We start from the raw sequence: 72,089 nt of genomic DNA on the forward strand, positions 1-72,089 counted from the left end.
AGTGCCCTCATGGCGAAGAAATAATTATGCCTGCCTTCTCAAATCACATCCCAATTCATAAAAAATACACACTTGCTAGAAAGTGTTCAGTAGCCCTAGCTCCTGCTTTATATAAAAATCACGTAGGATGGGATGAGGACTCTCCTCCTCACAAAATCCAGTTAAAATCTCAACCTACTGCACAAAGGCAGTACCCAATTAAGCAAGAAGCTAAAAAACAGGTAAAAGAAATCCTAGATCAATTAGAATACCAGGGGGTGATTGAAACTTGCACCTCACAAATGAACAACCCTTTGTTTCCGGTCTCCAAACCAGACAATTCATATTGTCTAGTTTTGGATTACCGACACCTTAACTCATGTTGCAAAACTTTTGCAGTACAAAACTCGCATAGTGCTGCACTAATGAATAACATAGTGCGCAAAAAATACAAAACAACATTAGACATCTCTAATTGATTCTTTTGTCAAAACATAGCACCAGAGAGCAGATATTTGTCTGCATTCTCAATAAATGGCACTCAGAAACAATTCTGTCGGTTAGCCCAGGGGTACAAGAATAGCCCAGGGGTATTCTCAGCGAGAGTAACAGAATTACTACAAACATATGACGACGAAGCATTATTTTATGTCGACGACATATACTTAACAGATGATGACTTGGAGACTCACTTGAAGAGAGTGAACACCATAATACTTGGGTTCGCAGCAGAGGGTTACAAATTCAACTTTAAAAAATCCAGAATTGCCCATCTAACAGTCCTGTTCTTAGGATACGAATTATCAAGTGAAGGCAAAAGCCTGGCTGACAATTTCCTAGAGAAATGTGCCGTACTCCAAGCACCTAGAACACTAAAAAACCTACAGTCAATTCTAGGCTTCCTAAATTTCGGAAGAACATACATTGCAAATTACGCAGAAAGGGTCAAACCCCTTTATGATCTAATAAAACCAGATTTTAAAAGAACCAATTGGACTCAAATACACACAGAAATTCTGAGATCCTTACAAACAGACATGCTAATTAAAACAAAATTAGAAACACGTGATAACACACGCAATCTTGTGATTCGAGTCATCCCAGGGAGATGCGGATTCACATACCTGACCTCTAATGAGGGAGAAAAGGTACCAATTGCATTCAAATCACACTTGTACATTAAGGCTGAAATGAAATTCAGCCCAACGGAAAAAATTCTAACTGCAACACAGACAGCTATAGCAAAAGAACGAGCCCTGGCACAAGGTAAACGAATAATAATCGTGACACCGATACCAGCCCTAGAGGCGGTAACAAAGGCAAGCATTCCAAATGCTAAAGCGCTCCATCCGAGATGGATACAATGGGCTAATTCTCTTGCTGCAACAGACGTGGCATACGAATTTGATCCTAACTTAAAAACACAAGAATTTCTCCAATATGAATTTGAATGTCCTCCGCCGACCGAAATTCTGCCTCTAGAACATTACGGCTGTATAATATACACAGACGGATCAGCACAACCCGCAGTAGGGGGTAAACAAGCCTACAGTGCTGCGTGCGCGATCGTTAAAGGTCGCTGGCACGAAGGGAAATTTAAACCTGCTATCACTAAAACACAATCTCTAGGAGATTGTACAGCTCAGCGAGCTGAACTACTGGCGTTCAAGATGGCGCTTGAAAATACCGATCGAGAATTCCTCACACTCATAGTGTGCGATTCATATTATTGCGTTCAGTCTTACAATGAATACTTGCAGATCTGGCTTCAGAATGGTTTCAAGGATGCGAAAAGTGGCACAATCAAGCATAAAATGCTCTGGGAACAAGTAGTTCTTTTACAGAAAGAACTACCAAAGACTCACGTGATACATACGCTGAGTCATCAACGTGATGGCGTTCACGTTGCAGGGAATTCATTGGCTGATGAGGCCGCGAAGGCAGCTGTGCAAACGGCTTCCGTAGCTGCCATCACATGGTCAAAAACAAAAATAGACAGCGAAATATTACAGGCTGTCAGTGCTACAGAAAAGGATTCGATAGAAACACTCCCGAAAGGCTTTCCAGTAAAATACTCATACATAACTGATGCAAACAATGTTCCTTTTGCTCGAATCCCTGGAGTGGGGGATAGGGCAATTCCAAACATGGAACATAGGTTAGGACTAATAATAGCGGCACACGAAGGGCTTGCTTCTATACATGCTGGCGTCTCAGCCACAGTATCATTATTAAAACAGAGATACTGGTGGCCACAAATGAGAAGACAAACAAGGAACTATGTTTTAGAATGTGAAATATGTCAAAAAATGAAAGTATCAACGGTGAGACGTCCAGCACAGACGCCCCTTCTAATCTCGGATAAACCATTAGCCTGTGTTTACCTGGACCACCGCGGTCCCTTACAAAGGGATGGTAACTATAAATATATCTTGGTTGCAGTGGACTCATGCACGAGATTCATATGGATGTGGCCCCAGCGAACGGCTGACGCCAGAACTGTTATAAAAGATTTGCGAGTCTTTATCGGCACATACGCAATTGGCATGCTGCATTCGGACCACGGTCCTGCTTTTAGCTCTAGAGCTTATAAGGAGGCCATGGTCAGCATGGGCGTGACATTGCGGTACTCTTGTCCATTTCACCCTGAGGGGAACGGAATTGTTGAAAGAAAAAACCGTGACATAAAGCAATCTATAACGGCAAAGGTATTAGGTTCGGGAGCTGGGTGGGTCAAACATTTAATAAGTGTCCAACGTAGTCTAAATAACTTGCCAAGAAATTCTCTGAGGGGATTCAGTCCGTACGAATTATTATTTGGAACTAGGATGTTAATCTCTGACCTTGACAGTCAGACTTCAGTGGTAAAGGAAAAAAGCTTTGATATCAAAGATCGTTTGGCTATTTTACAGGACTTAAACGAAACAAGAAAAGACCTCAGCAACATAAAGTTGAAACAACAGCCAACAACCACTGAAGAACCACCACCTGTCCCAGCAAGACCTGTCTGGATTCCAAAAGTCGGGGATCTAGTCAGAGAAAAGATCGCGGTAAAGAAGGAATTTGGGCCTTCTTACAGAAAAGCAGTTCCTGTCTTGTCTATCAACGGGACAAGATCAGTTGTACTGCCGCCGCTTGCTGGTAAAAAGGAGAACCGAGTTGTATCCATCGACCTGGTAAAACCACAATCATGTGGCCGATAACAAACAGTAGGCCAAGTGGACTCCCCATGAGTAGCAGAACATCGAGGTTTGCTACCAGTACAGAGGTCCTAACAAAGAGGCAAATCACATTCGAAACGCCTACAGAAGAACAACAAGGACTATGCAACAATGCAATGGAACTTAGACCTCTGAAAACCCAAATAAAAACATTTAGCAGAGACACACCAATCTATAATGAAGTAACAAACGACTATGCAAGAAACAGTAATCCTGAAACAATTGGAACAATAGACAGAACTGCATCCGGCTACTTCATAAACTTCGATGATTCCTCTGAAGGCTTCACTGAATCAAAGACACAGCCATCAACAAAAACCTTTAAAGATAAAGTTAAAGTACTTTTGAAACAACTGAAAGAAACATACCTAATTTCTCCATGGATTGAATTTTGGGTGGGTTTTGGTGCATTTATCCTCATACTTTGGCTCATCATGATACTAACATTGGGACGCTTCATTGAGGGAAAATATGCTAAAATGGACACAGCAAGTCAGAAAATCAACTTGATCCTCAAACCACACACATCTTCACACGTCGAGAAAAGAGAACTTTCTTCAGTCAACTTCACAGCCAATCCTATACCGGGTGGGGTAGCATGGGACAACACTGACTACGAAATCTATGGTCCGGTTGAAATCCTGAAATATCCACACCAAATTAAAATCTCATTGAGTGACTTCGTAAAACCAAGCACATTTGCTGATGATTGGGACTTTGAAAGTATAAACAATATGATGTCTGACTTAGTGATGTCTGCTAAATTTACCAAACATAATTATTTGCAGGGTTCGACAAATTATGATAGTATGTACTGTTATAACCACTATGGTAACCATTTTTTACATAGATCTGCACAACCTAGAAATGTTTTAAATTATAATCAATGGGAACATTGTGCAACCCCTCCAAAAGGAAGCTCAAGAACCATTTATGACAAATATTCATACTTTTCAGGTTTTAACACAAGTAATGCTGAAACATTTTATTTCAAATTGTCAAATAAGACAGGGACAAAGACCATGATAACAAACACAAAATTGATATATTCAGACTCATTCTTTGAACAAATGAATACTTTTGGTTTTGATTATTGGGACAAAAATGTTGAATTGAAAAGTGTTTGGGGTACAAAAGAATGGCAAGTACAGGGTATAGAATCTTTGTTTAGAGCCTGCATGATCCCAGAACAAATTATATTTTTAAATGACACTGTTCAACAAACTACCTGTCTTGGCCTAGCCAAAATCAAAGAGTTAAATAAACCGTCTATTCCAAAACCAACATTGAACAGCAATAGCTCCACAGATGAAGAGATAGACGTAAATTATGTACTAAACCAAAACAGAACACATCCTGATTGGAAACAGTGGTTGATCTGGCCCACAGATACTAATAACTGTCAAGACAGATTCCTGAACAAAACACAGGGGTTCAAAATGACCAGGCCAGACCCTAGATATTCCCAAAGACAACACCCAGGAATAATAACCACCTACAGTGTGGGCAAATTATGCCTTCAGTGGCTACAGACTTCCACACTGGCAGAAATTAAGCAACACCTAACTTTACTTACTGATGGTGCTGACTTGCGTGATTTCATTATGGGACCGCGCAAACAGCGTCAGAAACGTTTCATAGCAGCCTCTGTATATGCAGCATATAATGAGGCCTGGAAGGTTACTCAAATTGAGACAGCAGAAAGAATACGGGAAATTGACCGTATTAATTTGGAAAAATCACTTTCTGTAGTGGACAATGGGTTAATGACTCTGTCCTCCAGAATTTTTTCTTTGGACAGCATTGTGTCTTCAGCAATCGACATAATATCGCAAGACTTACTGTTGTTACAACACGGTCAGTCTCAATTGCGTTCTATTGTACAGCTTGGCTGGACGTTACAAAATCTGCGTTCAGGCTATGTGCCTTGGCGTTTAATCAACACAACGTCACTTTTCAATATCTTTAACCTTACTGATAAACAAATCAGTATGGCCCAGAAGGGTGCTGATTATACAATCCTGAGCATTGAGAAACTCGAAAGATTACCAGTGACAATGTCAGAACGACCTGTCAGTGAATGGATAATACATGGGATAATTAATATTCCAATCTCAACCTTCAGGTTTCAATACTGCCAGAAATATATACAGGCTGGCATGTATGAAAAATTGGGAAAAGGGTACATTAAAACAACATGGAACCTGCCCTATTCACATGCATGTGTCAGTAATAAAGGACAGAAAGTGTTTCTTAGTGGCCATAATTGTGCGATGTCACTAAGCGGTACACTTCTGTGTAACGGAATTAGTTTGCATGGAGCCTGTGAAGGGAACTCAAATAACCTTTCATGTCACCAGCTAGGCACACCTGCTACAGAGATAGAACCATTCTTTCAAAGACTCTACAATGGGAGTTACATTCTAATTGTGGACCGCAGATGCTGTAGTCTTATGCCCGGGACTCCTTATCTCGTAACTACGACTGCGAAGGTCAAGTGCTGTGGACGCCTTTTGTTCCCCAGCTCCTTTCCAGACAGGGAGGCAAGGGCATGGCCCAACTTGAAAATTACTTCTATTCGAATAGATACTTTAAGCAGAATGAAAACAGTGCTTCTTCAGACGCCGACCAGACTCACGTCATCAAAAGAAACGTATGATCTCCTAGTCGCAAGGACGACTGCAGAGATACATTCATTGTTATCAACTAATTCCCCCATACATTTCGCAGAAATCCTGAATGAAATCTTAAATATTTCTGATACCAGTGGAGTCTCAAAAGTATTTAAGACAGTATTTTCGATGGCATTAACACCATTCAAAGCCATACTGGGTATTTTTCCAGATTTCGTCCACTCGATTTTTGGCGGACTTCCCCTCATTTTGGGACTAATTGCAGGAATCCTATTCTTAGTCCTCATATTTCGTTATGGCAAACCATGTCACAGACAAAACACCTGCGACAAGGGAAGAAACAATCCTAGCCATTGGATACCGGGACCGGATATCAAAAATCCTGGGACTATCCCGGCTTAGAGACCTGAATATGACTTGGTTTCTATCATTTCGACCAATTTGGCAACGATGTGTTTTACCTGTATTAAGGTGCCTGCTATGCGGAGAAGAATGCGTGTTAGACACCTGTCTGACGCTACAATCGGATGCGCCAATGGATGCAGAAACATTGTTGAGTCCAACAAAGGCTCATGCTTTGTGCTGCCCTCAACGGCTACCAATCCTGATGACGGCATTCGTGGAAGCTTCACCACTACGATTAAGGGGTTAGTGAGGTTCAAAATGAAAGCAGCATCGATCAGGTACGACCTTCTGTCAGCAATCCAAATCAAAATGTCAATGGAGACAATCATGCGCACGAATGCATGGTTACACCTATTTCCGAGTTAGTGGAACTCTCCCAGGAAGCTGTTGACAACTTTTTCGAGAGTCTAAATGATATGATGTTCTCACCAGAGCAGAAACAGAGACTTTTGAGCAAGCTCGTACACGGCGTTCCCTGAATTTGACCTTCAACTAGAATAGCAAAATACCATGAAAAATGTTCCCTCCAGTTCACGGACAGCAAATTTTTTCAGCAGCCCCAAAATATTTTTGCATATTTTTCGGGACACTATCTTCTGCTTAAAGTAAGGACTATTCTTAGAGAACTAATATTTCTACTTTTAGATAGCTTATAGACATTAGCTGCCCGCTGGTATGTTCGTAATTATTGTATTCTGTGATGGAATGGTCTCGAAAAAAAATTCTGTATTAAGAGCCATTTCATGTGTAAATTCTCATATACCATTTAGCAATAATGTATACATATGCGTGATTACTTTAGCATTATTTCACAGCTTGAGTGCATACAATACATGTAAGTGCTTTTTTTTCCCCGTATATTTGATAAATTCAAAATGCATTTATGTATTTTGGGGTGGTAAGGTATACACGATACTCTACAGTATGTTTTACTATGCATAGATTAGTAAATATGTCCATAGTTAGCGTGGAGTGGGTGTGATGTATTCCTATAGGTTCTGTATCGATCCCCCTATTCCTGACCCTATTCTGGTTAACAAACTAACAAGTTAACTAGCAGCCATCCCATGAGGCAGAAAACCCCCATGATGCAGGAACCGTTATCTGATAAAGCCACACTACGGCACAGGAGCGTGTTATCTGATTAGGTCATAACGCTTGCCATCTAATTAGACAAGCGATATTCCTCCAGCCCCTGATAAGGCATACGGAGTTCTCATAACAAATCAAACCTATGACACCTTGAGAAAAACCCTGCGGCCATTGTTTTGATTTCACCGAGAACTTCAGCAAAAGAATGTGCTAACGACCTGGTCGTTTGACATCCTTATTGACGTATCTATGTCCATCCTTACGTCAATCTCGGCACCTTAAAGGTATAAATATTACCGATATTGCCCTATGCAAAGACACGCGGTGGTGACGAGGACGGAGCAGCCAGACTTGCCGAAGCCCAGAGCAGAGCAGACCCCGCTGGCGCAGCCCCGCCTTCCTGACACGCTGAGAACGAGAAGCCGTTTTTCTCCTGCCGAGAAATCCAGCTCCGGCGCTTCCGGGTAGCCCTTGCAGGCAGCCTGGAATATCGAGACCAGAGACGAGAGATACCATCCCTCATCCATCCTAGATTCCAGGTACAGAACTGAATAACCCCTCACAGAGAATTCTTTAGTCAGTCACTTGGCAAAAACAAACTTAACTTAAACTGTAACTTTCTATTCCCGCCCACGTATTAGACTTAGGTCAGGTACACGGGGTAGGCTTAGCTAGAAACACCAGTTGAGTACGATTAGTCAAATGTATATGTGTATGTAATATATTTTATTCATTTTAAACCTTCATATGGCTTAGAAACCATATCAATGTTTTTACAGTATTATTTTATACTTCTGCTTTTAATGTATGCACTTTACTTAATCATAAGTATTGCAATAATATCGATCCATTTCTCTTGTACGAGAAAAGAGACTGATCAATAAATAACATCTTTTATTGAACACGCCCGTCTCTTCCTTTTCTCTACAATCTGATGAGACTAAGAATGCACGTACTGACTGAGTAAAATAAATTGCCTTTTGTTTTCACACGACTCTCGAGATACACTCTTGATTAGGGGAGAGCAAAGTTGTCATGTTCTATGGTTGTCAGAAACTAAATCTCTTCTTGTCTATCCAGGGAGGTTCAACTCCTCCTTGCCTATTCGAGAAAGTTTCTAGTGAACTCTGAGCTAGCTGGCAAACCCAAAACTTTAAGTCTAATATCGACAGTAGTAGACCTAGTTAACGTCTGGTCTAGGCCTATACTATTGAAGGTATTATTCCAATGCGCAGAGCCTATTGGGATAATAGGAACTACACTACAATTCTTTTAGGGCTTATACTCAGAGGAAACTGTGATAGCTCAACCAGATGGGCAATCTGAGCTCAACCTCTGTCTGGACCCAATTGTGGTGGTACCCCTCAGTAGTGACAAGTGGGAGCAGATTGAGGTGCCTCCCTCCTGGGATGAAATTGCCAAGGCCCTGTCCAATCTACTCAATGGGATAGCTACTGGGCCTGACTGTATCCCAGTCGAATTTTATAAGGTTTCCCCAAATCAAAGACATTTTTAGTACTGTGGTGAAGCAAATCTTTCATGGTGCCACTCCTCCTCAATCCTGGTCTTTAGCCAAGATTATTGTATTTCCCAAAAAAGACAAACCCCCAACATAAATGGGCTTGTATCGCACTATCACCCCTATAAACGGTGACTCAAAGTTTTACTCTAAAATCTTTGCCTCATGGCTCTCAGTCAGAATTGAAGGTCTTGTGTCCAGGTGGCAGCATGGGTTTATTCCTGCCAAAGGCACTGCTGGGTATGTACAGAGGGTCATCACTCTGCTTGATGCAGCACAGGTTTCAGGAGACCCGATGGCTGTAATACTTCTAGAAGCCGAAAAAGCATTTGATCGGGTCTCCTGAAGTTTTCTCTGGAGCGTCATGCAGAAAATGAATTTTGGGCCTAGTGCCATCCGCCTTTTTTCATTGCTGTATTATTGCACTGGTCACTTTGTTTTATGTCTCCTTGCTATAATGTATAATATATAATATGCTGTGGGATTTCCCTCTTACGGGTGTACTGTTACACTGGTCACTTTAGCTCATGCTCCTTGGTATAACTCTCAGTCTGATGAAGTAGGGGTGCACTAGTCATTTTATCATGTGATTTTACCTAATTTGATGACATTTATTCTGCCCAACTGCTCATTGAAGCATTTTATACTGTATTTGAGTGCCCTGGACTTTGACACTCTTGCCCCAACATGATTTATTTTAACTGGCGATCTGACACTCTTTGTAAAATCTCAGCCGGAGGGAGGGGAAGGGGGGTTGCTACACATTGTATTTTTCATTTCCTAAGTTGTGTATTCTGGAGTCACTGCACGTTAAAAAAATAATAATAATAATAATAATATTAATACACCCTCAGTCATAGGTGGTGGCAATAACAGTTGCCTTGAAGTGTCTATTTCAATTTTTGACTAAGAATGCCTAGACTGTTATTTTTTTGATATTTGTAGCCCTGACTCAGTCAATATTCTTGACAAAACACGTGTTGGCTACTGTGAAAAATCAGCTTTGTGAAAAAGCAAAATAAATTACTTGTGGAGTCCAAGAATTGAAATAATAATTGATGAGTGGATTCCAAAATCTGAAGGAATACAGCAATTGAAGAATTTATTACTGTAATTGTGAACTGTACTTATGTACCGATCAATGTGTGCCAAATGATTTTATATGAATATTGCTTGATACAGAATCCAAGAGCATTTCCACTAATAGAGTATACAGTCAGGGGTCCTGCCCAGAAAAGGATAGAATAACCTTTCAACATCTGGGAGGTGAACTTGTGCGTAATAAGGAACTCCAGATATGTGGTGTCCCCAGACATATTATGTTTGGACCTGACAAAGGCCAGAGCCTAGCATAACTCCAATGGGGAGCGCTTAGGATGCCTCTGGCCTGGGAACAATGGGTGGGCCAAACCAATTGCTAAACAGCCTCCCAGGAATCAAACAAGTGCTGTACTGGTGGCAGGGGCCGATTTGGGGAACAAGGGCACTTGCTATCCAATGACAGATCAACCTCAGAAGCCCAGGGGAATGCATCCATCTCACGTTTGGTGACAATTGCCCCTCAGTCACCCATGATATTAGAAGGCATAAGGGCAAAAGATACAGTTAATCATCAGAACATTAGCACACGCACTCGAGACCCGGCAGATTCAAGCAGAAGGACAAACCTTTGTAGTTGGCCAATCTCAAGTTGCTTCAACAAATACTCTTCTTTATCAGATGAATTAAAACAAATGACAATTTTTTAATATGAGGCGCACAAGAAAACAGAGTAACAACTCTCTAATTCAAGCCGACATACAGCAACTTACCGCACAAATCTGAGATGTAGAACAACGAGTCTCCTATATAGAAGATGCCAAGCCATGCCAAGAAGCACAGGTGGATAAATTACAGACTGATCTGATAGAACTTCAGATGAAGGTTGATGAGGCAGAAAACAGGTTGCAACTTTCTAATCTAAGATTTATAGGAATATCTAGGGGGCGCGAGAAGGGCCAGCCTGTTGTCGCTTTAGTAACGGTCCTTAAACAAGTATACCTTGAGGCCACTGTGCAAAAGATAGATCTAACAATTATGCATGTTCACCGCTTTCCTGAGGTTCAGTCCTCTAATGCAAAATATCCTGAGACAATAGAGGTGAATTTTGGAGATTTCAGGATCAAGCAATGTACTCTCGCTAATGGCATCAGGGATAAAACATATTAGATTTTCGAGAACTTTTCTTCCAAGATATTTTCTGACATGTTGTTATTTTCCGCATGACAGCAGAAAGAATTTAAAGGCCTGGTTAACTGTTTTCAGAATCTTGGTTCCTCAGCTGGCACCATTCAGCAGTCAAAGCAAAAAGTTCTATATAGGGGTCGGCAAATGTCTGTTTGCTGTCCAAGCGCGAGACTTTTTAAATTCCATACAAAAGCGGGGTCGGGGGGGTGGGGTGGCGCGAGCAAGATCTGCTTAATGAGCTTTTGAAAAAGGAAATTGTTGGAATTGTGTAAACTTGCTTCCCACTTCTTTTTCTATATTGAAAGTAAGTAGGCTTGTTGTGAAGAAGGTTTTTAATGAGCGACTAGATACTTCATGCATTGCTATTGGCAGCCCAAAAACAGCGTCCAGGTGCCATGTCAAAGCACCATAACTCTTGAGGGGGTCAAGAGGTTAGAGGTTGTCCGGAGGGAGGAAGGGAGGGGAACTCTCCCATGAGCCCCGGCTGGGGAAGGCTCCAGGTACAAGGGATGTTCAAGGAGGGTTCTTGGGGGTTATTGGAGGGGAGGGGAAAGGTGGGGGTACAAAAAAAAAGATTTCCAGGATCACAATTGTCTTAGAAATACAACTCAAAGTTCGTTGAGTATGCATCACAGAGACATGGAGCATCTTAGTTGGTCTGAAACTGCCATAATGGTGGGCATAGGCAGGAAGGCAGTGAAAGGGGAAAGGCTAGAATAACGATCTCAAAACTTAAAATGGAAATTATCAGAGAAGCTTCATGCAACGCTAATGGTATTAATAACCAGAGCAAATTCAGATCTAGTCTATAATGTCTTAAATCATTGTGTTTTCGGATAATTTTGCTACAAGAGACGCTCCTGAAAGCATCAGCTAAGTTGCTAAACACGCCCAAATGTGTATTGCAGTAATTTTTCGCATCAGTAAATGCGGCAGTTAGGGGAATCGCTATTTTATTAACTAAACAATTTGTCGGCAAAGTGTTTCAAGTGGTGCAGGACCCTAATGCTAGATAGACTTTGGTAAGCTTTAAAGACCACAATCAAACAATGCATCTGTTCAGCTTCTGTGGGCCTTTCAGAGATGAGACAACACTACTAGAAGAGGTCTACAAAACATTTGCCCAACTTTCAGTACTAATTGGGGGAGATTTTAACCTCATCCAGGAGGTAAGTTGTAATTGTTTTGGTCAAAATAATCACCAGAATAAGCCAAGGTCAGCATGGGTCCTCACCAATCTGGGGCAGGATTTAGCTTTGATTAATCCTTGGCGAGTTGGCCATCCAATGGGGTGGGAGTTTACTTGCTTCTTGAAGCATTTCAAATCGGCATCTCGAATCCATTATACATATTTATTTGACCCCGCACTTGGTATTTGATTACAGTTGATACAAATCTCTCATACTGATTAATTCTGTCCAGAAACTAGCTCTTAACTTTTTTTTTATTTAAACATATACACTTTTGACATGATTCACAAAGGTAAATGTGAGAGGCTAGCCTGGTATATGATGTCCACTAATGTAAGTGGGCACCCTGCACCAGTCCAGACAACCCTTATGGTGATTGAAGAGGTCTTAGACAAACTTAGAAAGCTCTTTAAGTGGTAGCTGTGCAGAGCACCCTTCAGGCTCACTCCAGAAGGGTTGTAAAGCAACTTTGTTTACCAGAATGCAATCGTATAGTCAGTCAGTCAGTCAGTCAAATTACACTTTATTCGATTTGTTAAAAATCATAAAAGGCATAACAAATACATACATGGTTAAAATAGGCAATTCATGAATATACAAAAACAGTGCTAAGCCCAAGTCAACATAAGCGCTACAACTCACACAAAGAGTAAAATCAGTGTGGACAATACCATAGTTAGTTTAATGGATTCGGTGGCGCACGTTTATTCTTAATTCTAAAAGCCGCCGCTAAGAAACTAGCCACACAGTAGATAATGCGAGTGTTACTCAGCATCTGGAGGTAAATTAATGCAAGCCTGACTTGAATAAAGCCGGCCTCCCTCAAGATAGGTAACAAATATTTTTTCCTAGCACCCGCGTAAAACCCACAAAACATCATAAAATGCAAGGTATCTTGATGGGCAAATTTGTCACAATTGCACGGAGGGGCCTCTTCTGGTATCGCCCATGATTGATAACATCCCAAAGAGAGGTGGATCAAGTTAAGTCTAAATTTTGTCAATAAAAATCTATGAAGGGGTTTGGTAACAATTTAAAGGTAAGGCTCGAGAGAAGGGGTAGTGGTTAATATGAAATGTGAACTTACTGAGGGGTTCTCTAATTCCCTCTCCTCTCTAGCCAAACCAACCCTCTCCAAGAAGTGAATCTTGACATCCTCTCTCCTGATATTAAACGGTGATAAAAAGAGTCCAGTCTCCCCAAGTGTGTAAAGGTGTTTCTTAAATAATTCAACCAGGGAATTTTCATGGCGTAGTCCAAAGACAAAACATTTGACAAAATTGCATGATTCAAGGTTAGTTCTGAATTGAGCCATGTTTTTGCCCAAGGGGGCCTGTTTCAATCTGTCCGTTATGTTAACCATACCCACCTCAGAGTGGATTGAAAAGGTGGGAGAGGACTTAGGGACAGACAGGAATTGTCTTAAAAGCCCATTTTCTACCCTTTGTATATTATCATGGGCAACGTAGCCCCACATGGCAGACCCGTAGGTGGCAATAGGAATGCATTTGCTATTGTAGACTTTCAAGAGTGCCTCCTTTGGCCTAGCCCCTAGCCTTTTTGAAAAACCCAACAGGGCGTACGTGGAACGGGCCAGGGATAAGCTCTTAGCCTTAATCTGGGGAGCCCATGACCCCCTCTCGTCGAACAGGACCCTCAGATAAGGAAAAACTTTGACCTGTGAAACCACCTCACCCTTGCAGATAAAGGTTTTAGTTTTGGGCTTGCTTCTCTGTAGGTCAACCACCATCGAATGAGATTTTTTCACATTGAATCTTAGGTCAAGTTTCTCCATAAAGGAGCCAAAAAGATCCAACAATGTCTGGAGGCCATTACCAGTGCGCGCTATTAGGACTGCGTCGTCCGCGTATAGGAGAACCGGTACAGCGGCTCCTCCTACACGCGGAACGTCCACCCCCACTGCCTCAAGATGTTTTCCCAGCCCATTAATGTAGATGGTGAAGAGAAGGGGGGCCAGTATGCAACCCTGGCGCATTCCTTTCTCTGATTTAACATTGGCCGTACACCTGCCTTCCCTAGTGACCCTAACTGTGGCAAATAACTCTTGGTGGAGGGCGGCGATAAATTTAACCAATGGGTGATCGATTCCCATCTCCAGTAAAATGGACCACAACTTGGACCTATTTACCAAATCGAAAGCCGAGGAGAGGTCCATGTAGGCCAGAAAAAGGGACCCCTCCTTGGCTACCGTGTATTTAGAGATTAGAAGGTGCAAGTTAGAACATTGATCCAGAGTGCCCCTTTTCTCTCTAAACCCATATTGTATGTTCGAGAGCCCCCCACAGTCCTCTAGATTGACCATTAATTTGGACAAGAGGACTCTACCTTAGATCTTAATGGCAGATTCGAGGAGGGAAATGGGTCTGTAGCATGCTGGATCGTCACGCTGCCCCTTCTTAAAAATTGGCACGATGATTGAAGTTGCCCAGGTGGTAGGGAATACATTGTCATTGGCGGCGCGAAAGACATTCGTTAACACCTGTCACCATAGTTTCGGGGAATGTCTGTAAAGGTCAGCCGGTACGCCATCTGGGCCCGGCGCCTTATTTTTCGAGGTCTCTAAGAAAGCTTTTTCCACTTCATCCTTACCAAAAACTAAGGGGGCGAGATCAAGGGCTACCATTGGGCCGCCAAACGCGACACAGTCAGGGTCGCCATATACTTCTTTGAAATGAAGAAGCCACCTCTCATCAGGGATAACACAATCAGTGACTGCATTATCAGAATTTGCGAAGAAGGGCTGATTTATCGTGGCCCAGAATTGTCTGCTATCTCGCAATACGTCTATTGATAGTAACTTATCCCAAGCATCCCTTTTAATGGCATTTTTCCTCCCCTTCATGGTTCTTTTATATTCCCTATTCAAGTTGGTAATGAGGGCCTTGTCTCTTGGAGTAGATGTCAGGGCTTGCTTAAGTTGCCTGTGATTCTCGAGCAATTGGCGTCGAACCATTTATGGGGCATTGCCCTTCTCTGACCCTGGTTTGACGTCAGGTCCTTCGAGATCTGTACACATGCCAGCTCAAATGCCTCTACGATTTCTAGATTGGGAGCATCTTGGTCCAGACAAGTCGCTATATAACCCTCGATTTTGGGAAGTAAGTTTGTGGTGAAGCTTTCCGGGACCACCTTTCCCCACTTGATTCTTCTGCCCTGGTCTGTAGGCACCATAGTGGGCCGTGGCTGAGAGGGATCAGCCTGTTTACATGGGGATTCTCGCCATAGTAACTCCAGCAACAAAGGGTTATGGTCGCTATAGGGTGAAACAATTACGGTGTACTTCCTGACCTTGACTAAAATCCCTGGGGACAAGAAAATATAGTCTATGACGGAGCCATGATCCATACCCTTGTATGTGCATAATCTCTCGCCCCCCCCCCTGTATAGGTAGGTTCAAATATATTAAAATTGGCCAGTAACTCTTCTAGGGCTTCTCCTGACTTGGTGTGCTCAAAGTGAGGGGCCGTCGCGCTTGGGGGACCCTCATTCTCTCCTGTATAGCAGGGGTTACTACAAAGATGAATGTTAAAATCACATATTAGGATGAGCTCGAAATTGGTGTAATTGTTTAGACTGAAATTGCCTAGAAATTTTCCCAAAGAGGCAATGTGGTCATAATCCGCTGCCCTTTCCCGGGAATTATTACCATTGATTAAAATAAGTGTACGGGCAGATGAAACTGCCCATTCCACAATTAGGAGCTTCCGTGTGCCTGATTCCAGCTGCTTAAAAGACCCAAGGAGCTTTAATGAGAGGAGGAAAAGGAGGCCCCCCTTAGCTCTACCTGCCGAACTGGGGGTTGCAGGGACGGCAAAGCTGGTAAAGCCATCCAGCCAAAAGCTAGCTGAGGTGTCCCATGATTCTTGTATGGCTATCACGTCATGACTAGTGACAAAGTCAATCCAAGCCTTATCAGCCCTTTTAGCTCTGATGCCCGCTACATTCCAGCTGACAAGTTTGCACTCTACAGTAGCCTCTACAATCGGGGTACCAGTTTTAGGTGACGACAATGGGGCTAGTTGTCAGTCAATTTCCTCTAAATCAACGAGTGGGGAGAATCTGTTGAACAGCGCTGGGCCAGGACCCACGCCAGAAATATGGGTTGTCTGGGAAGATACATCCCTTGGTTTGCTAGGACCCCTATATGTGTAATGTGCACTTGTGTACCTACCCCGTCTAGTCCCTTCTGATACTGCACTCCAACCGTGCCCTACCATGGCCAAGTGACGTGCCCTGGGATGTAGATCTGGGAGTGAGTGTTGTGTGATGGGCGGCGGATAGAAAAAGCCCAGGGGAACCGGTCTCATATTCCCTGAATCTAGGATGGCTGAGCCATCCCAGAAGAGAGTATCTGCCAAGTTAGGGCTGTCAAAGTTGACTATGACACAGTCACCCTTCACATTTTTGGGACAATAGCCAACCCAGCCCACCCTTCTAGCCATTATGATCCTGTTGGAGATGTTTAACCCACCACTACTAGTGTCAGTGCACCATTGTCTGGCCTTTTGTATTAGTGCCGCTGTGGATTCTAACTCCCCATTTGCTAGCGGGGAAACCCCTATGAATGCGACGACTAAAGGTGCGGCATCCGGGGGCAGGTCTAATTGTGATTGGGACCCCTTAGCCCTTGGGCTGGTAGCTTGGCGATGTGTCCCATATTTGCTCACAGTATGACCCGGAGTGGGCTGAGTGATAACTGGACTACTTGAAGAATTGCAAGAAACCCTTGCCCTGGGATTGTCTGTGATCCCCCCTTCACATGACACAATTGGATCCATTGAACATACTGCGTTATGTGAACTAGTGTCTGTGCAATTTCTGTCAACCCTTGGAGTTGCCCAGTTGGACAGGGCCCAGGTTCTTGGCCAAATTGTCAATTAGTGTACATTTCTTTAAAAGGCCAGCGAGGCAGGTATTCAAAGTGTCCACAATGTCTTTTGCTATGCCCACTAACAAGGGTTCAATACGAGCAACAAATAGCGCTTCTAGATGTTCCCCGATGTTCTACTTAGCCAGGTGTTCAATGGTATTATTAGCCTCAGACTTTTTCTTCCTTTTATTTGTAACTTTTTTCTCTTGGGCAAGCCCCTGGGACTGGTTAGACGAGCTCGGGGCAGGGGAGCGGGCCGAGGCTGGGCTGACAGTAATGGCAGCGCTGGGGTTGGAGTTCAGCACAACCACTTCTGGCTCTAGTGGGATGCACGGCGCTGATGTAAAGTCTGAGGTAGTGGGCTGATTAATAAGTAGAGGAGGCAACAAGTCCAACTCTTGTTGGGCTGTGGCTATTTCCTTAGACAAGGTCCCCACAGCAGAAGTAAGGTGAGAAAGAATGGACTCTGAGTGCCTCGGGACTTTGGCCTTCTTACCCCCTCCTCAGTATTTGCTGTGATCTTGCGCTTACCCATGGTCCGATGTTATAAGGGGGGTCCGGCACGGCCTCCTCTGGCCCCGGACGGCCACAGATGGCCCCGCCCTTGTCCCGGGCTTCTCGCGCGCGCGACTTGCGGTGCCAGAGGTGTTCCGGCTTCTTCAAGCGCCTCCGGCCGCGCTGCTGGTGTGGGGAATGTGCGCCGCCCCCGGGGCTGCTGGGATGTGTAGTTCGCTACTCGGAACTACGGCCGTTGCCCTCACGGCGCAGCGAGTCCTGCAGCGAGTCCAGCCGTTCCCCTCACGGCGTCTGCAGAGAGGTGAGAACGTTGCCCTCACGGCTTTCAGTCTGGTCAGTTCTGTGCCCCCCACGGAGCTCGCGGTGCTCCGGCTTCTTCAATCGCCTCCGGGCGCGCTGCTGGCGTGGGGAATGTGCGCCGCCCCCGGGGCTGCTGGGATGTGTAGTTCACTACTCGGAACTACGGCCGTTACCCTCACGGCGCAGTGAGTCCTGCAGCGAGTCCAGCCATTCCCCTCACGGCGTCTGCAGAGAGGTGAGGAGCCGTTGCCCTCACGGCTTTCAGTCTGGTCAGTTCTGTGCAATCGTATAGAGATAGATTCATCAAAAAAGAACCACACAAGGTATTTAAAAAAATATGTATTTATGATATAATTCTCACCAACACATACAGATATCTCCTATATTCACAATGCAAACAATACTTTGCATAGGCATCAAGTAAATAGCACAGAACACACAGTGGACCCTGAAGAAACCCTGTGGAAGACAGAAGGTTGGAGAGACTCCCCACCCGTGAATACCCTGGAACCCACGTTACCCACAACAGGGAAGCCTGGTGTATAGGTGTGAAGTGGTGTCAGAAACCGCCTTCCAACCAAATGGAGGACTTCAGGAAAGTGCTGCTGCGGGAGGAGACAGTTTCCGGTGGAATACCAAGGTAGATTCAGGATGAGAATTACCTGCAACCAGGGCGGACAGAGTCTATGTAACTCAGGAGTGATGGAAACCTGAAAGACGGATGCCCACGGATGTCGGGTGTTACATGAGAGTTGACGGTGACCCTGACTCTGCAGCTGAGAGGAACAGGCAATGCTGAGGAATATCAGGAGCCGTGCACAAGCTGTCCCATGTTAGATGTCGAGAGTTGAGGGGTCAGTGTCTGGAGGGAGTACCAACAAGCCTTGGCAACTGCAAACAACATGGATGTCAAAGAAGGTGCAATGTCAGGACCAGCAAAGTCCAGGGGACTCACCACAAGCAGGCAAGTCAGGGCAGGCCCGAGCCGTCAGGGGAGCCCAAAAGAAACAAAGGCGGCCCTCAACAGGACCTACAGGCTGGAGGCACTGGAGTCGCAAGGGGACCTTGAGCAGCTCAACAAAAGATGCAGACCACAGTGCAAGCAATGTGGTGTGGACAAAGAATCTGGTCACTGGAGATGCTTAAGGATGGGGCTACTTTAAGCTCTAAGATCTTTCTGGAACTGAGCCAACAAGACTTTGCAATGGCAAGTCGATGTGGTGCACAGGGGTTCAGTTCCTGTGGCTCCCTTGAGGGATACTGACCTCAAACTTGGTGAGATGGCAGGGCAGGCATCAAGAGCTCTGGCGAACCACCAACTGTGTTGTTGAACCTTTCGGAGTCTGTAGAAGCCCAGGATCAGCAGACCAGTCAGCTTAGTTGCGGTGCCTGCAGATGCAGGGAAGTGACTCCTTCACTTTAAGGGAGATTCTTTCCGGTGTCTTGGATGCCCACAGGCCATGGAAGGTTCCTGTATGGTGCACAGGCACAGACTATGCAGCAGACTGAAAGGGGGATGAAGCCAAGTCCAAACAAAATCCAACGAAGTGCAGAGTGCCAACCCTGTAGAAGTTAAATTGGTGTCTAAATTAAGCCCTTAAGTGCCCCAAGGATTCAGGGGACCCTCCCAGGGAGGGTTTGGACAGTGGGGAGGATACTCCCATGTCCATTGCCCAGTTTTGCGCCAGAGCTGGTTTGAACTGGACTATGCATGGAGGCACCAAATGTGCCCCTGATGCAGACTGAGTGGTGCTGGCAAGCACACCTACCCGGCCCCAATACACTAAATCCTGTCTGGGAGGTAGTCACACCACCCTGTGACAGGATACCTATTGTTTTGCCTTTCCCTTGCTCAAGCTTGGCTAAGCAGTAGGGGGGCAGAATCATGAATCTGGTCGGCAGCAGCCATGTTGTGCTACCTCGGTCTAGCAGACCTGTACCAGGAGCACTGAGAGTCTAACCGAGACCCGTTCCAGTGCTTGGAATCATACCTCCCACACTGTTTACAGTGTGTGGGTTTGATTCCAACATGTTTGATACCAAACATGATAGGATTTGTTGCAGCTGATTTTGAGGTGGTCATCCCATAATTAAGCTGTGCCCTTCGATTTGATATATGGCTGTTTCACTGAAAAACCCGGGAGAATGGACTCCGTAGGCTTTTGGGGTGTCCTGCTCATGCAGGGGCATTCTCATACTCACAACCAAGCACTGTACCTTCAGGATTGATAAGACCTGCTATAGGGGTGACTTATAGGTTTTAAGTGCAGTGACCTTAGATATAGGAAACCTATATCTTTTGTAAGTGGTGCTGGCATCATCTTACACAGGCTGCAATGGCAGGCCTGTAGTTGCTTTTTGAATGGTCTCCCATGGGTGGCATAATGCATGCTTCAGCCTATTGGGGACCTCTGGGGTACCTATGCCCTGGGTACCTTAGTACCATATACTAGAGACTGAAAAGGGTACCCCATTATCCAATCCAGGATGTACCTAAGTAGTGACCACAACAATTTAAGGGAGAAAGCAGAAAGACTGGGGTCCTGATTAGCAGGATCCCAGTCAGACTAGTCAGAAACAGCATTACATTAAGCAAAAAGTAGGGGTAACCATGCAGAAGGATCCTCCCTTCCTACAGTAAACTTACACTTTTGTGTACATTTACGATTCTTTGCTATTCACAAAGGTGTTTTACCACAAGCATCTTTTTGGTTGCGTAGTCTGCACATAAAAATATATTCACACATAAAAATAAAGGCCTGCACTCTATTTTTATGAGCAGCATTGAAGATACTACTCATAAGATACTTTTGTGTATAGCAAACAATTGCAAACGTACACAAAAGTGTAAGTTTACTGTGGTGAATCAGGCCCCTTGTATGTATTTCAGCTGAAGGAACTATTATTGATTTTGTAAATGCATGCTCAAGTTCCCAGGGTTATTGGGCTTTCCCTGTTTTGATGCAACTATCTGGAGATGCATGATACATGAACATGATGCAGTCCTACAAAATAACGACTAACGAATAATACTTTATTGTTTGTTTACTTAAAACCATTACAATTTTTCCATTTAAAAACTCATACGGTTCTTATATACAAGAAACAAGGCATCAAAAAACTAAGGTTAATAATAAGACTCTCTAAAAATGGGTGTGTCTTAAAGGGGAACCCGTCTCCGGAACGGGAGTGAACACTGCGCCTCGGCCTGGTCACCCCTACGCTCCCAGGACCTCCTGCTCCTGCCTCCTGCCTTCTGCTGCTGTGCCTGCCTGCCTGCGCCCCAGCCGCCGCAGGGCCGCCCGCCAAGCCCGCACTCGCTTTCCCACCGCTTCCTGCCTGCGGCCCCGCCCCCCCGCCAGCCGATTGGATCCCACGCTCCCGCCTCCCAGCTGACCCGCCCTCCCGGCTCCCTTCTTATGACGCCCCCCCAGCGACCGCGCAGCGGACGCGTGCAGCGGGAGCACCGAATGAGCGCCGAAGGTGCGCCAAAGGTAAGCCCGTCTACGCCCGTCCGCGCCTGGACCGCGCCCAGTGCCAGGACCCCTGTCTCCCGCAGTCACCAGCCCTCCCGCCGGACCTACACCGCCACCGACCTCTACGCACTCAACGCCGGTAGACTCCCGGGCTGCTACCGAGCCACCCCGAGACGCACCCACGTACCCTTCTGCTGCAACTCCTGCAAGTTCACCTGCATCCGGACGTGCACCACTCCAGCAGTGCCCAAGACCTCGACGAACAACAGCAGCAGCCACCTGAAGTGCATCCTGCTCAACACCCGCTCAGTCCACAGACACGCCGTCGAGCTCTGGAACCTGCTCGACACCACAGCCCCAGACGTCGCCTTCCTCACGGAAACCTGGATGAACGCCTCCTCAGCACCCGACATCGCCATCGCCATCCCGGATGGCTACAAGATCATCCGGAGGGAGCGCGTCAACCAGACAGGAGGAGGCATCGCCATCATCCACAGGAACTCCATCCGCATCACAACCAACACCGACGACACCCTTGCACCCGCCGAGCACCTGCACTTCCAGATCCACATCAACCCCAAGACCACCCTCAGAGGCACCCTCGTCTACAGACCCCCGGGACCACGCACACAATTCAGCGAGGACATCGCCGACGTCGTCAGCCCGCACGCCCTCCTCTCCGCTGACTACATCCTCCTCGGGGACCTCAACTTCCACCTGGAGAACAACAACGACCGCAACACCACCACCCTCCTGGACAACCTCGGCAACCTCGGACTCAAGCAACTGGTGACCACCCCCACCCACTACGCCGGACACACACTCGACCCCGTCTTCTCCTCCAGCAAGGACATCGCCTTCAGCCACGCCACCGGACTCCACTGGACGGACCACAGCTGCGTCCACTTCAGCTTCAAAAGGACCACAATCCACCACCAAAAGCAAAAGGTTGCACGCGGAAGCTGGAACAAGATCACAGCCGACCAGCTCACAACTTCCCTGAGCAAGAACCCACCCACCAGCGCAATGAACCCCAGCCAAGCGGCCACCAACCTCACGAAGTGGATCAGCGACTGCGGAGACGACCTCGCCCCTCTGAGGACCCCGCCTAGCAGACCCGGCATCAAGAAAGCCCCATGGTTCACCGACGAACTCAAGAACTCGAAGAAGAACTGCAGAGCCCTTGAGAAAGCCTGGCGCAGAGACCCAACACCGGACAACATGACTGCCCTCACGCTCGCCACCCGAAAACACCACCAACTGACCCACACCACCAAGAAAACTGCTTTCAAGGAACAACTGGACAACAACGCACACAACAGCAAGGAACTCTTCAACATCGTTAAAGAGCTCTCCAACCCCAACGCCGGAAACAACGACATCACCCCTTCGCAAGACCTCTGCAACTCCCTCGCCTCCTACTTCCACAACAAGATCGCGGACATACACAACAGCTTCAGCACTCAACCGACGCACGCCACGACCGAACCACCGCCCCCCACCACCACCCTCCGCGCCTGGACCCCGATCAGCACCGAAGACACCGTCCGCACGATGAACTCCATCCACTCCGGATCTCCGACCGACCCTTGCCCTCACCACGTCTTCAACAAGGCCGACGCAGTCATCGCACCCCACCTGCAGGACATCATCAACACCTCCTTCAACACCGCCACCTTCCCGGAGAACTGGAAGCACGCCGAACTCAGCACCCTACTAAAGAAGCCATCAGCCGACCCCTCCGACCTCAAGAACTACCGGCCCATCTCGCTGCTCCCGTTCCCTGCTAAAGTCATTGAGAAGACCGTCAACAAGCAGCTGGCCGCCTTCCTCGAGACGAACGGATCCCTCGACCTCTCGCAGTCTGGCTTCCGGGCCAACCACAGCACCGAGACCGCCCTGATCGCAGCCACCGATGACATCTGAGTTCTGCTCGACAACGGAGAAACAGCGGCCCTCATCCTCCTAGACCTCTCCGCGGCCTTCGACACTGTCTGCCACCGTACCCTAGTACAGCGCCTCAGCAATGTCGGAGTGGACCATCTCCTTCCTCTCCGGAAGGACACAGAGAGTCCGTTCAGATCAGAAGCCACCGAAGTCATCTGCGGCGTTCCTCAAGGCTCCTCGCTCAGCCCAACCCTTCAACGTCTACATGAGTCCCCTCGCAGCCATCGCACGCCAGCACAACCTCAACATCATCTCCTACGCCGACGACACCCAGCTAATCCTCTCCCTCACCAACGACCCCGCCACCGCCAGAGCCAACCTACACGAAGGGATGAAAGAGGTAGCCGAATGGATGAAGAACAGCCCCTGAAACTGAACTCGGACAAGACGGAAGTCCTCATCCTGGGATCCTCACCCTCCGCCTGGGACGACTCCTGGTGGCCCCCCGCCCTAGGCAGCGCACCCAAACCAACAGACCACGCACGCAACCTGGGCTTCATCCTGCTCTCCTCCCTCTCCATGACCAGACAAGTCAACGCCGTCTCCTCGTCGTGCTTCAACATCCTACGCATGCTACGCAAGATCTTCCGGTGGATCTCCACCGAGACCAGGAAGACGGTCACCCAGGCCCTCGTCACCAGCCGACTGGACTACGGCAACTCCCTCTACGCCGGAACCAACGCCAAACTCCAGAAGAGACTCCAGCGGATCCAGAACACCTCAGCAAGACTCATCCTGGACATCCCCCGTCGCAACCACATCTCCGGACACCTGAGAGACCTGCACTGGCTCCCGGTCAACAAGAGAATCACATTCCGTCTCCTCACCCACGCACACAAAGCCCTGCACAACCAAGGCCCGGGATATCTCAACAGCCGCCTCAATTTCTACGCTCCCAAACGCCAGCTTCGATCGACCAGCCACGCCCTCGCCGCCGTCCCCCGCATCCGAAGAGCCACCACAGGGGGAAGGTCCTTCTCCTACCTCGCCGCCAAGACCTGGAACTCCCTCCCGACCCATCTCCGCCGGACCCAGGACCACCTCGCCTTCAGGAAGCAGCTCAAGACCTGGCTGTTCGAGCAGTAGCGGACCCCCCCTCCCCAAGCGCCTTGAGACCCTCCGGGTGAGTAGCGCGCTATATAAATGCTGTGATTGATTGATTGATTGTGTGGTTAAGATAATTAATTACCTGTGGCAATCCAATACCGGGTGTCTGGTCAATCAAGACATCTCCCCCTCTCTTTTTATTTTATAAAAAATGGCGAAACTAGTATTTTAAAGCCAACTGGGGACCTATAGCCCATTAATGTTAAGCAAAGGGCGATGTTCTAATGTTCTAATCAGCAGTAGTAAGCAATCAGAAGTTCATTATTTGAGCCTGGAGCGGGATAACAACTCATCCGGGTTGATGGAGATTTGCAACTCTGTTATCTCCAAACAGTTTTGCCTCTCTGTTAACAAATTTGGTGAACCAAATGTTCAACTTTGTATTGTTTGGGTTTAGGGTGGAGATTATGGCTTGGTGACAAGATCGTATTCCAAGATTGTTCCATTCGTCCTGCAATAAAGTCAGTCTGTCAATGAGCATAGCGGGACATACACAAACTATATGCTCCATAGCTTCGGAGTGATAGCCACACTTCCTGAATTTGATACTAGTGCTGGAGCGGCGTGTTCAGGCAAGTTCTTTGAAAAGGGCCATTCTCCCATCCTCAGGGCAATAAACTTTAGTTTCTAAAAAAGTACAAATGTGCTTGATGAATAGGATAATTCGACCCCCGGTTTAAAATGAGAAATTATTGACCAGGCATGTTTCATTCTAGACAGTGTTACCTTATCTGAATGGGAAGACCACAGCCGGACGCTTCTCTTGATGAGTGCATTTAGCGCCGACTGAGAGGGGTTTGTTCCCCAGTATTCCTTGACACTAAGTAGTTGAAGGCAGTAGTCCAGGTGATGCTGCTGTTTATGGCTGAAGTCGCTGTTTGATATTTCTTTCCAGAGTTTAACCTCCTGGCTGCCCTCCAGGGCATTGTGCAGTCTGTTACAGAGCTTCAAAAATGCACCTGCCTCGATGCCAGGATGGTCCAATAAGCCTAGTTTGAGTCTAAATTGGGCTGGCGAAGCAGATCTTGGCAGGCAGAAAGCGTGTTTGAAAACGTTAATGGTTAGTTTATTTAATAAAGTACTTATTGGGCCCTTCATGATCTCATGTCCGTACGACAAGGAGTTGGTTATCTTCACCTTCATCTCCTTCAGCATTGGAGTTAGACTCGGGCAAAGTAGTTGTTTCGACAATTTCACTGATGCAACCTCAGCAGAAAATCCTTCATAATTTCATCCAAAGGGCTTGCTTCTCTCTATAGGCAAAATAAATTGTTTAGAATGTGAATAAAATGTAAAATACTGTCTAGAGGTGAGCAAAAACATGCTTATTAACCCACAAAACCCATGCCCAACTTCAAAGGTATTTCACCACAAAACCATCATCAGTCATTTGTAATGTACCAAGAGATTAGCATCCATTATAATCCCCGTAGATGTAGTTGCTCTATAAATTACTTTACTATTTTTACAGTTGTAGAATGCGTCCATGAGGTCTGATATGCTAAAAGACCATGGATTAGATCATTCATATGTTAGCTATGGTTTTTCTGTAACACAAAATATATACGGATGTAAACATATGTTCATATCTGTCACACGTGTCTCACTTGGAGTGCCTCTTTCACCATTCTGTGTTAATGCTCTCAAGTAGCTGCAATAATGTATTGTGGGCAGTTTTCAGTGCAATTCAGCTCCGGCATATTGCTTTTTTCAAGATGATTGTGACCAGTTTTACATACAGAGAAATAATAAAGAGAACCATGGAAATAGCGAACATATCCTCCATCTCCTTGGTCTCATAATGGGTTTTCAATTTTTTATTTACTCAAATCATGTTTTCAGAATCCCAAATTCAGTTCAGTTCTTTCCCAATTAACATCAGAAAAAACTGGAAAAAAAGTACTTTCCCCAACATAATTCATAAATGTACATCACAAACCCATTTCAAAGTTCATCCTGTGATCATCTTGCATGTACAGCCAGCACCTCACATATTTCTTGGTCACCCTTGTTGGAAGTTCAACACTCAGTTGGTTTGTGCATCCATTAAAGAACTGCCAGTGCACAGCTGTTTTGGGAGCAGAAAAATCCATATTCCATAGCAATTTTCGTAGTGACTATTTTCAAGTCATCAAAGTATCAAGTGGTATAAGCTAATTTTTGTATGTAATCTGTTTAAGGACATCATTGCCACTTCACTTATACAAAATCTACAAGTAAACCTGTTAGACCCGGGTGGTTTTTCCCCAATCCTTTTGCCTACTACCCTCCAGTTTTCTGACATTAGTTTTTGTTGACTTTAGGACTCTGTGCACTTTATAGCTGCTATCCAGTCATAAAGTGATTGTGCTCGCTTCTTAAAACATGGACATTTTGGCCTACACCTAATTGGCACATCTAATTTACTTATAACTCCCTTAGTAAAGCGAAACACCCTTTATCCAGGGCCTGTAAATTAATTGCTACTAGTGGGCCTGCAGCACTTATTGTACCGCCCACCTAAGTAGCCCTTTAAACATGTTCCAGGCCTGCCATTTCAGCCTAAGTGTAGTTTTAAACTGCAAAATATACTTTTTGCCAGGCCTAAACCTCCCTTTTTAACATATATGCCAACACTTTGGTGAACTATACACCACCCAAAGGGCATGGTGCAGTATACTTAAAATGTTAGGCCTTTACCTGTAAGTTTAACTTCTCCTGGTAATAAACAACTCACAAATTCATTTTTCACTACTGTGAGGCCAATCTCTTCCATTGGATAACAGTGGGTTGTCTTAATACTTGTATTAAGTGCTAACTTTTGATTGGGAAGAGGTTGAAAAGTCAAGTTTGGTCTCAAAAGAATTGTGATTTAAAATACATAAAATCAAATGCACCACAATAAAATGCATATAAGATAAAATGTACAAACATTTCAATATGTGTTACATTATTAAAAACAACACTTAAAACAGTAGTCTTACCTTTGATATTCCTGTTCACGATCTTTTTGACATCCAAAATTCTTGATGCAATATTTTTGTATGACAATAATTTTTTGTTCAATATTGTGTCCAAACACCAGTTGGATTGAGTGTGCTCAGAATGCTACATTTATGTCATGTCATGAAAAAAAAATATGTAGGGCCACATGTATGATCGCTACATTTTGCAACATTTTGCGACTCGCAATTATGAAGTTGCAAAAATGTGGTATAACAGTGTGTTTGACATTGTTTGTGATTCCCAGCGGGTCACAAATGGACAAGCCTCATCAATATTCATGAGGCTGGTCACAATTTGCGACCGATAAGGGAATGGCCAAAATCACAGGAATGGTGGCCTGCTAGGGACAGCTGACCATCATGTCTGTGATTGCTTTTTCAAAAAAGCAATTTTTTTTGTAATGCAGGCAGTTTTTCCAAAAGAAAAGGCAGGAATTTAAAAAACATTACTGAATAGTTTTCTTTTCATTTTTAATAATAGGCAGGTCCGTGAGACCACTGCCTGTTCTTAAAGAATGTTTGTGCCCACATTCGAAAGGGATGGGGCCTCTTGGGGACCCATTCCCATTTGCGAATCAACCACCAAGTTCAAGTTGGTGGCAAACTGCAAATGTTTTGTGACTGGATTCCAGTCGCAAAACATTCATACATCCCCCTGCAAATTGCCATTAGGAAAGAACACCCTTAACACACCCCTTCCTAATAACCACTTGCAAAATAGGATTAGCACATGTCAAAAGGCTATTTAGCTGCCACAAATGGCCTGATTCTCCATTTACAACCAGTAAAACCTTTTGTACATGTGACCCTAAATTTCAACTTATAAGGAGAGAAGTTATATCATAGACTAATGTAATTCCCTTGAATACACCTTTAACATTAATTAACTCACTTTGCTACAACACTGGGCAGTATATTTATTAGATTACATTTACTGGGGAAAAGATGAAGTCAAGATTTTTACAGGTTTAGAGAAGAATTTAAACAAGCATACACAGTGTTCAGTTAGTAGAGTACCTGATTCTGTCAACTGGTGTTAAACCTTCATAAAATAAGTGAAAATACACACAGGCCTAACTCCTCCTTACTTCATGCTCATCCATTTAATGCCTCCCTGGTTAATTTACTATTTACTAAATCAATCAAAAGCTTACAATGTGGCTTTGTATATGGCTTAATGAATGTAAAAAATCACTGTAGGCTGAGGCTGTGCACCATAAGTTGTGTAACAATGACACAAAATCACAGTGGCTCGACTTTCATATTAAAGAATGGATTTTGAGTAGGGGTGGGCGGAATTTGCATAGTCGCGCTACACAAAGCTCTGCAAAACGGTAAAAAATCTCATCAAGCACTCAGAAATTCCGCAAATACGCGGAATTGCTTGTTCCGCCTGTTCGCAATGCTTTTTTCCTGTGCGCTAAGGCTGTTTGCTTGCTCGGGGGAAATATCTCGCGAACACGCATTCTGCGAAGCTGCGGATCGCGGAATTTTTTAACATTCCACGTTCTCCACGGAACGCAAAATTATCCAAATTCCAAGCGGAACGGAATTTTTGTCCCAGGCCTAATTTTGAGGTTATACCAAGGTGATGACTCAATGGCTTTCTTGACTATCTCAGTCCCCTACTCCTAATTTGACTCATTTCCTCTCAATTCATTTGTTTAGTCTATCCAAGTGCATTTTAGAGTCACAGTGTTTTGATTTGATGTATGTATTATTTTGCTGCTGATATAACTTACAATGTTGCAGTGCTCAGCAGACTTTTCCATGTAGTGAATGTGGAACAATTTTCTCTCTCTCTCTCTTCCTGAGTCTTTATGTACCCACTTCCCACATCACAATGTCTGTTTAAAAGCTAACTCCCCAGCAGCTTGTGTGCATCAAGGGCAGGCCGCCTCTATATCAGTAGAAAGCTAGTTTACATTAGTTTCTAATTCATTTCAATATGACTGCACCTCTGTACTGTCAACCGTAGAAGAAATATTCTTAAACAAAAATATTTGAAGATACTGCAATGCATAAGCATGGAAGTGTAGAAGCCATCTCAGAATGGTTTTTAATTTAGCTCAAAAAAATAAATTACTTCTGTGAGGGCCACAAACCCTGGCATTTTGGACTGAGCTTTTCCTATTGGAGCAGGGTCAAAGAATGATTTGCATATAGTTAGGTCCAACCTGTTGTTGCATAGTGTGCAAAATTCCATTAGACTGAGATTTTGAAATTACAATTGGCTGAGATCAATTCAAGCTTCCCACTCACCACTAATTTGTATACTTTAGTGCTGTATCAAAAATGTGGCGGGAATGCCCAGATTTGGTTTATTTGATTATTGTGCCACTGGTACCAATCTACATCCGACTTATGACCCCCAATCAGGCTTATACTGCTGTCTGCAAGTGCTTTATGCTCCCCATTGTCATCACTTTATTTCCAATGAGGCAGGTTCCTTGTACTCTGCTATGTCATTATAAAAGTCATGCTATGCACGTTAGCTTGTGTTCACCATAAACAAGTCTGTTTAATGAAGTACCTGGTAGTTTTGTCACAACAGCATGCACTGCAATGAATTAAAGATTTCCTTCTGGAATATCAGGTATTTTTGATTGTACAATAGCTACTGACTAATTATACACTACTGAGAAATAAAAGACCTCTGTTTCCTGCTGCCTTTATTTCCTACTAGAGTATCTGGTATTTTGTTTTTGTTTGTAGAAAGACTGCTGAATAATTATACACTGCTAGGCAATTAAAGACATCAGTTTCCTGCTGCCCTTGTTTCCTTCCAGAGGTCCTGGTATTTGTGTTTGTGTATACGATGGCTCCTGACTAATTACACACTACTAAGCAATTAAAGACCTCCATTTTGGACTGACTGCATTTCCAGCTAGAGTGTCTTATATTTTGTTTTTTTTGTTCAACAATGGTTGACTAATAATTAAGGGCCCCTGTGTCCTGACCCTGTTTCCTGTCAGAGACTGTCTTCTAATTGGCAGGCAGCACTCTCCACATGCATGATTGCTCTAAATATGTCATGTTCAAAGTGTGGCTGCTCACTTAGCTTACTCAATCCTTCTAAAGAGAGAACAGTGTCTCCTGTCAGCACTATCCATGGGTTCCAAACCACGTCCCCTATGACAAAGGACCAGAGCAACCTAGGCATTGTTGCTTGGAAACTGGGGATTTGCAGCTTCTCTTTGAATCCTGTCCCTTTGAGATGACTTTCTATGGCCTTAAACCTTTTTTACTTGGTGACGCGGTGTTTCTACCTACATGACTACGACCTTCATTCTCTCATTTCTGCTCCTTAGATTCTCAGAGGCCTGGAGCATTGCGGCGAAAGGATAGAATTGGGTCCTCAGGTAAGTGCATTAGCTGGGTGACTCTTATTTTTGGTTTCTCATTTCTATCAGGACACCCTTGCACTTTGGATTTCAATAACAAGGTTGTAGTATAAGAAAAAGAAAATAGGATCCCAAGCGGACTTGTACTTCCATCTGTAATTCTTGTTTGATATTTTCTTAAGGACATGCACCCAAAAAAAACTATTAGAAAAATGTATGTGTTTTGGAAAAGAGCAATTATTTGCCTACGTCTCATTTTACCTTACAGAAAGTAAAATTCGATGGTAGTCTCTGCAAGTGGATTTAGGGACTGTGGAGGTAAGGCACAAATAATTGAAGAAATCAATGGTGAAGCTGATTTAAAAGCATTCATACATAGTTGCCTAAGTGGTTGAGTCCTTTTGTCACAGAGTACCTCTCCTGGCAGAACTGTACCTTACCAGTAGAACTTGAAGGGTCCAGATCAAATGGCCAACAAACAGCCATCATTCTTTCCACTAGAGCTGAAGGCCCTGCAGAACCATCACTCTCACTCTCAACCTCACTTCCCCCAGGGTCAGTCATTTGGTGTTAGTAGTTTCTTCTGATACCAAGGCTTACTCTCAGTCGGAAGTGGTGGAAGATGTTCGTTCTGCAGAAGTCCTGGAGATTCAGGTGAGTGATTCTTGGTGGATAGAAAGTGTGATGATCCCATTGACACTCAAGATTTCTCCCAATCCCTTTCTGAAGATATTCTTTCTGCAACAGACATGGCTTGAGCCCTTGCCAGTGTCCAAGCATATGTCAGGAGAATCAGGTTCTGAAATCAAAACCTTAAAGATACAAGCCCAGGGCTAGCCTCTAGCCTGGGAACTGGGAGCAATACCTAATATCATACCTACCCCACTTGGTAATATGAAACCAGGTTCCATAGGTTCTGATCTTTATTGTCCTCTTAGCTTTCCTTCTGGTCTTCCTGGCCATGATCTTGCTAGTTCACCTAGATTTTCTTGCTCTGGTCTTCTGGGTGTCCTTGTCACTGGTCCCTCTGCTTTTCCTAGTTCTTGTCCTGGATATCCAAGTCTCTGACCTACTGACCATTGCCCTTCTCATCCTGATCTTCAAAGTTGTCTTCACTCTGGTCTTGATTTTACTTGCCCTTGTCCTCCGGCTCCTTGTCCTCGTGGTTCTGCAAAAATCTGTACTGGCCTACCAAAGATCATACTAGTCTTTCCTAGTCCTGAAGTTCCTTGACTTCAGGTTTATGCTAACATTAGAACTTCTTGACACTGTACTTCCTGGCCTGTCTAGTTGCTATTCCTCATGTAATCCTGCCTCTGGTCCTTTGAATCCTGAGTGTACTGTTTCACAGCCTGGAAATGCATAACAAAACTGAAAGGGTTAATAATACCATGGAAACATCTTTACTATGTTTGCTGTTGATATACAACAGGGATTGGGTAAAGGGGTCCGGATTGGTCGAAGTTGATTAGAACAACACTAAGCACCCCTCTATGGGGGTCTCTCCATTCTTTTGCAATCTTGACTACCACCCTGGAGCCTTATCTGTGGAACTACAAAAAGAAACAAGACAAATTCCCACAGTACAAACACACCAGGCCAACCAGATAAATATTTAGGAAAGGGCAAAAGAACACCACCTCAAATAGAAGATCATGATGAAAACACAAACTGATCAGCAGCTGAAAAAAGAACTGGCCTGCTCTGTAAGTAGTTTAGTTTGGTTCACCACCAGAAAACTTCACTTATAAACACTAGGAACATTCCAACTTCGCTAAGAAAGACCTTACCCAATTTGACAAATCATCAATCCTGTACCTATGAAACTCATCTTGTCCAACGATTATCAAATCCATTCTGGCTTTCATGCAACCCTACTCAAACCCTACAGATCAGGTACTCATACCGAATCATCTCTCCCATCCCGAGATGGTTGTTAAAAACATTGAACATGATGTTACAAAAACTTTAGACTCTGAATGGGATAAGTGGGACATATATTATCTGATCGATTGGAAAGGTTACTGACTGGAACACAGGTCCTGGGAACAAGCCACACACATTCATGCCTCGCTGTTCTTGTATACACCTTTCATGCTCTTCATCCAGATGAACCATATCCAATCAGTCAGAATTTAGGGTGAGGTCTGCCATATCACGGCCTGCTGGCACTGCATCTTTCCTATTATCATCACTATTTTCCAATTAGGAAGATGCCATGTACTCTGCTATGTACTTTATTTTGCATGATCTGCTCAGTGTTTAATTTTAAAGGCATGCTATGCATATAAGTGTGTGTGCACTGTAAACAAATCTGTTTAATGAAGTATAAGTGTCTGGTATTTTTGTTAAAATAACATGCACTGCTAAGTAATCCATTAAATGTCTCTATTTCTTGCTGTCCTAGTTTCTTGATGTTATGTCTGGTATATTTGTTTGTACTACTGTTCCACCCCACACATAGCCATCTTCCAACAGTGGGTGGGCCGCAAGCTCCTACAGTAGCCAGTAGGACCGCAGAGGTACTGGTGGTGTTCAGCAGACACTAAACACACAGTCCTCAAGGTGGTCAGCCCACAGGTGCTCTCTTGGGTGGTGGTCCTCTCTTTGGGAACAGAGGATTACTTGGATAGGAAATACTCCTGTTACATTCCATCCAATAGGATGCTCAAAGTCAAACATGGTAGTCTAACTCCCTGGGATGCAATACCTGTCCCGGGAACTATATAAATAATGGTTTTCTATTCTGTCCTTGCATTGCATGCTCCAGGTCTCCTGTAGAGTGGTCCCTACTCAAGTCCTTCCTTGGCTCCTCCAGGAATCTTCAGCTTTCTCCGGTTAATTTGAAGTTTGCCTCCAGCCATTCCAGTCCCTCAGACTTTCCTTGGCTCCTTCTGGAATCTCCTGGAATCTACAATTGGTTGGTTCCTCAACCTTGTTTCTTAACTCGAAGTTCCAACTGTGCCCAGAAGTCATCTTAGAGACTTTTTGCCCTTGGGCATTCCCTCCTTCCTGAGGCCAATTCTCAAAAGCACTTTCTGCCCAGGCACTTTCTAGGTTGACAGCAATGTGGCTACTGGAAGGGGTCAACCATAACACTGGCAGTCATGAACTGTGAAATGCTGGGACTCCAGTACAACTCTCTGCCAGGTGTCAGCTTCGTGACAACTAAAGCTGATGACCATATAGACACTGTTAAGCAACTAAAGTCCTTCGTTTCTTGCTACCCTAAATTTTTGCTGGAGTGCCTGGTGTTTTGTTTTTGTTTGTGCAACAGCTTCTTACTATTTATACACTGCTGAGCAACGAAAAACATCAGTTTACTACCACCCTCATTTCTGTGGACTAATTAAGGGCTTCTGTTACTGCCCATTTCTGCCAGACACTATCTTTTGATTGGTAAGCAGCACAATCCATATGTATTTCAGCTATAAATACCACTTTAAAAGTGTTACTGCCCAATCAGCGTCGTCAATTCATCTGAAGAGAGAGGTTTGTCTCCTACCAGCCCTACTGATGGGTTCTGAGTCCTGCCACCTGCGACAAGAACAACGCTGACACTGTTGTCTGGAGTTGGAGGCTTGCGATATTTTTGGGAAACTCGTCTAGTCAAGATGACTTTCATCAACCTTGAAACCTGGAACCCCCTTGTCCAGCCGACCCCACCCCACCTCCCTTACCTTGACTACAGCCATCATTCTCTCAGCATTGTTCAATACTCTAGTTTCTTCTAGCCTTTACACAGAGCTCAGCTTAGAGCACTAGCTGAATGCTTCTCAATTTGTTTTCTAATTTTCAATGACACCCTTACAAGTTGAATTTAAATAAGGAAGATTCAATACTTGAAAAAGAAAAAAGGAACACCAAAGGGACTTGGATTTATTCTGTAATCCTTATTTAATATTTTCTCATGGACTTCCACTGAAAACTCTCTAAAAGAAGCTTTTTAAAAGAGAACAATTGTTAGCCTAAGTTTAATATGACCTTCTAAAGAATCGAAGGGTAAACTCGATGGTAATCTCCACAAGTGGGTTAGGGATTGTGGAGGTAAGCCTAAAATACTTGAAGGGCACAGGGAAAAATGCTCAGGCTGGTTGTAAAGCATTTATATATGGTTGCCTAGAGTGTTTGTGTTCTTTTGTTACCGAGTTCCTCTCCTGGTAGAAGGAAGCACCTTACCACTAGTTCTTGAACAGCTCCATTTATAAGGATCAACACACACTGCCATTCCTTCCACAGGAGCTCCAGGTATCTCTCTCTCTCTCTCACCCAACCACGAGTTATCCCATGGTAAGCCACTGATGTTAGTCGTCTCCTCCGATACTATGGATTAACCCTTAAGCAGAGTGGTGGAGGATCCTCACTTCTGCATAAGTCCTAGAATTTACTAAGAGTGGCGCTTGGTGTGTCAATCAGGGGATTCAGGTCTTGGGTTGCTTGTGTTGGTTCCCGGAGGACCTTGCTTGACAGTTCGGGATGGACTGTGCCTACTGGAGCATCGATCAAGACTGATTTGCATATGACAGGACCCTAACTGAGGTGACATGGTGTGCAAAATACCAATGGACTGGGATGAGGCCTTGAATAATTACCAGTGGCTGACTTTAATTCAAGCATTCCATCCATCACTGTTTTGTGAACTTTATACCAAACCGGCACATACATGCTCAACAGATTTCTTACTATCATTTTATTTTGAGAAAAAAACAAATATATGTCAATGTGGGAAGGGGGGGGATTGTGAGGTGATGCTGGTAAGGCTTCACCATGAAATATTGTCACAATAGCCCAAAAACGGTCCTTGGATTCTCAATATTAAATCCTTTGCTCTTCCTGAAAGATTGGGAGAGAGCAGTTAGGCTTTACTAGAGGAAAACATGTTAGGCTTTCTAGAGTACCAACATTGACGATCAATAATTGACATGATTCAAAAGAAATCCAACACCAATTTAAGATAAGTATAAGTGGATAAGTATAACGAGTTATGGATTTTAGGAGCAATATTAAATCAGTGCAAAACAGTACTGCAAAACGTTATCTTTACGGTCAATGAGGAAAAGCTTGAGTAACAATCGGTTACTTGCAGGTTGAGTTGCATGGAACTCATGGAGGGTAAAGGTGACGTGGGTCCCAGGATCAAGCCACAACAGTAAACTCAATTTTACCTGGCTCGAGAAGCCCAGGTGCAGAGTTGTCCTGGCTGTTCTTGGTGCTGAAATGGTATCCACAGGATAGCTGGTGTTACCGTTAACGCTGTGCTGATGGGAAATAGGGTGCAAAATGTCACCAACTAAGACACTGCTGATGTCAGATGAAGGTTTTGCAGAGTTCCCTTGAGGTGCAGCGTCGAGTAAAGGGGTGGGGACCAGCAAGCCTTGGCAAAGGTCAGCACAGCAGAAAGTTAATTTGAGGTCCAGGAGAACAATGTAGCCACCTGAAACTTCATGGAGGTCAGAAATAAGTTTCCACAATGCACTGTACCATCTACTTCTGCATGATTCCTCGGAGGGCCCAATGGTTAGAGATCCTATGGTTCCAGTATGTTGCTTTTACCTGTAGTTCCAGGTGACTTCTGCCTCCAGGGAAGTATGGTGATGCTTTTGGCTCTCAAAGGGGTTCCTCTGTCTGAGAGAACTGAGCTTTGGTCCAGGATGAGTCTACATCGTGGAGAGCCAGGAAGGTTGCACAGGTGCAGAGTATCAAGCCTTTGCTTTGTGCAGCTCCTGTTGTCGCAGACCTAGGTGTCTTCTTGTGTCCTTTTAGGTAAACAGTGTTTACAATGAAGCCAGAAACCTGCATGCCTCTACACACATGCTTTACCATACATACAACACTACCATGCAAGTCTTTTCCAGCCAAGTTTTTACAACGACTATGCCTTTACCACACATGCCATTACAACACATTTCGTTGTAAAGGCACGACTGGTAAAGCCATAATCGTTGCAAAAGTTTTAAAGGTATGTATAAAGTGTTTTATACATATATATATATATATTGGAGAAATGGTTTTGTTAGGTTTTAGGGTAGGGCAGAGTATCTCTCCCTGAGGTGACCACATCCGGTGGGGTAGGTCACCTTTTCTTCCCAGAACTCTCTATATTACCACTTTTAAAAATGGCAGAGGTCTTCCTTATCTATATAGACTAGGTATTCCACCCAAGAGGTGAGGCTAGCCTTTTAGGGCTGTACACCACCTGAATAACTAATTTTAAGGCCTGCACATGTGCAAATCTGCCTGGGGGCATGGGAAGGGCTGTTTTCTCCTATGGGAGGCAGTCTGGTTGCATATCGCAGGCGGTGTAGCCTTTGAAGCTCACCACCTTGATGCTCCACTTCAGTAGCCATCCTGTCAGATAGGGAGGTGTGACCTCCTTCCCGTCCAAGTCATTGGAGAGTTCACATCTCCTGGCAGGGGTTCAGATTCCTATCTTTGCAGTTGCAGGTTCAGGCTTGCAGCAAGAGCATAGGAAATGCTGGAGAAAGCGGGTGCACAACCTTTAAGGTAGCTACCTAAGTGCATGCCATGTCACGTTGTTTGATACCAAACATGTCATATTTTGACGGTATCATAATGGAGCTGCCATACTCGGGGTTGCCCGGCTGCCTGCCCATGTTAATTTTTGGACCGGCCTTCACTTATACTAGCCTTTAGTGGTAAAGTCCACTATAGGGACATATACGTTTGCACTTACATGTCCACACTTTTAATATACTGCACCCTGCTCCTGGGCTTAGGAGCCCTTCCGTAGGTGTGAGTGACATATATTAAACTAGCACATTGACTTTGCCACACATGGTAAGGGTAAAGTTAAATTTGAGCAGTTTGCACTTTTCCTGCAGCCTGAAATGGCAGGACTGCTGTCAGTAGTTTACTTGGGTCACTCAGGGCTTCAGGCTATGGTGACCCCTTTAAGACCCATGCCGTGGGTACCGCTGGTACAATATACTAGGGACTTATAAGATGATTAAAGTACTTGCCAATTCCCATCGCTAATTCACACATCTCAGTTTTAGGGAGAGAGCACTGGCACTGGTTGCTGGTTAGCAGGCTCCAGTGCACTGTCAGTGTTGAAAACCAGCACCTAGTAGTCCAAATGAGGACAAAAGTGTAGGGACATCTGCAAAAAGGCCTGGTTTCTTAGAGATGTCGTAAATGCTCACCCATATGCAGCAGCTAAACTATAACGATTTTTGTTTTAGTTTAAGAAAATGTATTCTACCATGGCTGCAGTACCAGTTGCAACATCCATTGAGAAATAATGATTTTTCTGAAACTGAAAGACAGAAAATTCAAATAGGACCGGCAATCACCTTGAATGATTTTTCTTTGGTTCCAAAAAAAAAAATTGATGAGCTGGAATCAGGTGTTCAAAGGGTATTTTAGGCCTCTTTGTTTTGGATTTTAGGTCAGGCAAATGGTAGAGCATACGGGAAATCAGGGAAATCACTGATATTTGAATAATCCTGTGCATCACGTAAATGACCTGCAGTTACTAGTCCTTCCCCCTGAAGCAGTTTCGGCCATTGACACGAAAACTTCTTGTGAGTGAAAATGTACATTGAAAGGGCTGGGTTTCGCACAGGTGCTGCCTTCACTGTCCCATCAGTATGGTAGCTGGTCCATCAAATCTAAAATAAGGACCTAAAATTAATAAACAAGCATAAATGTCAGATTTTCAGCCCAGAAGAGTACTGAAAAGGAGTTACTATGTGATGCTGCACATACAAGCTTTCATGTTTATCAATTACTGTTTGTCTATTTGCTGCTTCTGCTGTACAGGTCATCTGCTCTTTGGTGGCCTGGGGATGATTGTAGGTAACTTGCTCAATGAATTATCTCAACACCACTCGCTCCATTTCAGAGCAGGCTTAGCTTCTTATCAGTTCTCCTAACTGCACCATACCCTCCTGTGAGGAAGTGTGCTTTATTAAATGGTGGGGTTGTGTGACCTCCCTATGTAATAAAGTCACAACCCTGTCTCGGACTCAGCCAGGTTTGTTTGTAAAACCTTAGTTCAACTCCAGGTAGGTATGGCTTGAAGCAGTCAGCTTTAACATAGGAACAAGTGTAAAGCATTTAGATTTACAAAAACAACTAAAAAGGAAAGAAATCTGACACCAATGTATTACAAATTATCTTCTTTTTTTGAAGTTTTAGATACCAAAATAAATTTTTACGTAAATCGTGAACCACAGCTTTTCACTCAAATTGCAACAAGCATTGGCAACTAATGCAGTTAGCACAAGGGTGATCTCTTTTGAGCATCCAATTATAGGCCCATTAGCCTGATCAATGGCACTCAGAAGATCTTTGCCTTTGCACGTCTCGTGAAGATCATGACCTGGATGGAGGAGAACAATATCTTATCCTCTTTCCAAGCAGGGTTTAGAAGGAATTTCAGCACCATTTATCAGGTTTTTCGCTTTTCACTGCTGGCCTAGAAAACTGTGACCATTGAACAGGGAAGCCGCTACATAGCATTTATTGATTTGAAATCAGCTTTCAATCTCATCCCCAGAAGTAAGTTGTGGTGGGTCGTGCAGGAGTTGGGCCTTCCTCCCGAGATCTTTGTGCTGGTTGTCTGTCTTCACGAGGGCAACTTCGCAAGGGTTTGCTGGAGTGACCAGGGGCATTTGACAGACCAGATCTATGTTAACAGGGGGGGTCCGACAAGGCTGTGTGTTGACCCCCACTTTGTTCTCATTATTTAATAACTGAGTCGTCCAATAATTAGGGGGAGTCCCAGCTGATGTACCCATGCTGGGAGGGGTCAAAGTAACAACTTTACTATTTGCGGACAACACGTTAATAGTGTCCAAAACACATAGCGGCCTGCAACTGCTTTTGGATCATTTTGAGGCCTTTTGTGGACTAAGGAGCTTAGAGATTAATACCTCGAAAACCAAATTACTGTTGATGAATCCCCACAAAACATTCAAAGGCAAAATGCTGCTGGGAGGGATTCCCCTTGAGAGAGTGGTAACCTTCAATTATCTGGGTGTAACTAACCCTGTCTGAGAAAATGATATGGAAAGATCATATAACGAAAAAGAACCTTCAGCAGAGACAGACTATAGGGCACTGATTAAGGAGCATAGGACCTCCTAAACCAAACCAATTGCTCCCCCCCTCCAGATTTATGACCATAAGATAGTGGGTTCTGCCCTGAATGGGGAAGAACTCTGGGGATTTGAAAACATGGAAGGACTCATAGTTACTGAGAATACATTTTTAAGATCCACCTGCTCTCCCCCTCAGAGCACCCCTCTCCAACCATTACGGTCAGACATGGGCAGACCTTCAATGGTGGATAAAGCTAGGCTTCGTCCTCTGCTTTTTTGGTTGTGTTTGTAACTAACCCCTGAGCTCTCCCACAATGCCGCAGCGCTTGATGAAGTTTGTAAGCTTGACCGGTTTAAGAAAATTGGGTGGATTACCAATGTTTGGTCACTGCTCACAGCAATAGGCTTGGGTAACTCATGGTAAGCCAAAGATCTTAGTCTATTGCCCAGTAAATGTTTGGTTAAAACCCAGTACTGGAACTGGGTAGAGCAGACCTTTGTTACACAAACATCCATTAGTCGTCTCACATTAGAGTTTATGGAATACAAACCGACACGTTCCTACAAACAATATATGGAGGTCATCACTGCTCCACAGGATAGGAAACTCTATATTCAATTTGGATTTGGTTCCCTTCCCGCAAACTTATTTACATTAGCATGGAGGGGGCCCATGACTGAATCAAAGTACTGCCCAGGTTGCCCACTAGCAACAGAGACAATTAGCCACATTTTTTTTGTTTGCCCTAGGTACAATTTGCCAAGAAAGAACTGGCTAGCTCCAGTTTGTAGACTATTGGAAACACACTGCCATCAAGAGGCGCTTCGCATCCTGAAATCTGATTGCAGGCCCTCAGTCGCATTTGGAGTTGCCAAGTTTCTCTGTAAAATGTGGAACATCAGAAGGTATGCGTCTAAGATGCGATAGTATGTACTTTCTTACTCTCCTGGGTAATAATCGCAATATTACGTTTTTATATACATATATTGACCAGTCGTTGCTGCTTTTTTTTGTTTTTTTTGTTTTTGAAAGACCTTTATTGCTCAAGACAGTCTAAATAATGGTAACAGTTAATCGGAGCGCACTGCACAGTCAAGGTACATGTAAATCAGCATAAGTACATGTGGTGCTCAGGAAGAAGAGGAGGGTTGGTTACCACAGCCCCCAAAGATAAACCAAATGGTCCAGAAACATTAGGTGTTCCTCCGAGCACTCATTCAATAGAACAAAGTCTTTGTGTAGTTTTCACTGATCCATTTAATGTCCAATTCTTCAATCGAATTCAAATTATAGATCCAACAATTGATAATACGCAGCCAACACGTGTTTCGTCAAGTCAGTAAGACAAATGACTTCTTCAGGGCTGCAACCCAAAATATTTACAATAAGTCACAGTTCTAGTAAATAATAGTCGCAAAAAACAGTACATGCTCTCCAATTTCATCTCATGAGAGAGCAGGTCAAAAGGGGGATACACCCTCAAACCATCATCAGTACAATAACATGTACTATCATATAGTAAGTGTCGAAAGAAGGTACATGTACACCAGGTTCGTGCTCATATCGAAATGTAACATGTAAACATTCATAAAATAAGAGTTAGAGAACTGTTGTTCTATACTAGTCATAAGTTGTGGTTATGGACACCGGTAATACCACAGATGCCCGGATCACGCACAGTGAGATTAGATTCTAACAAGTCATAATAAAAGTAACTCACCAATACGATAAAAATTGGTGTCCTCAAAGATTATTTCTAGTCCAATAATAACACACCTATAAATAAACAAAACCACTAAATTGTAAAACAGTATAAATAGCCAAAATCAGCGCTTGTATTTGTACCATGTGACCCTCACCTCTAGATATCTTGATATCCAAAAGCGGACTCCAGTCTGCATCTAATCACTTGAGCGTGCGTATTCCTGCACATAAGTTTATAAATTAACTGTAATACCTCTTGTTGTCAGTGGCATATATTAAATACACGACAGCAAGAATAGGTTACTTCACTACATATTTAAATAGCGATCTCAAGTTAATCTTACTGCTCACGTTATAACAGTTCCTCACCTCGTAAATCGTCTGCAATAATCGGGAACGCGTCGTCCCATATATAAAAAAAAAAAAAAAAAAGTCCTTTGATGTGTCACGTGTACGTGTCTGTAACAAAAGTATACAATAGTAAAGCGTATGGCTACTATTTCGTTCTCAAGTAAAAGCTCACTTGTCTTTCACGTGCTTACCGATCAGAGTGTATCGTCGGGCGTAGAGTGGCGTTCTGCACCCGCGCCATCTTGTAATGGCTATTTATAGAAAGCCTGAAGCCACGTAACTAAACACGGTGTACCGCCATTTTCAAGTGGTGTATAACTAACGCAAGTCTATTGACCTTGTCCTATCTTAATTCATAAAAAGTATTTTATTTTTATTTGAACTAACTGTAATACGTAAAGTAAAGGTAAAACAAACCCCTTGTCATAATAGCTCAATTGTACTTCATCTCAAATCGATGGAATAGTTATATACACCATAAATTATATAAGTAAATTGTGATCTTTATCAATTCTCAATTTCTACTCCTACAATCATTACGTATGTCTATAATGCGATGTACGAGGTTCAGGAATAGTGTAAGGTTCGAGATTATAATCAGAGTCACACCGCGCGCCATCTTGGAACAGTCAAGACGCGTAATTCATTTTAGATACACGTACATGCTAAGTCTGTAGATAATCTATTTGTCTTCATATTACACTAACTTTAGTTATAATCCGAATATTTCTTATTTAATATTCAGTAGTGTCCTAATCAGTAGAAGTTAATTCATTGGTTATAAGTGCATTGATACTCACTTATGCGTGAAACCGGAGACCTGCGGCACCCCCAAATATTCCACCACCAATACCTATACCGACATATTATTCAATTACAAAAAGATTCGGAGAGGTTAAATGCCGGGCGGTAGACATGGTCTCTATAGCACTATTAACTCAAATATTGTATATACAAATATTGGTAAATTCTTTCAAGAAAAAGAAAGCATGACATTTTTTCACTAGAGCTGTCAACATTTCAAAGATAGACGAAAATTCTGGTACATTATCTCTCTGAAGAGGGGACAGAGTTCACATATATTACAATACAGTCAACCATTTCTCATTGTCAATTCTGCACTTCTAACATATACATAGTTTCACTGTCCTAGGTAGAACTCATACTCATGATCAACATTAAGACCACATTCTATGGCTTTCAGTTTAATTAGCCAAAGTACTTCACGTCTTCTTAATGTCAAGAGTCTATTCCCCCCACGGGGATCGGGTTTAATATGGTCAATTCCATGGTAGGAGAATACATGTTGTTCCCTGTTTTCAAAATTCTGTACCATGTGAGATGCAATTGGATAACGTGTATCGCCATTTTTCAAAGCTCTGAAGTGCTCAGCCATTCTGTCCCTGAGCCTCCTGATCGTGCTCCCCACATAAATCTTGCCACAGGAGCAAGCAATCACATATACTACAAATGTAGTATCACAATTAATGAACATTCCAATAGTATATTCACCTGAATTGTTATAGTCAAACCGCAGTACCTTCTTTTTTGCCCATCTACAAGAGATACATCTCCCACATTTATAAAAACCTTTGAAGCTGTTCAACCAATCTGTTTTGTTAGATTTGCTAGGGTAGCTGGGACTCACCAGATTTCTCAAAGTGGTTCCTCTCTTGAATGTCAAACTGGGTCTGTCATAAAGATATGGTCTCAAGTCCTGATCCATGAGGAGAAGATGCCAATGTTTTCTCAAAATAGTAAATAGTCTAGAACTGCCAATGCCATAATTGGTTATTAGTCTAACCTTCTGATCAATCACCCTTACATCTTTGCTTTGTCTGATTAAGGTAAATTTCCTTTTTACTTTCTTAGCTCTTGATACTGCTGCTGTAACTACATCCTGTTTATAACCACGGTTCAAAAATCTAGCTGACATATCAGCAAGGTTACTTTCAAAATCAATGTCTAGTGCACAGTTGCGTCGGGCCCTAATTAGCTCCCCGTAGGGTATGGCATTTTTCTGACTACTGGGGTGGCAACTCCCAGCATGCAAAATCACATTGCAACTCGTTGGTTTCCTGTACATCCTGCTCCTTATCTTGTCTCCCTCAACAAACAACTCTACATCCAGAAATGTAATGCATTGATTATCATACAAGGTAGTAAATCTCAGATTGTATGTATTGTCATTAAGATAGTCAAAGAAACCTTTTAGTCTCTCTACCGTTCCAGTCCATATTAAAAGGCAGTCGTCGATAAATCGACCCCAATAATGTATATATTGGGTCCACTCACTTCCATCTGGACCCCAGATTCGCTCCGCCTCGAACCAACCCATGAACAGGTTGGCGAAAGACGGAGCAAATCGTGAGCCCATAGCAGTTCCAAGATGCTGCCTGAACCACTGTCCGTCAAAAAGAAAAACATTATTCTCGAGTACCAACTCAGTCATCCGTAAAATCATCTGAGTATGATCATACATCTCCGCCGGTCTGCGGCTGAGAAAGTGATCCAAAGCATGTATACCAATATTGTGATCAATAATAGTATATAAAGCTACTACGTCTAATGAGACTAGCATCATACCGTCTTCCCATACTATATCCTCAAGCAAATTCAAAACATGTTTTGTATCTTCAATGAAAGACGGCAGATTATATACATACTGTCTAAGAAAACAGTCCGACCGGTAATTGGCGATCTACATCTGGCCCATAGTACGGTAAACAAATAGGTCTGTAGGTTTTCCATTTTCTGCGTTCAGTTGTGTGGGCACATCAGTGCGCCTCCAACATCTGTACCACATGGGCAACAGCCTATATCCGCAAGGAGTATCTAGTGACAGAGGGGTTTATTTGGTATTGTGTGAACAGGCAAAAGAGGGATTGAAAATTCTGCGTTTGTGATGTCGCCATGAGGTGAACAGGTGTATTATGGTATAGCTCACTAATGCAGGGAGGTAAGCTCGCATAGTCGGTGACGTCAGGTTGTGACTATTGCAGTCAAGACCGAGATGTTTGATGGCCTGATGTGTGTGGTGTTCCCCAGTGACAACCATGTAAGTGTGTACATCGGATGCAAGAGGCTGCACTCATGTTTGGTCTTCCGGTGTCAGGGAGGGGCATCCATCTCTGTTATGGTTCGCAGCCCACATGTACAGGAGATCATGATGTGTCATCGTATCGGGAGTATATTATGTCACCAGTAACGTGTTGTCCCGCAGCATTGTCACTGCGTGTAGAGTGTCGCTGTCTATAGCAACATAAGGCTTGGTCGGGGAACATGACCGGTGTATACAAAGGGGTGGGAAGTAGGAGAGCGGCAGCGCTGTCAGCGTGCTATGTGATGGGAGGTCTTTGTAGTCGCATCAAGGGGTCAGTGGCCTCGGGGCGGGGCGCTGCAGGTCCGGCCCGTAAGCGTGGAGAGGGGTCCGAGTAGGGACCCCTGAACGATGCGCTCAGTATACAGTCAGGACAGTGATCATGCGTCGAGAGGCACGGCAAGGGCCCAGCGTGCGGGGAGCGCAGCAGGGTGTAAAGGGGAAGTCTATTTGCCATTAGTGGCAGGGCATGTGGTGTGGGCAATCACGGGCGAGTACATGGGTGTGGGTACTGTGCAGTCTAAGCGCATCCACAGCGGGTGAACGAAAGGCGGAAGCGCTAGCAATGGCATGGGTGCGTTGGCATCCGGAGAGGGGGGGAAGGGGGGCGAGCGCTGTGATGTCCCTCAGTGTCCCTTGTCAGCGCGATAGTAGGGGGTCATTTCATCTCAAGTCTTCTCTCGTTCCTGACAAGCTTGCTGAAATGAGGTAAGGAGATTGTTCCAGAACTGTGCAATGGGGAACTTCCGGAGGCCCGCTGTTTCTTCCCGGTGGAGCACTGAACTCTCCGCCCGTGCCCAGTTAATGAAGGATCTGTGCCAGTGCCGGGTGTGTGGGGGATTGGCGGCTTTCCAATGTTTGGTAAGTAAGCGTTTGGCTGTGATGAGACCAATATCCCAAACTGTGCCAGCACTTTGTTCAACTTCGTGCGCTTGTAAAGCCCCAGGATACAGGCTTCCCACATTCGCGGTACATGTTCGTCGGTACATTGTGTGAGTGTTGTTGTGACCTCGTCCCAGTACGACTGAATGTTAGGGCAGTGCCAGAGCATATGTAGGAGATCCGCCCTCACCAGGGAACAGCGCTGGCAGGCAGTGTCAGTAAGGGAGAAGTATCTGTTAATTTTGTCAGGTGTGAGATAGGCTCGATGTAGGATGTAAAATTGGATGAGCTTAAAGCGGGGGTTGCGTGGGATATTAGTTGGCCCCATCAGCATCTTCTCCCACTCCCTATCCGTCCAGTCCCTACCTCTGTCGGTTGCCCACCTCTCCCTTAGAGGCAAGATCGAAGGCTGGGTGTGGGCCAGTAGGGCTTGCGCCAGCCAGTGTACTACATGAGAGCCGTTGCCCATGACATGTAAATATTGCATGAGTTGATGCATCGGCGATTCCTCTGAGATATTGCCCCAGGAGGTGGTCAGTGTAAGTACAATGGATGCATGCAGTAGGAACTGCCCGGCTGGGAGGTCTGTGCCGGCGGCGAGGTCTGCAAAAGAAAGTAGCACACTGTCGGCGTAGAGGTCACCCAGCGTTTCCACTCCTCCCTGCATCCAGCTGGTCAATTGGGCTTCCGTCAATGCTCCCGCTGCCCCAGGGGTACCCTGGAGAGGAAGTATTGGGGCATATGGTGTTGTGGTTCGGGTGAGCCGTAAGCAGCGAAGGAAGCATTTGTGTGCCACTGCCAGGTGCAAATTAGAAGGACAAGGGGGCCGAGCCAGGGGATGGAACAACGCGCAGATCTGCGTTTGGGTCCAGGCGGTGGTATCCGAGGCAGTATCTCCTAGGTTTTTACCACTAAGCCATCCCGACACCCACTGCAGCTGTGCCGCCAGGTAGTACAGCTCCATGTTGGGAACCGCCAGGCCTCCCGAGGCAATAGGCATGTATAATTTAGTCAGCGCCACGCGGGGCCGGCCCTCGTTCCAGACAAGGCCGCGAAGTAGGACCTCAAGTTCCCGAAACACTTTATTGGGGACGTAAGTCGGAATGTTGGAGAAGTAGTACAATAGCCGTGGTAGGACTATCATCTTGGCCAGTGCCACACTACTAGGCACATTGAGGGGTAGGGTCCTCCAAAAGCCAATTTGGGCATGAGTGGAAGCAATCGCTCTCATCAGGTTCCCTTCCAGGACATCAGCTGGGCTCCGGTATATGTGGGTTCCCAGATAGCGGAATGTAGTGGGGTACCATTGCAGCCTTTCTCCGCCGAGGCGGATGTCACTTTCAGGTGTATCTGGGCTGAAGGAGTAAGCTCCCGACTTGGATCAATTGACCCGCAGACCCGACATGTCTTCAAAAGTTTGGAAAATGTCAGTGAGAGATTCTGGGACAGCGGTCAGATCCCTGACATATAATAGCAGGTCGTCTGCATATATATCGAGACCACATGAAGTCCGTCTGCCATTGGGATTCCCCACTCATTTCCCCGTGTCCGGAGGATCATGGCCAGAGGTTCCATGGCCAAGGAGAACAGCAGTGGCGACAGGGGGCAGCCCTGCCTGGTACCTCTCCGCATACGGATGGTGTCGGAAAGCAATTTACCGGTGCGGACCCGGACTGTTGGTCCTTGGGAAAGCAGATCTACCATGGTCTCATAGCTGCCTCCCAGTTCGTATTTCTTCAACACCGCCCCCAGGTACGGCAACTCAACAGAGTCGAACGCCTTCTTGAGGTCTAACACTAGGCAACCTGCTCGAGGCCAGCGTCGAACAGCGTACTCCTGAACACGGAACAAGCGACGGATATTATAAGAGGTGTGGCATGTTGGAACAAATCCATTCTGGTCATGGTGCACCAGAAGGGGGACTAAGGGCGCCAGTCTCCGGGCAAGTGTGGAAGCAAGTATTTTATAGTCCGTGTTCAGGAGGGCCAGGGGGCGATAAGAGCCCACTCGTGTGTTATCCCTACCAGGTTCGGGTATGGATATCAGGTTGGCTTCATTCAACGTGGGAGGAAGAATGGAATCTTCCGCAGCTGCAGCGTACATCTTTAGGAGCTTCGGAACGAGAATGTCTGAGCCAGCCTTGTAAAACTCAGCCGGTAACCCATCCGGGCCAGGAGTTTTGCTGTTGGATAAATTAAAGATGGCGTCACGGAGCTCTTCAGATGTGAGCGAGGCTCCGAGTTCATCTTGTTGCGCTATAGTTAATTGTGGCATCTGGAGGGGGGAGAGATACCCAACTATGTCTGGGTGGGGGTAGCGGAGTCGGGAGCAATATAAAGCGTCGTAGTGTGTCGTGAACGCTTCATGAATGTGGCGTTGCGAGTACAGCAGGCCCGTCCCGTCTACGTGTATTGCTGCCACCGGGGCCGCCCGGTCTTCTCGCGAGATCAACCACGCCAGTAATTTGCCAGGTCTGTCTCTCAGATGGTGCGTTCGCGCCGAGTGGGCAGCGTAGTTAAGAGTGCGCAGCCGTTCCAGGAGGCGTGCATGTTCCGCACGTGTCTCCGTCAGCGTGTCAGCTGTGCCATCTACCGCATCTTGGTCTCGATCGAGCAGGCCGGACTCCAATCGCGTTAAGTCGCTGCATGTGTCCCTGTGTACCCAAACAGTGGCCACGAATCACGACTTTGAAGGCGTCCCACTCAATCTGGGGAGAGGACGCCGTATCAGTATTCTCCTCAAAGTATTGGGCTGTCTGCGTGAGAAGGGAGTCGCGAAAAGCCGCATCTAGCAGCAGTGCCGGCTGGAGTCGCCAGGTGGGAATGGGTGGATGTGGGCATTCCCAAACGATGGTCAGGAAGTGTGGGTGGTGGTCCGAATGAGTGCGTCCCATGTATCTCGTGTCAGTGACAAGTGGGAGAAGGTCAGTGGACACCATGAATCTGTCTAGGCGTACGTGCAGGTTGTGCGCGCCAGAGTAATAAGAGTACACCTGCGCTGCGGGATTGTGAACTCGCCAAGCATCATGGAGATCCCACTGCGCGGCCCAGCTGAGCAGCGCCCTTGTGGTACCGTGTGTCGGTGCGTTAGCTGGGGGTGGGGAGGAGCGGTCAAGTACCTTGTCTAACACACAGTTATAATCACCCCCAATATCCATGGGGCTGTATGCCAAGCCACTATTGTCGCAGAGAGGCATGCGAGGAAGCTGCTCTGGTCTGTGTTTGGGGAATATAAAGAGACTAGCGCCACTTGCTGCCCATCTAGCCTGCCCCGGGCCTCCACGTATCTACCTTCGGGATCTATATGTGTGTCCATGATTACCCAGGGGGCCCCAGGACGAACCCACAACAGGGCCCCTCGTGCATATGAGGAGTAGTCCGTGGCATAGAGCTGCCCAGCCACCTACGGTGCAAAGCACACACCTCCGCTTTATTCAAATGTGTTTCTTGTAGCAGCGCTACATTTATTTTATGACGTTTTAAATAGGAGTAAATCTGATAACGCCTAGCTGGTGTGTGCATGCCACTGACATTCCAAGTACAAATCCTGATTTCAGCCATATTCACCACTCGTGTAGGTCTCTCTCCCACCAGCCCGGCTCAGCCCCGCAGGCGAGGCACCCCGCAGGCCCCCCAGCTCCATCCCCGCCCCAGACCACAACCAGACATTAATACAATTCTCAGTAATTCCCACAGGTGCACAAGTGAAGAGGAAAAGGGGAACATATAAAGCCAGAAAGAGGCAACATTGTAGATAATACCAAAAGGTCGGCTAGACAACATGTCGCAGTCCAAACACTCAAATGAGCTTTAGTAAACTATACAGTTCTAGCGGGGTAGTGAGTGGCTTTCGCAACCAAAGTCTGAAGAACAATAGTGTCCACAAGAGGAATGTCGCCTCTCCCGGGCCGAAAAGGAGAGGCCGTGCCTGATAAGCAGACCCAGGAATCCACCCACCCAGGACACTTTAAGCAATAAGTTTGGGGGGGGGGGGGCACTCAATGTCAGGAAACAGATTTAGATCTCGGAAGGAGTTCTTGTCGCCAGAGGGGCCAGAACAAAGGTCTCTGGTGTGTGTGCAGTCACAGCAGATGCGTTGATCCCATCAGGGTAGAGGATAGGACCATGTGTGCATAGTGAAACGTTACTCACTGTGTCTCTTTGCCGCTCGACCCCCAGGGCCGTGAAATCCCCGCAGCAGTCAGCACTGGAGGTCGCTTACTTCAGGGCCAATCAAAACAATACCAGCTTTGCTGCACCGTTCCTGCGCCGTAGTAGAGCAAGGCCCTCTGGCCTTCTTAGCCAAGGAGATCTACTGTCTGAGGCGTGACGTCTGGAGGATCCGTGGACTGTTGGGAGTCCGGTAGGCCGTAGATCGCCTCATCATCACTTGGAAACGTGGTCGGGCTAGCATTCGGGGCATTGGATGGGGTCGGGAGCTGCTGATCTCCGTGACTCTGCGTAGCGCAACCTGTTGCTCCAGTAATATCAAATCCGCTGGTGGAGAGTGTGTAGACACCTCCTGGGTGCGGGGTGTGGGGGGGGGTAGAGGTTCTGCACCTACGGCGTCGTCTGGATCCCCGGGCACGCGAAATCGTGTTGGTCCCCAGCGCACTCCGAGGCGCCTCAGCCACACCTCCGTCCAACCAGGCCTCAACCTCTTCTGGGCTGGTGAAGAAGTGTGTCTTGTCCTGTGCCACCACTCGTAGATTGGCGGGGAAAAGCAGCGAATATTTGAGGTTCTCTTGCCGCAGTCGTCTCTTTACTGTTAAAAAGGAATGACGTTGTCTTTGAACCTGCACTGTGTAGTCAGGGAAAAACATCACTGTGGCGTTGTCTATCCGGACGTCGCCAAGTTTTCTGGATTCCCGCAGGATCGTATCACGGTCCCTGTAGTTAAGGACACGGAAGATTAGTGGCCTGGGGTTGGAGCCAGTAGGGAGGGGCCGTGTGGGCACCCGGTGAGCCCATTCCACCACAAAGTGAGGTGATAGTGCTCCCTCCGGCAGCAAGTCTTGTATCCAGGCTTCAACTCGTCAAACTGGGTCCACCCCCTCCCATTTTTCCGGGACGCCTACTAAGCAGATGTTATTTCTCCGTGCCCGTCCCTCCGCGTCCTCAGCTCGTTCCCCCAAAAATTCCACTCAGTTGAGCAGATCCCGGACATGTTTGTCTGTCTGGCTCACCGTGGGCTCCAGCGCCGAAACAGTCTCCTCCAGGGTCGAAGTGCGGTCCTGCAGCTTCTTATGGTCGGCTCTGAGGTGGGTTAAGTCAATCGCCACGCTGTCTATCTTGGTCTCCATGGAGGTGCGAGTCTGTTGGAGGGATTCTTCCAGCCGCTCCATGACGGCTAACACATGATCCATTTTGGACGTCACCTGTTCGGCATCCATTTTAGACGTCGCCTTGGAAAGCTTCCCTTTGATCGACGTGCCTCCGGTGCCGGTCCACGTCTTCACCCCTCCAGACATGGGCCAGGCGCAGCAACTGTGTAGGGCTGGTGTGCGAGTGGGGCAGTGCAAGGCGTAGACTCAGGTGGCCAGTATGTAGGGTCCTGGGAGAACAGCAGCCGCAAACACAGTTCAGGTCCGAAGTGACGACAATGGTAGCGGCGTCCCGCAGTGTCCGCAGCCCCGCGGCTACAGAATAATCTTTAGCGCCAGCGCCCACTTGCGGGTGCACAGATGAGCAAGGTGGCAGTGGGGGCGCCACACGAAGGCCGAGAGGGGGGTGTCCCCAAGTGGCCGAGCAGCCCCTCTCACGACCCCCATACAGGAAGTGTCCGGATGGTTCAGGGCAGGTGCATCAGCGCGTGGCAGTCGCTTCGTCACTGCTACTCTCAGAGCCGCGGTAGAGGTGAAGAAGTAGGGCTGCAGTGGGGTGTCCGCAGTTTAGTAGGGTTTTCCAGCTCACCTCGAAAAGTTCCCACTGGGCAGAGCACAAATCTTGTCCCCTCTGGGTAGCTCGCGACACAGCGTCTCCACAGGCACAGGGGCTGTGAGGACGGCAGCTCTCCGCGTCCGCATCCGGTGATGGCGAATGATGGGCAGGATCCCCCTTGCTGGTCACAGCTCTCCCTGTGTCTCTGATCGTAGCCTCACACGCTACTTGTCGCACTGCGCCCCCGTGTTGACTGTTGGGGAGGAGAGAGGGGTGTGTGGTTCAGTCCTTCTAATGCGGTGTGCGTCGGTTGGCGCCCAGTCGAAAGGGGGCTCGCTGGTCGTCCCCTGGAACGTAGCGCGGCGGCCTTGATCTAGGTGCAGCGCCCACACCGCGTCCCAGGAGGTATGCGCCATTTCCGCCTAGGGTCAGCAGAGGGAGCGGGGGGTGCCACACAGTCTCGGCCCCCCGGTCGTGCGAGGTTCAATGAGGGTTTGAGTAGGCCGTGATTTCAGGTCTGGCATCCCAGCCAGCAAGTCTCAGGTGGTGATATATGTGGGGGGAGGGGGACCGCCACCAGCGTTCCGGCCGCGGCTCTTCGCAGTCACTTACCGGCGATGCCCTGGTAGTGTCCTGTAGTAGTTAAGCGCTGTTCTCGAGGTCCTGCCGGTGTGATCGCACTGGTTTGTGCCTCTCGGGCTGCCAGACCGCCCAGTCTCCCAAGCTGCGGCTCTACCCGGGATCTCCGCTTCCCGCTGTTTTCCGCCGCAATCGCCTGCCGGGGTTCCAGGCGAGGAGGGCCCAGCGGCTCGTCAGGAGTCGGCCAGCAGCGCAGTCGGCCGCGTAACGTCCGCTTACAGGTCTCACAAAGGTCCGGTTACGCCGCGCGTGGGCCGCAAAGTTGGGCCTAGTCGCAGCTTCAGATCCCCAGCCTCACGTAGTTGAAGGCCCCAGGGGAGTCGTGACCACGCCGGCTAGCGCTACTCAGTGTGGGCCGGTGTGGATCCCTGTGTCCGATCCGCTCCGCGGCTGGTCAGTGGCTGGGCGGGAGGTAGGTGTGGGCCTGCCAGCAGTTTCCGGCTTAAATAGGAGAACTGTACCGGAGAAATTGCCCGGGAGAGGGGAGCTCAAGCAAGAGCTCTATCTTCCTTCATCGCGCTCCAAGCCACGCCCCTTGACCAGTCGTTGCTGCTTGATGGGTTTTTTCTTTGTACAGTATTTGGGGTAAATTAATTTGAAATGATAGTTTTTATCCTTTTAATCTTCTTTTATCATGTTATTAGTGATGACCTAGATCTTTTACTGATGTATTGTACTTAATGAATTTCTGTTCTGCATTTATTGCTGGACTAATGTACAGTTAGCACTTGCACTAATATGGTTGTAACAACTGAATAAAGTTTATTATGATGATAATGATGATGCATGTTGTTAGTGTTACTTTGGGAACTTTAAAAAACTTTTTATAAAGTTGTCTTTGGATACTCCTGCCTGCTTTGGGAAGCCAACTTCAGCAGGGACCAAGTCAGGGGTACCAGAAAGGCTAAGCAGAACAGTTACATTGCAGTCAAAGCAGTCTCCAGTCTGAGACCCGGCTCTATGTGTGAATCACCCTACACATCAATGAAGTTATCCTGATGCAAGAGATACAGGATGCTGAAAAATTTGAGGATGCTCAGGATGTGATCAAATGAAAGGGGGTCACCCTGGGGCCAAGCCTTGGTCCACAAACACAGTGGGGTGACTTAAGCCACAGCTTGTTGATGTATCTCGAATAACAGGTGAAATACAACCAAAACACAGTTGCCACTGTTCTACTGGTCTCTGGTAACCAGTGTTTTTCTTTAACTGTGATTAGTGTCGGTCTTGGGCAACCAAGCTGCATGTTGACACCTCTCCCTGGCTCAGCAGAATCAGCTGCAAATTTGAGGGCCAGGGTTCAGTCACCCAACCTGCGCTTCGGTAGTCAATGGTAATCAAGCAAGTGTGGCTACCAACTCTGCAAAGACAGCTTCTTCAGATTTTGTAGGCACCGGAGCTGTAGCAGGAAATCAGCTACTGATTCTTGGAGTTCACCTTATTTGTCTGTGAACCAGGGATGACTTTTCCTCAAGCAGGGCACTAAAGGCACAGTCCTTCATTTGTTAATCCAGGGGCAGCAGGTGCATTCCAGTCTTTGGTGCAGCCTCTCTTTGCCAGGTCCAGGGAACAGCACAGCAGCCTTTCTTTGGTCCTCTCTCCAGTACAGACGTGATCTGAGGTCTGGGTGTCAGGTGTGTCACTTTTTTGTCCACAACTTGCCCTCTGGGATGCAGTGACTTCTAGCCAAATTGATATTCGTCCCCCTGCTTCATAATAAGTTCCTGCAAAGTGTGTCATCTATTTATCCCAGATTGCAACATACTGCCAACTCCAAAGACAGCAGGTCCTTCTCTCTGTGTGCGTAGCTTGGTAGTCCATTGTAAAGGTGCGGCTACCTGGGGGATACAGATACACACCCACAGAAAAAACATTCTGACAACTGTTTCCCCTCTCTGTCCCCAACGTTAAAAAATCTAAAAGAACAAAAGAGAAGCCCTTTTCATATTTGTCCACTATTTGCCCTTCAAAGGCAGTTTCATCTTAGAAGCTTGCCTTTTGGGCTCACACCCTGTGTGGCTTCCTGCCAGAGAATGGTAGCACCTCTTCCAACAGCAACCCGCTATTGTGTACTTTCCTGGGAGTTCTTCAAAAGTCTCACCATAGTGGCAAAAGGCTGTCTCCTAGCCTGCTTCTGTTCAGTCACCCAACCTGCGCTTCGGTAGTCAATAGTGATCAAGCAATTGTGGCTACCAACTCTGCAAAGATGGCATCTTCAGATTTTGTGGGCACCGGAGCTGTAGCAGGAAATCAGCTACTGACTCTTGGATTTCACCTTATTTGTCTGTGAATCAGGGATGACTTTTCCTCAAGCATGGCACTACAGGCACAGTCCTTCCTTTGCTAATCTAGGGGCAGCAGGTGCATTCCAGTCTTTGGTGCAGCCTCTCTTTGCCAGGTCCAGGGAACAGCACAGCAGTCTTTCTTTGGTCCTCTCTGCAGTACAGACATGATCTGAGGTCTGGGTGTCAGGTGTGTCACTTGTTTGTCCACAACTTGCCCTCTGGGATGCAGTGACTTCTAGCCAAGTTGATATCAGTCCTCCTGCCTCATAATAAGTTCCTGCAAAGTGAGTCATCTAGTTATCCCAGAGTGCAAAATACTGCCCACTCTAAAGACAGCAGGTCCTTCTCTCTGTGTGCGGAGCTTGGTAGTCCACCGTACAGGTGCGGCTACCTGGAGGATACAGATACAAACCCACAGAAAAAACATTCTGACAACTGCTTCCCCTCTCTGTCCCCAACGTTAACCAGTCTTGAAAAACAAAAGAGAAGCCCCTTTCATGTTTGTTCACTATTTGCCCTCCAAAGGCAGTTTCATCTTTGAAGCTTGCCTTTTGGCAGGAAGCCCTGTGTGTTTTTTAGTCTAGCAAGGGACGTTTAGAAATCACATAAAACACTTTCCCATAAAGTTGACTTTAGGGTGACTAACATTTCTGTATACTCAGCAGACAGTTGAACCAACTAATGAGTAAAAACCTAAACAATAGTTCTGTAGGGTATTTAAAACTCTAGGGTCCTGACCTAAGCTAAAAGGCTAGTGACAAACAATAACCTGATTACCTTGCCTCATTTCCTGGCCACCAACTGGAAACCAGAGAGGCTTTTAGTTTAAAGAATGTGGTGCATGTACACCTCAAACCTGTGAGAGGTAATTATGAATATATCTCTGCTCCAGGGCCATAAGAAGAAGCATATAAGACCTAGATTTTCCCATGGCATAATTTTAGATTCCCTGTGTCAGCCATGGAGCAAAATCTAAAGGCACTGACCACTCTGGCCTGGTCCTGAGGTCAAGGAGAGTAATCCCCAAAAGTAAACTATTCCCCAACTCTTTCTAACATGCCTCCTAACCTTGCCCTAATATTGGCTAGAAACATTTGTGGTGTTGATTCCCCGTTTCACTGCCCATTATTGATCAACTGAAAGCTTTAGACTCAGTATCACTCATGTAAAGTTGGAAAACCGGAGCACATGATAATTTTCTTGTCACTTGACTGCATCACTTTAGACAATCAAGGGCTTGGACATTTGTTATGTTGGAGTGGCAGGGAAAGCTACAACCTGCACTGTCTACTGGCATAAGAGGGAATCATGCTGTACAGTGAAGACCCAATGAGTGACTTAGATGCTCATTAAGCATTTTGTGTACTACTCTACTAATAGCTCATTAAGTAATTGGCCATAATGACTATCCTTTGTCCCAGCAAAGTACCAGCATACAGGTGGAGTGAAGGAATTAGTTGCAATTTTCCAGTCCATCAAAGTGCCATGGGTAAAAGGAGATGCTAAAGGTCCCTGGGCACAGCTGGGCATAGATACAGTGAGCCTCTAGAGTCACCGATCTGTCTGAAAACTACATATACTCTGCATACCACAATAATAATAGACTGCAGGATACATTGAGATTTAAATGTGCACTACAATTTCAAGCACTCTAGGAAAGACAAAGGAATTTGAAGGAAAAAGTACGACCTATATCTGATGATACTAAGAGAATAAGGAAACAGCAAAAATTGCTGGAAATCCTTTCTTTATTTAGGTGCTTTGTTTTGTATGGTCATCAATGTATGGCAAATGCATACAAATTATGGTGAATTCATTGTTGGGTGTGGTTGAGGTAATTGAAGATGGTGGATAGAAATTTAAGAGCCTGATTTCGAGTGTTGGATATCCCGTCCAAAGCATTCTAAATGCATTACATACCATAACCTTCACTGGCTCCCTGTACGCAGACGAATAGAATTCAAGTCACTCTGCTTAGTTCATAAAACCTTGTTCGGAGAGGGTGCGAAAGATGTACAATCTCTTTTTGCGCACTACGTCCCCACTAGGACATTGAGATCCTCGTCCCTGGGACTTGCAAAAATTCCAAATGTAAAAAGAGCACGTTGCGGAGGCAAGCGTTTTGCATTCCTGGCATCCAAACTCTGGAATACACTTCAATTTCATCTCAGAAGTCTATCTAATAGACATGTATTCAGGAAAGAAATCAAAACATGGCTCTTTCCCCAGTAACAGTTAAGATGCCTTCATGACCAAGTTTTTTCTAACATAGCGCCAAGATGCCTTGGCAATAGTGCGCTTTATAAGTATAGTCAGTCAGTCAGTCAGTCAGTCAGTCAGACTATGACACTTGTAATACTGAAGACAGTAAACACATCACATTTGTGATGAAGTAACTTTAGACCCTTGTGTTGGAGATCCTTAGGTCTAATTAAAAGTGTGCCAGTTTTTGGAGCAGGGATATGGGAGGGCTGGGTGAGGTGGGGTCTTAGAGTCATAACAGGATTTCATCTGTCTAGGGGGGCCATTTTCTGCTTTCCCATATTGATGCAGGTGTTATGAATTCCACCAGTAGTTATCACTCCAGGTGAAATACTTCCATTCATGATCAGAACCTTAGTTATTGCCTAGGTATATGTCTGTTATTTTTTTGCTTATTTGTTTTGGCATTTTTGATTTTTTTAGTGCATGTAGGTTTATTCTTCTCTCTTTCTTTCATCTCTTTTACTGTTGGGAGGGTAAAAAAAAATATTTTGGTAAGCCAAATAGTTTCTCTTTGGGTCAGTATTATGTTTCCTTTTGCTATTGACTGTGCTCTCATAGATATATTCTTTTTTTTTAAGAATTGTATATCTTGTTTTCTTCTTGATCTATTGGTAAAAATAAAACAAACTGCTGGCGACACATCACCCTCCATTAAGGATGAAATACATAGATCTATAGAAAAAGGCTTAACTGGAGGATTGTTAATAGAAAAAGAAAGAGAAATCCTCCTAAACAAACATTCAAAAACCCTGGTCTTATATACACTGCTGAAGATTTATGAAGACCCCCACAATCCACCAGGTGTCCATTTATATTGGAGGTAAATTTGATATTGTGACATTTGGCATAGTATGTGGATGTTTTCTAAAAACCTTTGATTCATCAAATACCGAGCTATTTAAAAGATTCTCCGGATGCATTGAACAAGCTCAGCAAGGTAGAATGTGATGCTGATAGGGACTTTTTTGTTATTCTCGCCATCACAAGTTTAAATACTAACAGATAGATTCATGAAGCCAAATTGTGATCGCAATAGCTGCGATATAGCAAGTGCGATCGCAAATTGAGTAAAAGGAATTCTTGATAGTGAAAATAGCAAAATAGCCAAATCGCTAAATCAAAATTGCGAGTTCGCAAATAAATTCGCAGAATCCTGGAACAATCCCATTTGCAATTTTAAAAAAAAGAGAGAAACCATGGATTCTGCGAAATCATTTGTGAACTCGCAAAATATTCGCAATCGCCATTCAAGAAAAATCGCAGATAACGAAAAACAAGATAATCGCTATTTGCGACGCGCAATTTAAGGAGAACCCAAACCAGGTGGTAACCATCTAAGAAAAAATCATTAAGCTGATCCAGGACCTAGACCCCCTGATGCAGCACCCAACAAGGAGGACCAATGCCGTTCCCACCCATGTGCAGGTATTGTGCAGCCTGCACCTACTGGCCACCAGAAATTTCCAGGGGATAGTTGCTGTTGCAGGGGGGATATCCCAGCCCACCATGTCCCGCTGCCTAAGGAGTTTCCTGGATGCAATGCTGACCCGGCTACACCACTACATATCATTCCCCTCCACCAAACAGGACTTGAATGACACCAAGCTGAGATTCTACAGCATCGCACATTTTCCGCATGTAATTGGATGCATTGACTGTACCCCCATCCACATCTGCCCACCAGCACAAACGGAATACATGTACCGCAACCGCAAGTCCTACCACTTCCTCAATATCCAGATGGTGTGCAACGCCAAGAATTACATCATGGACATAGTGGCGCAAAATATCCGGGCAGCACACATGACTCCTTCATCTTCAGGCACAGCGGCATTCACACACGACTGGCCAGGGGAGACTTTGGCGAAGGACACCTACTAGGTAAGTACACATGCCCCCAAATAGTACACTGTGATCATGTATCTGCGCAGAACAGGCACTCACCCTGTGCTTCTTACCCTCAGGTGACAGCGCCTACGGACTTCGTGAGTACCTCCTCACCCCATACCTCAACCCTGCCACACCACAGCAACGGCGTTACAATGCTGCACACATACGAACAAGAAATTGCATTGAGAGGACATTTGGCTTATTGAAGAGCCGTTTCCGCATACTGCACAAGACTGGTGGGGCCATCAAATACACACCTGAGGTCTGCTGCCGCATCGTGGCCTTGTGTGCAATACTCCACAACATTGCTACCAAGCGCAGGATACCAGTGGAGATATCTGGCAGTGAGTCGGAAGGGGACAACCGCCCGCCTCCACATGTGCGCCATGCACGCGGAGAAAATCCTGCTGAAGGACACAGGCGCCCCAACCACATCACTAATAACTGTTTCTAGTGCACCCATTCCCCTCACAAACACTGCACTCATGCATGACAAATGTAATAATGACATGAGTGTGAATCAAGTCAGACCATTAATCTTTATTGTTCATGCACAATAAATTGGCCTTTACTAATATTGGTGTCTCATGAAGAGAGTATTACTTCATACCTCCCCATGCTGGGGTAGTGGGCTTGCAGGGGTGTTCTGCATGGCCTCCCTGGGAGTGTCTGAGTTCTCACTGTCGGTTACGACGAGACGCCCCAAGTCATCTATCTGTGTCCTGAGGGACGGTGTTGGCCCTAGTTGATGCTGTTGGCCTGCTGCTGCGGCGACGTACAGGCATCGGTGGCAAGGATGCGCTGCTGTTAGTTGAAGCTATCTCGCTCACGTCGTCAGGCCCCTCTGCTTTTCCATGGGCAGTGGAATGGCTGCCGAGCACTGCTGCTGTAAGCAGATCTAGTGACCTGGCCACATCTTGGCAACACTGCACCATCTGGCCCTGCATGGCAAGTGACCTGCGTGCCAGCTGTGATGTTGCATTCCCAACTATATGGTTTGATCTTTTGTAGGACGATAGGCAGGCCAGTAGTTGGCGGTGGCGGCGGCGGGTCATGTCCTGCTGGGCTACCAGCAGCTGGCTGTTCTCTCTGACAGCAGCGGTCATCTGGGCAATATTTTGGTCTGTCGCCTGCAGCTGGGTGTGAATTGCTGCCAGGTGACGCGCCTGTGTACGGTGCACCGCCAGCATGCGGCGTTCAATCCCCAGGCCTGGATCTGGTAGTTGGAGTGCCCTGCCCGTGCCTGCTGAGCCCTGACGCTGCTGGCGCCTCAGTGCGCTGGTGTGTGATCTGGCACCAGCTGTGCACCTCGTCTGCCTCCTAGGCGCTGGTGGTGGGGCCTGTACCACTGCTGTGGCTGCTTGTTGGGGTGTTGGCTGCACACCTGTGGCTGCAGGGGTGGCCCTGTCCACACGGGGTGGAGGTGGTGGAAGAAATGCTGGTGGCTGTGATGGACCGGGTCGTTGGTTGGACTGGCCCTCACCCTCAGTGTCCTCCTGGGTCTCGGCGATGTGCAGGGCCTCTCTATCTGTGCTGGGTTGCTCAACTGCACCTGTAATGTGAAAGGGTGCATGATTAATGTTATGTATCTTGCACAAGCAATGTTGATACATGCATGCAGGCTTACTTTCCCTGACTGGCTTTTGGATTCACTTTTAATTTACAGCTCTGGCTGTGTTCAGCTAACTGGGGGGATATGATTTCACTACGACTACCACAATGCAATGGGGCATTTCAGGTGTGCATGGGCTGAATTGTTGGGGATGTCATATTGCTAGCTCAGAAGTCATGGGCATTGTTGGAGGGACAGGGTCGCAGTCGCATGGCACTTATCTTCAGATTGTTGGCTGGGTCGAGACGAGTCCAGCTGCATGACCCCCACGCAGGCTTCTGGTGCAATGGTGTCCTCTATCAGGTCCTCCAATGGGGTGTTTGGTGTGGCTACAGGGTCCCCCCACCGGTGGCCAGTCGCTCCCCAAGCCTCTCGGCAATACGCTCTTTAGACCGACCTCTCAGGTCGTACCAGCGCTTTTTAAGGTCTTCAATTGACCGCTGGGTCACCCCAACCGAATTAACTTTAGCGCGGATGCGCTGCCAGATCCTGCGCTTGTCTGCCTCTGGCACCCTCCGGGAGTCTTTGCCAAAGAGCCGTGCATAGTCCTTGGTGATCCCCTCAATCAGATGCTCCAGTTCAAGCTCTGAAAACTTGAGTTTTCGCTTCCTCTCCTGCCCACTGCTCCCTGTTACATCCTGGGACATCTTAGTGATTTTTGTCCTGCTGGGGTGCTGCACAGTCTAAGGTTTGGAGCTCTTCAGTATCCTGCTCCCAGTCTCTGGCTCTGTGTTCTGTTTGTGGGTGGGGTAAGCCTACTTCCTGATTGTGATGTCATCAGTGGGCTCGAAATGCGACTTCCCGTTTTTGCGATCTCGCAGTTAGCGAGATCGCTAATTGCGATATCGCTAATTGCGAGGTCGCAATTTCTACTTGGAAAAATGCTGATTCTGCGATTAATTAGCGATTGTGGCAAGATCGCAATCGGTAATTGCGATCGATTGTGATTCGCTTTTTTTCATCGCATTTCTACATGAATGCCATTCTGCGATTTTCAAAATGCGAATCGCTATTTTTCGCAATTTGCTAATCGCAGAACGGTACCTTCATGAATCTATCTGTTACATTCCCCAAGATGCTTACCTTGAATCAATGAAATATTTTTGGGAGAAGAGGCAACACCCACATAGTTCATTTTAGAACTGACAAAAATGTACTAAAAAATGTTTTTTTTTAATTTAAACAAGAAAATCTACTTGCACGTAAAGATGACTGCAATGAGATGTCCTATTGCCCTGAAATGGCTATTATGTTTACTGCGAAATATGAAAACAAATTATTTTATGGAGAAAATCAATTTAAAAATAATATTATGACAGAAGCGCTTCTTAGATGATATATTCATGATCTGGTGGGGATGGTGAAGGTATCTTCAGGAATTTGTGGATTAGCTCAATAATAAAACATCAAATATTAAGTTTGCATCGCATTAGAGCTAAACATTACATTCGTTATCTGGTTCTTACCATCAAACACGATTGAAGTAATATCTTTACTATGCTCTACACAAAAGAAACTGATAGAAATACATTCCTTCACTAATCCAATCATTATCAGAGGAATTTGAAAGATAAGCTACTCTCCGGCCTGTTTCGACAGATTTGAAGACATTGTTAAAAAAAGAGAATTATCTTTTCAATTATGAGTTATTAATATCTGAGCGCAAAGATCAAAAATGTTCATATACATTTTTGTAAAAAGCAATGAAGGGAACAGTGTACCCGAAGCTCTCCTTGAGCCCATGAAGAAAAAAGAAATGGTATGTGTTACAACCTTTAATTCCAACATGACAGATTTCAAGAGAGTCATTCAAAAACATTGGAATATGATCTCAACATTGGATCTATTCAAGGAAGTACCCTTATTTTCTTTAAAACGAAATATGAATCTTAGCGATAGATGTGTTCATTTCAACACAGAAAGACACAAACCCCAGCGAAATCTCTGAAGCCTCTTGGGACTGCCACTGGCAATTGGTCACCATAAATTTGGGAATTTGCCCATGTCATAAAGCTCACATTGGAAAAACCAACCAGGACCTACGACATCACATCAACCAGCATAAATCTAGGATTAGGTGCTATACAATGTCAGACTTTTTAGTAAAATATTTTCTACAATATAACCATGAGATCCATGAACCAAAATGGATTGTATTGTGACAAATAAAACTAAAATCATGTGGGAATTTAGCATTACTTTGACGAGAGGCCTTCACTGTAATGAAGCTACAGCTGAAACAGGACTTAATGAAATGTTGGTTATTGGTAATGTATATTAAAGCAAAGGGGTGTAGATCCTACTAGTTAATAAGATCTGCCTCAGCATATACTTATGTGATTCTACATCTGATGTCTACAGTAATTTCGCTTGTGAAAATATATTTTTTTTTTCAAGAAGCCTAAAACCTGAGATGACGAGTTATTTTTTGTTACAACGTGACATTCTGAAAAAGGTGAGCCCTATATGAATGAATACATTTCCCAGTATACCGTTCGTAAAATGGTTTCCTGTTCTAAAAGTGAACAGCTATGTAGTCTACATTTCCCAGCATAACATAGTCGGAAAGTGAATTTCTGCTCCAATGCCCTACTGTCAACAAAAGCGCAACTTCTGAGGAAGCCGCCAAAACTTGTGCTAGGAAGACTGGGGGCATCCCGCTGCTTTGCACACTAATGTGTGCATTTGGAGCAAGCCTTCCAGTGACGGGGAGCGGTCGCATGCATGTCAGAGGGGAGACAGAGCCAGGGAACGTCACTTTTTGTGACGTTCCGTGGGGCAGAAGCCTGCATGAAATTTATCAGACAGCACTAAGCCACTTTTTTGGGCTTAATGCTGCCTGATAAATATCAATCCCTTTAATGCAGTGTTCTGCGTTAAAGGGTGCGAAATGGGTGTTGCTGGGAGCGTTCCCAGCAACATCCCTGGCCTTTTGACACTGCCCCAGATTTACGAGAAATCGTAAATCTAAGGCAGTGCCAAAAGCTTAGGACTCCCCCGGGGAGGTGTAAGGGAGGCACAACTGGGATAAATATCTTTATTTCTCCTCATTTTTCCTTTTTCCATGTGTGCTGTGAGGAAAATCCTCTTGTGATTATTTTTGTACAGAGAGGTTTCCCTTCCTGTACAAAAATAATCATCCCCACAAGGCAGGCACCCTTGCACCATTGTGCAAAGGTGCCGGCGCAGGGGAAAAGGACAGGAATGCGGCGTATCTTATAGATACGGCGCATTCCTGCCCTTTTCTTTTGCCGTAGGGAAGCGCAGCAGGAAGGCCTCCTTCGCTTCCCTACAGCAAAACATCATAAATGAGGCCCAGAGTCTTGAGTGAGTGCTAAGTAATTTTCCCATTGAACTACTGCAAAACAGGCCACCTGAAAAGACTTTAAAATATGTAAATCCCTTCATTTTCTTTAATTTGGAAACCAAACGCAACATTGACTGTTGGTAAGCATTTTAAGAGTTTATTCCCACGAATGCTGGGGCACTATAATCTTGTCTCGTTTCTGATTACACATAATAATCCTGGGCTCCACAACCTTTTTCTACCTTTGTTTTATATGGTGATCATTTGGCTTTAGTGTTATGTTTTCTAAATTATTGCAAGCAAATTAATAAGCTACTCCCAAAAAATACTGTTTTTTCACCTGGTTTCTCAAATCACTTTTCTTTTCACCCCAGTGTCCAGATAAGTAAGTGTTGACATGCACTGATGATGTGATGTTATGTTATGTTAATTTGGTTTTAATATAGCGCACAGCTCGTCCCTAAAGGAACATCTCAGAGCTCTAGCAGGCAGCAGATGAGAGGGTAACCAGAGAGCAGCCCTGTTTTTAGATGTTTTTAAAACCTGAAAAACGAGCCTATTCCAGTGGTGCGGGCGAGATGTGAAAATGCCCAGGCTCCATATTTTGACATACAACTGCGCCAAGGATGTAGCAGAAGTTGATTTTTTGATCTTAGATTCCTGTCAGGGAGGTATGGGGAAGTCTGTCCTGGAGATATTTTAGGCCTAGCCCTGACATAGATTTGTGTTCTCTTTTTAATGGGGAGCCAGTGGAGTGATCTAAGTGTGGGGACTGACAGAGTACATGGAGACAGGATGTTAACCATTCGGGCAGCGGTGTTTTGAGCAACCTGCATTTTAACTATGCGGGATTCATTTATAGCAAGGAACAGAGCATTGCCACATACCAGGCGGATGGTGAATAATTCCTGCATTAGTGTCTTCCGGGAACTCATAGGAAGCCACTGAAAGACTTTCCTAAGAATGCGCAGTATGCCAAAGCAGATACCGCAGACAGAAATTATCTGGTCCGTCATGGACAGAGTATCGTCCAGAAGTATACCGAAATTCCTAGCTGTTCTGCTAGGCGCAGGAGCAGGGCCAAGTTCGGTCTGCCACCAGTCATTCAACGAATAGAGTTGAACTTTATCAAACAGGAGAATCTCTGTTTTGCCCCCATTTAATTGAAGAAAGTTGTGGGACATCAAAGTGGCTATTTTCCTCATGCATGCAACAAATCACTGTTCAACGTTGTCGATGTCAGGCCCAAATGAGATAGCAAGTTGGGTGTCGTCAGCATAGGAGAGTATTTCAACCCACATGACTTTATCAACTGGGCCACGGGGGTCACATAGATGCTAAAATGTTTGGGGCTCAAGGAGGGGCCCTGAGGCACCCCCTTGTCCAAGAGGATGGTTTTAGAGTGAGAGGAGCCAATAGAAACAGCCTGAGCCCTGTCTTTAAGAAAGTTCTTCAGTCAGTTGAGGGCGGCACCCTGGATAACAATCTGCTAAAGACGTTGTACCAGGATAGAATGAGAGATCATACAGAACACCACCAATAGATCGAGTAGAATTGACATGGTGGGATTTCCAGCATCAAGGAATACCCTGATAGTATCTGCTACTGCAAGAAGGGCACTCTCTGTATTGTGGGAAGGTCTGAAGCCTGATTGGGAAGCATCCCATAAACTGTTAGTCCCCAAATAGGAAGAGAGTTGTTTGTTGACATGGGTCTCCAGAGCCTTGTCCAACAGAGGGAGAAGGGATATGGGGCAAAAATTGTCTGGGTCACTCATTCTGCATGAATTTTTGGCAAGATTAGTATAACATAAGCTGCTTCCCAAGGTCGTGGAATAGAGACTAGAGCCACAGACTGGTTGCAAAAAGCTGTGATAACTGATGCAAGAAGAGAGGAGAAAGTGGCAGTGATATAAGGGGGACAGATATCAGAGATCAGAGGGAGATCCAGACTTTGCTTTAACTAGCAGGTCAAGCATCTGAGACTGAGAGAGAGGCTCCAACCTTTCCTTTATTACCAAGGTTGTCTTTTGAGGTGAGTCGGCAATAATCTAGTGCATTAGCCACAGAATGAAAACTGCTGTAGATATTCTCAATATTAGCTTGAAAGTGGCTGGCTAAGGTGTCACAAATTAATTCTGAAGCAGGAATGGCTGAAGAGCAGTCTTGAGGTTTGGCAAAGTCATTTTAAATAGTTCCTTTGAGGAATTGCCTGCTTGCTCTATCTTGTTGGCAATGAAATACCTTTGAACTGATGGTATTTTTCCAGTAGTAGGCACGAAGTGCTAATTTACATGTTTGTTTGACTGTGTTTGTTTTAGAAGCTCTCTATTTATGTTCTAGCCTCTTGCAACTTTTTGTCTTTTTTCAATTTGGCTGTGTACCGTGAAGTCTGCACATTTTAGTGGGAAGTTGCTTATAGGGGGAACAATGTCAAGTGAAAGTGAAAAGGTGTCATGAGATCGAGCTAACCCTGAATTTATGTCCTCTGAATGATCTTAAATGGGGCAGAAAAAGTGGGTTGGAATGTTTCCAAAGTAATCTGCTTCCATGGTCTCGCACTAATGAGCTTCTGAACTGTAGGTTTGACAGACATGATCATGGTGAGAATCTGAAAAATGATCAGAAAATAGTTGGTCCAGGTTAGGGGAAGTAGATTGTCAGCTTGAAGAGACCTGAAGGTGGAAAAAACGAGATCCATTGTGTGCATTGCCGAAGGGATAGGATCGATTTTAGTCAGGTGAAGGTCTGGTAGTTCAAGATTAGATACCAATGTGAGTACGTCAAGGTCGGTGATGGTGAGGAATGTGTGGAGAGCCAATTTTGTGCTTACATAAAAACAAATAAACTACGATGGACTGATGAAATAAGTAACAGTAAAATAGTCCTTGTTGTGGAATTAGGACAGTGAACAAATAATCCCCCTTCCTCCTCCTCCTCCTCTTTTAAGGGACTCTATTTAGTGTTACAGCATGTACAAAAAATGTGGTGTTGCTACTCTTTACTATGTGTTTTATGTTTCTGGATTGTTTTCTTAATTCCAATTTGTGATATATTCACAATGTATAATTCATGTTAATTATTTTGCAATTATCTTATGCCTTGTTAAATATAATTTTTGATTTGTATTTATGTTGTCTGGAAGCACAGGATTCTAATTTGTTTTTATACTCTAAGGTTTTCTGTGTATGGAAGTGTTAAAAAAAAGTATTAAACAAGATTGGATTCATCCCAGCACACAGGATTCATGGATGTGTTGTGGAATATTTTGAAAAGTATTTTATTTATGGCTATTGGAGGGTTGTTGCGTATTTTGAGTATTTATGGGTCTCTCCTCCAATGTTCAAACCCTATGATGATTATGGGGTTTGGGCTCCGGGGACATAGCACAGGTTATTTCTGAGTGTCTGAGACTTGGCAAACTGCGCATGGACCACAGACAAAGGTGACACCTGGAGCCTGATTTGCATGGATCGAGATCATGAACTGGGGGTCTGGCTAAAGGACCAATGAGTCCATAGTGTGGCCATATTCGCCATATTATACCCAGACATCACTGGAAAAATCCAGGGCCCTTCCTTGCCTGCCCTAGAAAATATGACCAAACGGTGCAGGTATGACTAAAGGCTATATCATGTACTCAGAGCCCACCTGGTATGTCCGAATGCCTTTCATCCTGTGCTCTTGGGGCAGTGTAGCGGTACAGTAAGGTCAAACATTCATAGTCATGTCACAGAATTAAAAAGCACATACCTCTATGGGTTTTGAGACTGAAAGATTAGTCAAAGTTGATAGACAAATTGTCTTGCCTTTAAGAAATATTTACATGGATTAATACAAACTCTGTTCTATGAAAATAAAACAAAGTGTCTTTATTATGTCCATAGCAACTGTTTCTAAGAGTATTCACAGGGTCACTGTTCAGTCTAGTCAAGGTGTCTCTGACACTTGGATTGGTGATGGCTACATTAACACACTATTTACTCTATTGCTTGATGGAAAAAACTACCGGCAGATGCTAGACTTTTTAATGAATTGTGTTTTTTAAATAAAATGATCTAAGAACTTGAAATGTAATCAGTTTGGTTTTAACTGAATATGCATGTACATTGATAACCATGTAAATCAAAATAACATAATTATATGAATTAATAGCGGCATAGTCAATGGAAGAACATTTTCAAGGGATGTTGTGTGGTTGTGCACTCCCTTAACAACATGTGTTATTACCAAAATGTCTCAAACCTAAGATACAAATACCTAGACCAGTTGTGGTGAGATGAACAGCCATAGCTTCTCCAATGCATAGCTCACAATCTTACAAATTATGCCAGAGCTTGGCTATGGAAAAAGGGAATAGCCTTTTATAAACCCTGAGTTATGAGTCAAATATTTCAGAACTCAGAGCTCACTCTGGCTGTAACCAGTAGTCTTTGTGCATTTGGGGAAAGATATGATTGTGCTGCTCGCAATATGTAGTGTCAAGGTTGTTTGTGACCACAATTATGCTTCAATGTAAATGTTTCAGTGGAATTTATTTGACTCTTTGAAAAAAACAATTTTTTCTGAGTAAAATAGATGTTTTTCTTTTAACAATGTTTTGTTTTCAGTGTTTTTTGCTTTTTAATATGTGTTGGCTCCAACCCAAGGCTAAAACCAGTGGCACATAGGCTTCTCAATTTCCTACATTCAGTGATGCTCTGCATCCGCATCTCTGTGGCCCAAAAACACATCGTGCACTTCATTTTTCATGTTTATTGGGACTTAAGTGTCTTACGTCACACCTTTCACGAATTCCTGTACCCCAGAATCCATTTGTTCCGTTGAACCTAGGCATAGAGTATGTTGCCTGAGCTACATTTTGTTGTTTCATTTGGTCTCTGGGGACAGTACATAAACACTGGCTACATCATACATCCGAACAAACAAAAGTGTCAGAGGGTCTAAAATTGCAAGAAGAGTGCTATATATTGTCCAAAGAAGACTAACAGCGATATACTTCAAAAAACAAACCAAAGAGACATGGGTCACCCTCAACAGAATCTAACTAGTGATCATATGAGGATTCCCATCAGTCACCACACGGAACCGCCCTTCATCATTTGGGTTCCTCTTTAAGGACCACTGATGTAGTTATCTATTGTATTTCTCATGGAGGGTTGCGATGGTAAAAAGTCCTCTCATGGATAAATAGATTAACGTGGTCTTACTCCTCGAATGAAGAGGATGTTTACAGGGGGACTGAAGTCGTAGTGCAAAAAGTAGTGAAGCAAAACAAAACTAAATATAAGTGCAATAAAATTGGATGAGGGGGTGCTAAACGTAACTTTATTCTGTGGCTACCCACTCTACCAAGATTAAAAAGTAGACAAAGATAACCCAAATACTCTTGGGTCATCTGGTGTATTCTGGGGTCAACATGTTTCTGCAATATTAGACAAAAGTTGTCTGTGCTTTCATCAGGACCACTCTACAATGTGTGCTACTACGAACTGGTGCTCAATAAAGAAAAACGTGCTCTAAAATACAGAAAAATTTGTTTACAAACTCGATACTAGGATCACCTGTGTCCACTAGATGTCTGTATCGATGGTTTCACCATTCCAGTAAGGATATTGCTAGAAATAGTAGAAACATGAAGTTGTCATATCATTGTCAATTTAGAGAGGACATAGCATTCTTGATCTTGCATATCATGCTAGATTATAATTATACAATCCTAGAAGGGAGGAAACTTTCCTCCAAGCACATTCATGAAGACATTTCATTAAGTGCATTCATCTCAACCTTAGCAATGAATTGTCCAAAATAACCAAAGGAGATTTAACATCTTACCCCACTCGGAAGGTGTATAGACCTCACCCCACCTGGCCACGGCTCAGGGTAAAGGGGAAGCACCGCGCTACAAATAGGGCAAAAAACAGCAAAACTGAAAAAAGCCACTTATTTACAATGTTTCACAGACAGTCACAAAAAAGTGCCACTTATGCATCTCAAGGCTCCATTGGTAAAGCCTAATAGGATTTGAAAGGAGATTCAGATTCAGCTGTCGTGTTTTAATTTTTTTTTTATATATATATGACTGACAGCGTGCTGTAAATGCAGAGGCATTCAGTCTCCTATTTCAACATGTGCAAAGACATTCAATCGCGCTTCGCAGATCGAAACCAAATCAAATATTTCGAGGGAAAGGCTCTTGCTTAATCTAATAACTAGATATTATTCACTTGCGATACTGAGGGTATCTAAACAAGTGCTGTGGCAAGATACAGACGTCTCTTACCTAACGGTCGGTACTTCGGATAGACATCTAAGCCGATCGGGGAGGTAGAGAGGTCTGACTAAGCTCTCGTATATAACCCCGTCTTCCATTGGGCAGACGCGTGTCACCTGGGTGGCTCTAATGGATACGATTGGCCCAGAATGGACCAATGCTGATAAAGTGTTCTCGTGTTTAGAGATGTAAACAAAGCAGGCACCTGAACACTCGACGTGAAATGTCCACGATGGTTAAACACACAAACTATGTCAATCGATCGGTATCTCAGCCGATCGGGGAAGTAGAGAGGTATGATTAAGCTCTCATATATAGCTAGCGTAATCAATTGGGCAGAAGCGTGTCACATGGGTAGCTATACTGGACACGATTGGCCCAAAATTGACCAATGCTGCTGAAGTATTCTCGTGTTTATAGATGTAAACAAAGCAGGCACCTAAGTACTCAGCGTGAAATGTCCGAGATGGTTAAACACACATCTATTCCGCGCTACTTGGACAAAAAAGTCAACACGTATGGTTTCACTGCTTACTAAACATCAATGCACATATTAAAGTTTTAATTTGTAGAAAGCAGAATTAAAAGGGTAATGAAGAACTCCGTGGATCAAAGTCCGCCACATGTGCAGCACTGTTCAATAAACAGTAACGCACATGTGATTCACTCCGAGAGCCAATAAAGATGCCTAAGTGATTTATGTTATAAATATATAGGTAGATTGGTATATGCATATATATTTTTCTTTTTCTTCACTTTAAGGTGTTTTAAATCACTGTTAGGTGTTGTTAGATCACGTCACCTAAGGCCATATATCTCAAATTCTAAGGTACATGGGTGCCAAACTTGAGGATTTAACCATCAACTAGAGCGAAATTCATAGACTAACCCATGGTATATCATCATTCAGTCCTGCGTGGTTGGTGCCCAATTTCCATACCCACTTCTGTTCTTTCAAAAACAAAAATCTGCTTATGTCGGTAACATGTGAAGGAATGGTGGGCTGTTCGATAACGGTCCACTGAAATGCAGTGGATGGATGACACATCTCAAGGAAATGGTTGGTCAGTTTGGTGGCCTGCCTCTTGCACCTAATGGTGCTCTTATGTTCCGATATCCTGACTCGGATCTTCCTAGTCGTCATCCCCACGTATCTTAGGCCACAAGGACATGTGATTAGATATATTAAATTATCACTGTTGCAATTCGTAAATTTGTTTTGGGTCCATGGCCGTGTGGAACCTATGTCAATTTCTGTGGATTTCTTCGTTTGGGGACAAGAGTGACAAGACCCACATGGATGGTGACCTTTCACCGGGGGAAGATCCCACAGTGTCCCCAGAGCCCTGGGTTCCTTATTGCGTGGTCTAGTGTGTTTCAAACGGTCCCTCAAATTTGGGCCTCTCTTAAATGAAAACAGTGGCCTCTGAATTGTAGACCCATCAGAATTCTGTGGGATCTTCCCCCGGTGAAAGGTCACCATCCATGTGGGTCTTGTCACTCTTGTCCCCAAACGAAGAAATCCACAGAAATTGACATAGGTTCCACACGGCCATGGACCCAAAACAAATTTACGAATTGCAACAGTGATAATTTAATATATCTAATCACATGTCCTTGTGGCCTAAGATACGTGGGGATGACGACTAGGAAGATCCGAGTCAGGATATCGGAACATAAGAGCACCATTAGGTGCAAGAGGCAGGCCACCAAACTGACCAACCATTTCCTTGAGATGTGTCATCCATCCACTGCATTTCAGTGGACCGTTATCGAACAGCCCACCATTCCTTCACATGTTACCGACATAAGCAGATTTTTGTTTTTGAAAGAACAGAAGTGGGTATGGAAATTGGGCACCAACCACGCAGGACTGAATGATGATATACCATGGGTTAGTCTATGAATTTCGCTCTAGTTGATGGTTAAATCCTCAAGTTTGGCACCCATGTACCTTAGAATTTGAGATATATGGCCTTAGGTGACGTGATCTAACAACACCTAAC

Source organism: Lissotriton helveticus, chromosome 12, assembly GCF_964261635.1.
Source record: "Lissotriton helveticus chromosome 12, aLisHel1.1, whole genome shotgun sequence".
Classification (NCBI taxonomy): Eukaryota; Metazoa; Chordata; class Amphibia; order Caudata; family Salamandridae; genus Lissotriton; species Lissotriton helveticus.